Genomic DNA, 69,050 nt, shown 5'->3' with positions numbered 1-69,050 from the left:
GGTGCGATCTTGGCTTACTGCAACCTCCGCCTCCTGGCTTCAAGCAATTCTCCTGCCTCAGCCTCCCGAGTAGCTGGGAATACAGGTGTGCACCACCATGCCCCACTAATTTTTGTATTTTAGTAGAGACAGGGTTTCACCATGTTGGTCAGGATGGTCTCCATCTCCTGACCTTGGCCTTCCAAAGTGCTGCAGTTACAGGCGTGAGCCACTGCGCCCGGCCTAATTTGGGTAGGATTTTTAACAGTCATCTTTCTCATCTTTTATCCTTCAAGTGATGCAATAAATAGCTATTTAAGGCCAAGCTCACATGTGCAATCCCAGCACTTTGGGAGGCTGAGATGAGCAGATCACTTGAGCCCAGAAGTTCGAGACCAACCTGGGCAACACAGTGAGACCTCATCTCCACAAATTAAAAAAATAAAATAAAATTAGCTGGGTGTCACAGTACACGTCTGTGGTCCCTGCTACTCAGGAAGCTGAGGCAAAAGAATGGCTTGAGTGAGTGGGTCGAGCCTGAAGTGAGTCGTGATTGCCCCACTGCACTCCAGCCTTGGCAACAGAGGGAGACACTATCTCAAAAAAGTAAGTAAAATAACACCAAACCTCCCCTAATAATTTTAACTTTAATTACAGCAGACAAAGGGAGGTTGACAGAGTAGAGAAAGTAAGCTAAAGGGTCAAAAGAGCAACAACATGAGGTGAGGCAGAACTCTTGAAATCTCTCATGTCCACCTGAATGTACACCCGCATTACAGAAGGAAACCTGGTATTGGATCTAAAACAGTTTACGTAATAACACATACACCTTTCATATAAAATATCTTCAGTAGCTCCCCCACTGCCCTACTGAAGGATCTACAGGATAAAGGCCAAACGACTCAAATATGGAACGTTTGTGTCAATGATTTACCCACATTTTCAGGATGGCCTTTTTCTCACCTCTTCCACATAGGCCTTCCGTTCCTACTCAGCCATGGCCATGCCATGTCCACAGCCAGCTTTGAAAGCCCTCTGTTTTCTCTGCTAATCCAGTTCCACTACTTACAACTGTGACTTTGGATATACTATTCAATCTTAATCTTTAAGCACCAGATTCCTCATTTGTAAAATGCAGGGCTGTGCCTAGCATATAGTAAGTGCTCAAAAGGTGATAGTTTTGGCCAGGTGCAGGGGCTCATGCCTGTAATCTCAGCACTTTGGGAGGCCAAGGTGTGTGGATCACCTGAGGTCAGGAGTTCGAGACTAACCTGGACAACCTGACAAAACCCCATCTCTACTAAAAATACAAAACTTAGCAGGGCATGGTAGTGCGTACCTACAGTCCCAGCTACTCGGGAGGCTGAGACAGGAGAATCGCTTGAACCCGGGAGGCGGAGGTTGTAGTGAGGCGAGATTGTACCACTGCACTCCAACCGGGGCAACAGAGCGAGACCCCATCTCAAAAAAAAAAAAAAGTTTGATATATGCTATTAAGCAGGAAGACTGAACTGTAGTTAAGAGGCCTTAGTTCTATCCCATCAGTCAGCTGCACAACTCTTTCCCCTCTCTTCCTCATCTGTAAAATTAAGAGGGAGCACACATGGATGCTAAGGGCCTTTCTGAATCAGATATTAAGCACGGGATTCCTGACAGTGTTTCAATTGATTCTGCACATAAGCTTATTTCTACTCAACCTCCCTACACAGACGCACCCACCATAGAAATCCTAGAACTGTTTACTCTGCCTGAATCTGGTGTTTGTAACTGGACAAGTCATCACTCTGGACCTCAGTTTCCTCATCTGTATAATGGGAATGGAAAAGGCCAACATTAAGGGGTAAGACATAAACAAATAGCACATGTGGCAGATCTTCATGAACCACAAGCCCAGTGTGATGATGATAACACATTAGTAAGGACAGTCTCTTCGGTCAGGACCCCCATATGCAGCAGGCGGAGCTGAGCATTAGACATGGGATCCAATTTCAGCCCGGCAGTTTTGCCTATATGAGCTCTGACCTCAACTCCTCAGAAAAGGCCAGGCACTTGACAGGCATTATCTTTTTTTTTTTTTTTTTTTTTTTTTTTTGAGACGGAGTCTCGCTCTGTCGCCCAGGCTGGAGTGCAGTGGCGCAATCTCGGCTCACTGCAAGCTCCGCCTCCTGGGTTCACGCCATTCTCCCGCCTCAGCCTCCCGAGTAGCTGGGACCACAGGCGCCCGCCACCTCGCCCGGCTAATTTTTTTTTTGTATTTTTTAGTAGAGACGGGGTTTCACCGTGTTAGCCAGCATGGTCTCGATCTCCTGACCTCGTGATCCGCCCGTCTCGGCCTCCCAAAGTGCTGGGATTACAGGCTTGAGCCACCGCGCCCGGCCGACAGGCATTATCTTAACTCAATCACCACACTGAAATCTTCCAGAGTAGGTTTTATATCCCCAAGGAAAGGGGAGCAACCCTGCTCTTCCTAGAACGGAAACGACAAATCCCCTCCACTCGTTCCCACGAAGCTCCGCCCCAGACACACCAGCGTCATTAGCATATATTTGCGTGCATTTACATACAGTTTGGACCCGGATCCCACAGTGGCGACAGGGTTGGGGAGAGAGTAACACATGGCGACAAGGGCCAGCACTCGTGGGGCCTGTGTGGTCCTACCTGGCTTCGCTCTCGGTGTTCCCGCTGCCGGGACTTAGCCGCCTTTCGAAAAGCCGCCGCCATCTCTATGCAGCCTTGGAAAAACTCACTGGACGACGCCGGATCCGCACTGCCTCTGCCGCCGAATCCACTAATTCCTACCGGAAACAGGCCTAGCCCCCCGTGGTTTAGAACCGCCCACTTCCTCTAAGCAACCTATCCGGAACCGGTTTTCCGGATGTACGCCATCCAACACAGGCAGTCACCGCAGGCTGCTTCTGGGAAGTGTAGTTTCCTAGATCTAGTCTCGTGACTCTCCAAGAACCAGTTCTTATTCGCTAGCGCCTCTCCACGCTACCCAGATCTCGCCTTCGCGCTCGGTCCGCGTGGGCACTTGGGAACACGTGGCTGGCACTGGCCTCCGTCTGAGCTGGGCTCGGAGTGTGCGCATGTGCGGTCACTTACGGCTCGGCACGGGTTGCTGTATTTAGGCGGTATGTTTAAAGCTAGAGCAGTTTAAAGCGGATTTTCGGATTTAACAGTGTTGGGGCTGGCCGGGGGCGGTGGCTCACGCCTGTAACCCCAGCACTTTGGGAGGCCAAGGCAGGCGGGTCACGAGGTCAAGAGTTCGAGACCAGCCTGACCAACATGATGAAACCCTGTCACTCCTTAAAAAAAAAGTATACAAAAATTAGCTGGGCGTGGTGGCGTGCACCTGTAATCCTAGCTACTCGGGAGGCTGAGGCAGGAGAATCGCTTGAACCTGGGAGGCAGAGGTTGCAGTGAGCGGAGATTGCACCATTACACTCCAGCCTGGGCAATAGAGTGAGACTTCGTCTCAAAAAACAACAACAACAAAAAAACAGTGTTGGGGCTCAGGACACGCCACTCCAAAATATGACTGTGGGAGGCCAGAATATGCCACCCCAAAATATATATTTCTCTGGCTTATTTCTTTCAGCTGGTTATGCTGAGAAACTGCAGACACGGGAGTTGCTCTGAAAAGCTGTCCTTCCTTTTGTAGAAATAAATTTACACCTACAAAGGAAATCTACATTTTTAGTGAGGTATCTGTGTCAAGAAGAGGGCTGACAACTATTACTTCCTGAGAAATTTTATCTCCGTAACAGGACATTTCTTCCCCTCACCTTCCCATAATTTGTGTTGCCACCGGCCCCCAGAGGCCCCATGCCACTATTCTTTTCTGTGACTCAGGACATTATATAAACGTCATTCATCTGACCTGTCCATTTTTTGCTCCTCTACAACAGTGTACTGGAAAAAACATTCTATAGAGAGACAAGAGACCTTAAAATCATACCTGCTCTGCCACTCACTTACAGGTTGTGTGATTTTTGGCAGGTTTCTTGACTTTAATGAGCATCATTTTTCTCAAGCATAAAATGAGGATAATAATAACATGCACTTCTTGCCTCATATTGCTGTCAAGAGCTCACAGTTGAACTGAGGAGTCATATCTGTAAAGAGCATAGAAGGGAATCACCCAATGACAATAGCTATAAAGTTCCGAGTCCCTCACATCCCCAAGGGAATGGCTGGTTGACGATACGAGAATCAGAGGCAGTACAAGGTAACGACCCATGAGGTGTGTTCTGATGCCACCCCAGTCAAGGTGAAGTTCGATTCACTGAGCCTCCATCTCCCCATCTTGAGGTAATAATAATACTATACCCACAGGACTGTTTTGATGATGAAATGAAATATGTTTAAAGTGCTTAATGCTGTTTTTATTCCTTAGCAAGTTCACAATAAAATGGAGTTACTATTGTTATTTTTATTATTACTAAACCTGCTTTTAAGTTTAGAGAGAGGATTGGGCACAGTAGAGCATTCCAGAGGCATTTGGTTTCTTTTCCACCACATGAAACAGGGTGTATAATTGCACCCATTTCTCATGACAGGGGTAACTCCTCTAGCTCAGGAGCTCTAGGGAAATCCTCTCGTTAGTCCCCAGAAATGCCAGTCCAGTCGACCAGTGGGTATGAAAGAGCTGAAAGTATGAGTTTGAGCCTTGCCCATTTAGGGCCTCCTGCATTAACAAAATTCCATCTCATGTATCACTTATCATTGGAAGACAAGGCCCTTTATAATCTGCCCATGCTCACCTTTCCAGCCTCATTTCCGTTAAGAAGACGAGCTATCAGGCAGGGTGACTAGGTGGCAGCCCCAGCCACTCCTGCCTCTTCCCCTGAAGAAGGCACTGAGTGACCAGTATACCCAAGAGAAGCTAGCTCTGTACATTAGACAGGGGGACCCTGGTGTTAGCCCTGGCTTTATATCTATCACCTATTGTCTTGTGATTTGAGGCTATGATGTCAAACTCTGAGCTTGTCTTACTCTGTCAAATGGTGATGATGATGATAATAATAATAACCACCTCATCTGTTTTTTTGTGAGGACAGAAGGAGGTAATGAGTACCACATGGCATGGTGCCCTTCACACAGTCAACATTTAACTACATTAATTCTTGCTCTGCCCTTCCCACTTCCCAAGCTCTGTGAAAGTCACTTACTTATTTCACCCTCTCCACCCACAAATTCAGTGTCCAGCTTGGGGTCACAAGGAAAGTTTCTAGGCGGCCAGGCACAGTGGCTCATGGTTGTAATCACAGCATATTGGGAGGCTGAGGTGGGCAGATCACTTGAGGTCAGGAGTTCGAGACCAGCCTGGCCAACATGGTGAAACCCCGTCTCCACTAAAAATACAATTTGGAAGAGGTTATCTACAAAGCCTTGAGGCCTTCAAGGGCTCTAGGCAGCCAGTAAGTAAGAGTGAGCAATACACCCAGAGAAGAAAGGCTGTGTTCTCACTAGGGGGAAGGAGGGCCTGTGGTTACAGGCATCAGAGAGTGATTCAGCACCCAGAGGAAACCATGAGAGGCCTGTCAGTAGCCACCCAGGGCCTCCTTTTGAAAACCCTTGCAGAGTGAAAAAACACCAGGGGTGCCCTAAGCATGAGATAAAGAAGAGTGTGTGGGGACCTCTAGGGTGAGTGAGGGACAACAGGATCCTACTCACCCAAGGCCAGTCATCCAGCTCTCAGGCTCTGCTTCCAGCCCCAGTTCAGACACACCTGTTTCCCAGGGAGGGGGAAGGACAGACAGGGAACAGGAACAGGGAGTCCATGTGGTTGATCCCTGGACTTCCCTGGGGCACGTCCTCTTGGGCCAACGAAAATAGAGTGAGCAGGGAAATGTGAGCCTACTGGGGAGTGGAAATTGAGACAGGGAGACACAGCTTCACTGTGGGAGGCTTGCCCCTAGGCCGGTTTCTCTAGCCCAGGTGGCCCAAGCAGAGAGCTAACTTTCTCTGGCCCCCAGACTCCAAGTCCAAGTAGCTGAACCTTAACATTTGACCATGAAAAGGGGGACTGTCCCCACATACTGACAACCTATTGTGTGCTCTCATTCAATCCTTACAACAATGCTGTGAGGCAGACTTTTCACAGTGAGAAGACTGAGGTTTACAGAGAATGAATGACTACAGATACTAGAGCCTAATGGTGAAGCTCGTTTTTGGCATAGGGCACTACCACTTCTGACGGTCTAGATTTGATTTTTTTTTTTTTTTTTTTTCCGAGACAGAGCCTTGCTCTGTCGCCCAGGCTGGAGTGCAGTGGCGCCATCTTGGCTCACTGTAACCTCCTCCTCCTGGGTTCGAGCGATTCTCCTGCCTCAGCCTCCCAAGTAGCTGGGATTACAGGCGCCCACCACCACGATCAGCTAATTTTGTATTCTTAGTAGAAGCAAGGTTTCACCACGTTGGCCAGGCTGGTCTCAAACTCTTGACTTCGTGATCCGCCTGCCTCAGCCTCCCAAAGTGCTGGGATTACAAGCGTGAGCCACCGCGCCCAGTCGATTTGATTTTTTTTTTAATAGAGATGGGGGTCTCACTATGTTGCCAGATCTGGTCTTTTTTTTTTTTTTTTTTTTCAGACAGAGTCTCACTCTGTCACCCAGGCTGGAGTGCAGTGGCTCACTGCAAGCTCCGCCTCCCAGGTTCACGCCATCCTCCTGCCTCAGCCTCCTGAATAGCTGGGACTACAGGCGCCCGCTACCATGCCTGGCTAATTTTTTGTATTTTTAGGAGAGACAGGGTTTCACCGTGTTAGCCAGGATGGTCTCAATCTCCTGACCTCGTGATCCGCCTGCCTTGGCCTCCCAAAATCCTGGGATTACAGGTGTGAGTCATCACATCTGGCCCAGATCTGGTCTTAAACTGTTGGGCTTAAGCAATCCTCCTGCCTCAGCCTCCCAAAGTGCTGGGATTACAGACAAGAGCCACCATGCCCAACCAACCATCAGGATTTGTATCCTAGCTTTGCCATTATTACCTGTGTCACCCTTGCCAGGTTACTTAATCTCTCTGTGCCTCCATTTTCTCATCTTTAAAATGAGGATGAAAATGTATATTTAGGCCAGGAGCAGTGGCTCATGCCTGTAATCCCAGAACTTTGTGGGGCTGAGGCAAGAGGATCGTTTGAGCTTAGGAGTTCAAGACCAGCCTGGGCAACTTAATAAGACCCCTGCCTCTACAAAAAATTTAAATTAAAATAAATTAGCTGGGTGTGGTGGCCCACGCCTGTAGTCCCAGCTACTTGGGAGACTGAGGTAGGAGGATCACTTGAGCCCAGGAGGTTAAGGTTACAGTGAGCTGTGATTGCACCGCTGCACTCCAGCCTGGGTGACAGAGCAACACACTGTTTCAAAAACAAACAAATATATATGCACATATATCTAATAAAGTTATTGAATAATCACTTTAATATATGTAAAGTGTTTAGGAGTGGTGCAAAGAAAGAACTCAGTAAGTACTGGCTCTTATTAAGACTATTTAGGAGAGATTAGAGCCATGCATCAAGAACAAAGATTCCAATACTCTGCCTTTTATCAGGCCCCTTCTGTACTCACTCATTTCCCCTTGCTTTCTGAAGGCTCCCCACCTTTGCGCTCCCGTCCCCCAGAGCTGACCTCCTCTTGGTACCCACTCCACCAAGGCTGAGTAGTCTTCACTGCACTCCCCTGGGCTGGGAGTCCCTTACACCTGCCAGATACATCCCAGAGAGGCCGGGCATGGTGGCTCACGCCTGTGGTCCCAGCACTTTGGGAGGCTGGGGCAGGCAGATCACATCACGAGGTCAGGAGTTTGAGACCATCCTGGCCAATATGGTGAAACCCCGTCTCTACTAAAAATACAAAAAAAATTAGCTGGGTGTGATGGTGCGCACCTGCAGTCCCAGCTACTCGGGAGGCTGAGGCAGAAGAATCGCTTGAACCTAGGAGGTGGAGGTTGTAGTGAGCCGAGATTGCGCGACTGTACTCCGGCCTGGGTGACAGAGCAAGCCTCTGTCTCAAAAAAAAGAAAAAGAAAAAAAAAATCCCAGAGAAAGGCCCCATCCATGGGCTGGATGCTCACTGCCTGGACTCCAGATAACGGGTGCCTGTGATACAAACCAAGGATGTTAGACGGGCATACATACTGAAGCAGTGTCTGCTATCCATTCATTCATCAGATGTTTATTATGTGCCGGATATTGAAGTAAGTACTGAGAAGGCTGTGGGGAACAAAACGGAGCCCTGCCTTCATGGCTCTTACCATTTAGGCAACAACAGCAATAATAAACAAGCAATAATTTAATTTTGAAAGGAAACCAGGCCTGGAGGGTGACTTGGGACCCAGGAACCCAGGCATGACACAGAGATGGGAGGGAAAGGTTCTCAGGAGTCCCAGCCTGGGAGGGTGTTAGTTCCTCTGTGAGAGCTCCGCTGCACCCAGCCTGGGGTGTGGGGAGGCCTCTGTGGGCACCTGAATCTTCACTCTAGACGCTAAGGTTATTCCAGGGTTGGTTTGTTGTCTCTTGTTTCCACTAACAGCACAGTAGAGCCTCCTGCCTCCCTCCCCCCCCCACCCCTTCCAGACCGAGGCTATTTATTCCTAGTGACAAGCCTGAGGATCCCAGGGGGGGTGGCCTCAAGGACCTGGAGGGGCCTCGTGTCCCTAGCAGGCGCCAGTCCTCCCTCACGGACACAGGGAGGAAGCCAGAGGTTTAGACACTGCAGAGGTCCCCTCCCCTCTCCTCCACCACCCCTGCAGTGCCCCATCCTCTCACACTCCTCACACCCCACCCTAGAAGCCCAAAGATCATGGGGCCAAGGATTAGGGTCTCTCCTGGGCCTCAAAGGTCAAAACTATTCCTGGGCACTGCGGAAACCCAGGCAAGACAGGACTTCTCAGCGTCAGGAGGCCACTGGAGGTGGGGAGGTGGTTACCCCTGTTTTTGCTACTCAAAGTTGTGGAGTAAAACCCTTTGGAGGTCAAGGCCCTGTGGTGGGGAGGGGTCCTCTCTTCGCCCCATGTTTTCAGAGAACACATTGGTGCCCGCTGACAGGCTCATGACAGTAGAGTCAAAACCTCCTCCTCCAGGCTGGATTAAGGCCAGGTTGAGTGTCACCCCTAAGGGTAAGGTGAGGGGGTGGGGGAATCCGAGGAGGCCACAGGACTCTTCCCCAGTGGACCATGGTCTGTGGGGTCTGATGTCCCCGGCCTGAGATGGAATACAACAGTCTCCCTCTGGCAGCTGGGGATGGGGGGTGGGAGGGGAGGAGAGCAGAGGCTGCGGGGAGGGGACAGGGGCGGGGTCCCGGCCGCCTGAAGGTTGGGAGAGCCAGGTTAGGCCGGGCAGGAGGAGGGGGCCGGGCCCGCTGGCGGCCGAAAGGGAGGTGGGGGCGGGGTCTGGCCCCCGCGGCGGGCTGGGGGGCCGGGGGCGGGGTCCGGGCGGGGCGGGCCCGCGCTCACTTCCTCGGGGAGGGGTTGGGGCCGCGCTCCCACTCGCCCACACGGTCCGTCTGCAGTCGGCAGCCTAGCCGGCAGCTCGCTCGGCCCCCGCTTGGCCCGGCCCGCAGGTAGGAGCCGCCGAGGGACGCGGCGCCCGGTTCCCGGCCCCGCCCGCGCCGCGCGCTCCCCGCTCCCGCCGCCCGCTTCGAGGTGAGCGCCCAGCCGACCCCGGCTCCCAGCCCCGGCGGTCCGCCCCCGCGCCCAGGCCGGGGAGCGAAAGGACCCGCGGAGGGCTGAGGCCAGCCGCGGCCCCGGCCCCGTGTACCCGCCAGGCTCTGGCCACAGGTGCCCGGGGCACACCGAGCCCGGGAGAGCGCCCGCCCGGACTAGACCCCTCCGGGCTGCCGGGCGGGGCGGGGCGGGGGCGGGGGCGGCAGCGAGAGTTGGGCGGGGGAGGGGGCTAAGTTTGAAATAGAAAAGCCGGATAGAGACAGACCGACCAGAAGCGCTGGAGAAACTGAGGTTCTCGCAAAGCCCAGTGGAGCGAGAGACCAAGACAGGCAGGGACTCGAGGCACAGGAGGAGGCTACCGAGACCATTGAAACAAGGACACACCGGGCGTACAGTGTTACCGGTGGACAGACCCGAGACATGGGGGCCGTCCCAGGCTTTCTGGAGCATTTTCAGAAAACATACGTGGGACCCCAGCGAGCACATTCCCTGTGGCCCTTCCCCAGGCCTTGGAGGTGCCCTGAGGCTTGGGCGTCATTGGCCTCAGGCTGAATCTGCTCTCTGAGGCCTGCAGAGACACTCAGAGACTAGAGACAGAGACACTCGGGCATGCAGAGGTGGTGAAAGAGACTTGGATATAGAGACACAGAAAGGGATGTGGTGGGGATTGAGACATTCAGCCATGTAGACAAGAAGAGACCAAAACTTGAGATCCACAGAGGCATGGGCCGCCGGGGGACAGCCAGTCAAAATACAGAGCCGTCCAAAACCTAAAGACAGAAGCTGAAGTGTGCCTAGACACAGAGATGCTGAGTGAAGCAGAGACAGACACCAGAGACTGAGACTTAGTGGGGGCAGAGAGACCTAGGTGGGCTGACAGCTTCCAGGACAGCCCCTGACTTACCCAGACCTGAACCATTGGGAAGTGAGGCTGTGGGGAAACAGAAACTCTGAGCCCACTGATCCCCTATGAGGCAGAGGCCCTGAGACAGTAAGTTCGAGATCAAGAAGAACCCCGTGGACACACACAGCCACCAAGACAGCCCCAACTTGTTTTTAAACTCAAATCTTGGACAGGCTGCCTCTGCCCTGGGGGACCCAGGGTGAATGAACTGTTCCTCTCCTGTCCCCAGAGCAGCTGCGGGATTCTGCTCCCCAGCCCCTTTCCCTAGACTTCTCTGACTTCCAGGTCCCATGGGGGAGAGCAGAGCTTAGGGTTGGTGCCCGGTAGCAGAGGGTGAGGGTTGAGGGAGTTGAATTTCTCCCCTTAAGTCTCCTGTCAGCTTCTAGAAGGTGGGGGAGGGGTCTGTTCTGATCCTGACTCACAGCTGTGGGACCTGGCCGGGGTCCTCCTGGATAGTGAGCATGTTGGGGGTGGGGGACAGAAGAGTTGAATGGTTGGCATGGGGCATTGGAAAGGCTTCTGGGTGCCTTCCAATCACAGGGCTGGCAGCTGGGGAGAAGAGCCAGGCTCTGGTGCATCTCCTGTCCCCCTGCCCTTAAAAGCTGATCATCCCCTTCATCACCAGGGCAGCATTTTTAGGGAGACGGAAGAGCTCTGGCCTGGGAGGCAGGGGACCTGGGTCCTGATAACTGAGTGACCTCGGGCATAAGCCTGCTCTATTCCTGCCTCCTTGTGCTCATCTGTAAAATGGGGATGATACTCTGTCCTGCCTGCCTTTTGTGAGATCTGATGAGATGGTGGTGGGCATGGACTTTGTGAGTGGCAAAGCAGCATGCAGGTGTCTACACCTGTGGACCTGTGTGGGAGATCTCAAGAGTTATGCTTACTAGAGTCAGGCCGACCGGGCTGGAGCGGCCACTGCCGCCACTGGTGTCCTCAGCAAGCCCCATGGGCCTGGGGCCTCCTATTCTCTCCCTGGGCCTAGGCTGAGAATGTCCAGGTCAAATTTCAGACAAGGCTGGGCACGGTGGTTCACGCCTGTAATCCCAGCACTTTGGAAGGCTGAGGCCAGAGGATCACCAGGAGTTCAAGACCAGCCTGGACAACATAGTGAGAACCCCATCGCTACAAAAAATAGAAAAACCTAGCTGGGCATGGTGGCACGTGGCTGTAGTCCCAGCTACTCAGGAGGCTGAGGCAGGTGGCTTGCTTGAGCCCAGAGTAAGTTTTTTTTTTTTTTTTTTGAGACAGAGTTTTGCTGTTGTAGCCCAGGATGGAGTGTAATGACATGATCTTGGCTTACTGCAGCCTTCACTTCCTCGGTTCAAGCGATTCTCCTGCCTCAGCCTCCTGAGTAGCTGGGATTACAGGCGCCTGCCACCATGCCCAGTTAATTTTTGTATTTTTAGTAGAAGTGGGTTTTCGCCATGGGCCAGGCTGGTCTTGAACTCCTGACCTCAGGTGATCCACCTGCCTTAGCCTCCCAAAGTGCTGGGATTACAGGTGTAAGCCACCTCGCCTGGCTGAGCCCAGAAGTTTGAGGCTGCCGTGAGCCATGATCGTGCCACGGCACTGCAGCCTTGGCAACAGAGTGAGACCCCAACTCATAACAAAAAAACAAAAACAGCCGGGCGCGGTGGCTCAAGCCTGTAATCCCAGCACTTTGGGAGGCCGAGACGGGCGGATCACAAGGTCAGGAGATCGAGACCATCCTGGCTAACACGGTGAAACCCCGTCTCTACTAAAAAATACAAAAAAAAAAAAACTAGCCGGGCGCAGTGGCGGGCGCCTGTAGTCCCAGCTACTCGGAGGCTGAGGCAGGAGAATGGCGTGAACCCGGGAGGCGGAGCTTGCAGTGAGCTGAGATCCGGCCACTGCACTCCAGCCTGGGCGGCAGAGCGAGACTCCGTCTCAAAAAAAAAAAAAAAAAAAAAAAAAAAAAAAAAAAAAAAAAAAAAAACAAAAACAAAAAGGCTGAGCCAACACCAGCCTGGCCAACATGGCGAAACTGCATCTCTACTAAAAATACAAAAATGTTTAAGCTGGGTGTGGTGGTGCCCTCCTGTAATCCCAGCTACTCGGGAGGCTGAGGCAGAAGAATCGCTTCAACCCGGGAGGCGGAAATTGCAGTGAGCTGAGATGGAGTTACTGCACTCCAGTCTGGGTGACAGAGTGAGACCCTGTCTCAAAAAAAAAAAAAATCTGAGCTGGCATGGTGGCTCACGCCTGTAATCCCAGCACTTTGGGAGCCCAAGGCAAGAGGATAGCTTGAGCCCAGGAGTTTGAAACTAGCCTGGGCAACATATCAAGACCCCATCTCTATTTAAAAATTCCAGTCCAGGCAGGGTGCGGTGGCTCGTGCCTGTAATCCCAGCACTTTGGGAGGCCGAGGCAGGCAATCATGAGGTCAGGAGTTCGAGACCATCCTGGCTAACACGGTGAAACCCCATGTCTACTAAATATACAAAAAATTAGCCAGGCATGTTGGCACACACCTGTAGTCCCAGCTACTCGGGAAGCTGAGGCAGGAGAATCACTTGAACCCAGGAGGCAGAGGTTGCAGACAGCCGAGATTGCGCCACTGCACTCCAGCCTGGGCGACAGAGCGAGACTCTGTCTCAAAAAAAAAAAAAAATTCCAGTCCAGCTCCTTGACCTAGACCTGCCTGTGAAACTATACTGGGGCTATCTGGCCCCAGTATGAGTGAGGGTGCTAATAGTAAAATAATAGCTACTATTTTCTGAGTATTTATTATCTGCCAGGTGCTTTACAAGTATCATTACATTTAAGCCTGACAACAACCTTAGGAGGTAGGAAGTAGTAGTATCTCATTTAGTTAGATGGGAAAACAAGCTTGGGGAGCTTAAGTGACTTGTGCAAGATCATCCAGCCAGTATGTGTAGGAGCCAGGATGCAAACCTTGTAGCTTGAGCGGCTTCATACACCATAGCCAGTTACACAGCCATTCTGAGCTCCAGGAGGTTCACTGGGAGGTGCCTTGTGAGGGGAGATTGTTGGAGGTGCAGGGGGTGTGAGCCATCTGTAGAGGAACAGTCTCCCCCAAACCCCGCCCCACTGCCAGTCAGGAAGAAATACAAGACTGGCTCCCTTCAGTCTCCTCAGTCGCCAGCCTTGCCAGGGAAAAGGGCGGGGAGAGGGGTATGGGCAGAGACAGGTGGGCCTTGTTGGTGCCCTTTACTCTGTCCTCACCAGAGTCCAGCTGGATAGACTAGGGCATTGGGGGATTCTGGGAAGGAAATAGAAGCGATGCCCATACCCTATTTGGGTTGCCCTGGTTTCTGAGTGCTGACTGTCTCCCAGGGGGTGGACCCAAGGCTAGCCTGGGCCTGAGAAGGTGGCAGCTGCAGTGGGCCAAGCCAAGAAGGAAGGAAGAGGCCCAGGCACCCCCCGTGGACACATTCCACCTGTGTGGCCCCCTGCTGGCCCGTGGCTGACAGCCCAGGCAATCCTCAGATGTTGGGCCAGAGGAAACCTGGGCCTGAGTGGCAGGAAAGGGGCTGAGAAAGAAGAGTATCTTCTCTACCCTTCACCGTAGCCCCCAGCCCAGGAGTTCCAGCTCTAAAGACCCTGGCCCCTGGTGGCCTCATACCCTGGCCTGGAGTGGGAGCTGGCTGTTCTCCCATTGCACAGAGGCTTGATGTATGGAGAGTCAGGCCTCCAAGCTGGGGGCGCCTGCTGGTGCCTGGAGTCTGAACTTCAAGCCAGAGCAGCGCTTTTTGTCAAGAATTTTGCACTGGGGGTGGATGAGAAAAGGAGGACTTTTCCTTCAGCTTGAGCCAGGGCAGGCCCTGGTGACTGCCAGCACTGGGGCCTTGTGGGAGAGTGGGTTGGTGGATTCCTTTGTGTGTCACTGTAACTTCCCCAGGCTCATCCACAGCTGTGAGAACATCTCCTTCCTATGGGTCCTGGTGGTTCCTCTCCACTAGCCCAGTATCCCAACCCTTAGAGAGCAGGCTTCATGATAGAGGAGAGCAGGGGTGGGAGCTCTGACTTTGGGGCTAGTGACTGGAATCAGGGGCAGCAGAAAGGTTTGGGAACCCCACTTCCCTACCGCTCTACTCCCCAGGCTCCTGTTCCAGAGGCAGCTGTGTGGATGACCTCATCCCACAAACATGCTTTGTTCCTGAGAAAATGGAAAGTGTCTGAGGTTTGGTCGGGGGCTGGGTGTCTCCAGCAGCAGCTCTCAGGGCTCCCCCTTGTCCTACTCCCCACCCAAGATGGGGCCTGACTGGGGACAAAATGTCTTCACTGGCTCTTGCTGTCTCTGCTTTCAGCTCCCTAGTCCCAAACCCTGAGAAATCAGAAAAGGTGGGAGAGACCTTCTCTCCCAGAGGCAGTGGGAGGGAAATCATGACCCCAGGGGATGGAAAGATACTGGGGTTTTGCCAGATGCTAGCAGGAGGTGGCAGGGGGCACACTGCACTCTCAGTCTGTCTCCAGTTCCCCTCTGCCTCCCCCGACACTTCATTTTCCTTTTTTCTCCCCATTGCTGGCAAAACCTGACATCTGGCCATCTGTGCCGCCACAGCTGCTGCAGATGTTGCAGGCCAAGGCTGTCCAAGCCAGTGTGACCAGAAACACAGTGGGGGTAGGGGGATGAGGGCAGAGGGTCTAGCTGGGGAAGCCTGGCTGTGTCCAGCTTGCAGGATTTCCTTCCTGCTTGAGCCTCTTTGGCTGATGCCCCGGGAGGGAAGGCCTAACCTCTCACACTGGCCTCCTCCACCATTCATCAGTCCAGCACCTCTCTAGCATTCCACTGTTTTCTGGATCAGGAGGGGCTAGGAACAGCCCATTCCCATCTCTAAGTTCCGTACTCCAGAGCTCTGGGTAAGGGTTCCTTGATCCATATTCCTAAAGTCCCGAGTCAGGAGAGGGTGGGAGTACTGCTCATCTGGAGTAGAGTGGGGTGGCTCCCTGCCCCTGCTTCTCCCACGCTGGGGACATTCGGGACAGTGGAGGCTAAATACTGGCTGAGGCAGGAAATGAGTCACCGACCCAGGAAAAGCCCCCTCCCCCTAGATCTGCTAGGGCCTAGATAAGAAAACAACTTCTGCTTCCTGGTTTTTTTTCTGACCTCTTCCTACCCCCAGTTAAATACAGAAAGAAACATGCGGGACTCCTGGTTTCCCGGAAGCACCCCTTCCCCATCACCACCTACTCTGAACTGGCATTTCCTATGCCGGGTCTGTTTCTGTGTTTTGAATGCAGAGGCCTATTTGCCAGGAGCCAAGTCACAGCCTCTCTGTGTGACCCCAGTTCTACCTTGTGTTCCTAACAGGGTTCTCTCTCCTTGCCACGATGAGCGAGTCATTTGACTGTGCAAAATGCAGCGAGTCCCTGTATGGACGCAAGTACATCCAGACAGACAGCGGCCCCTACTGTGTGCCCTGCTATGACAATACCTTTGCCAACACCTGCGCCGAGTGCCAGCAGCTTATCGGGCATGACTCGAGGGTAAGGAGAGGGCCAGGCCAGGCAGGAGGTGGGTGGTGACCAGTGGAAGGGGGCAAAGGATGGATCCACCAGGCCTGGGTGCCAGTGCCCCCACTGTGTTCCCCACAGGAGCTGTTCTATGAAGACCGCCATTTCCACGAGGGCTGCTTCCGCTGCTGCCGCTGCCAGCGCTCACTAGCCGATGAACCCTTCACTTGCCAGGACAGTGAGCTGCTCTGCAATGACTGCTACTGCAGTGCGTTTTCCTCGCAGTGCTCCGCCTGTGGGGAAACTGTCATGCCTGGTATGTCCTCAGGGGCTCATCTTGTGTGAGAACTGGCATGCCTGGCATCTGCGTAGGGTCTTTGCATGTGTCTGTCTGATACATGGAGACTTGGTCTGTGTAAAGACCTGCACACACAGCATGTTTCTGGAAATTTAGTATATGCAGGATCTGTTTGCCTGGTATACTGGGGGTTACTATATGCAGGCAGATTGACACGTGATACATACTTGGGGGCTTAGCATGTGTGAATATCTGCATGTTTAGTACATGTAGGAACTAGAGGTGTGCTGAGACTGTCATGCTTGTTGCATTGGGTCTTAGCGTGTGCAGAGGCAGGTAAACAGAGGGCTTAACGTGTGGGGACCCGCATGCCTAATAGAAATGTTGGGACTCAGTACCTATGGAGAATGGTGTGCCAAGGAGATGCGAGGGCTTAGCATGTACTGAACCTGTCATGCCGAGGGCATTAGGGCATATACTTACTTGCTTGGTACATGTGGGGTCCCGTGTGAGTGCTGAAATCATCACATCTGTTATATGAGGGCTTAGCTCATAGTGAGACTTCATGACTGTTACATGGAGGCTCGATATGTGCTGAAATTGTCATCTCTGAGACATATGGGGGCTTAACATATGTCAAAATCCTCGTGTCTAGCTGCGTCATCATGTCCGGTGTCTGGGGAGAGGTTAGCATGTGTAATGTACATGGGGCAGGGGGGTTCTTGCTGCATGTGCACTGGACACCACCCTGCTCAGGCTGAGAGAGGAGTGGAGACTCCCGGGGAAGTTACAGAGGGTGGCCCTCAGGAGCATGGGACACAGCCTCTAAATGGGACTCCTGTTCCCCACAGGGTCCCGGAAGCTGGAGTACGGAGGCCAGACATGGCATGAGCACTGCTTCCTGTGCAGTGGCTGTGAGCAGCCGCTGGGCTCCCGTTCCTTTGTGCCCGACAAGGGTGCTCACTACTGCGTGCCCTGCTATGAGAACAAGTTTGCTCCTCGCTGCGCCCGCTGCAGCAAGGTGGGGGCTGGGCCAGCCAGGTGGGGGTGAGTAAGGCCTGTCGTGGGGTGGGAATCCCCACTCATACCTACTAATGAATGCTGCCCCCACAGACGCTGACACAGGGTGGAGTGACATACCGTGATCAGCCCTGGCATCGAGAATGTCTGGTCTGTACCGGCTGCCAGACGCCCCTGGCAGGGCAGCAGTTCACCTCCCGGGATGAAGATCCCTACTGTGTGGCCTGTTTTGGAGAACTCTTTGCACCTAAGTGCAGCAGCTGCAAGCGCCCCATCGTAGGTGGGACAAGGGTCAAAGAACAGAGTGGGTAGGGTGCAGGCAAGGGAGTGGGATGTGGTATTGGGTGAAGTTGAGGGCCGGACCATCCCTAGATCTGCAGAGCTAACTTCCAGCCTCCCTCCAGGACTCGGTGGAGGCAAGTATGTGTCCTTTGAAGACCGACACTGGCACCACAACTGCTTCTCCTGCGCCCGCTGCTCTACCTCCCTGGTGGGCCAAGGCTTCGTGCCGGATGGAGACCAAGTGCTCTGCCAGGGCTGTAGCCAGGCAGGGCCCTGAGCCAGGCTCCTGGACCCAGGCTTTCCCATACCACGGGCCCAGGACTGTAGCTCCTTTTCTAAACCACCTCTGGGACTTAGCCCCACCCCCCAACCAAAAAAAATGGGTCGCCCTCTGGGCTCCAGGATTGTTTCCCCACGCCAGCATCCCCAAACTGGTACTCCCTGACCCAGGCCCCCAAACCTGGGCTCTTATAGAGCCTCCATGAGTCAAGCCGCCTCCCCACACCTGGACTCCAGAACTCACCCTCTCCCCTGCAGTCTGGGTTCCCAGACTGAGTCCTCTCCCCAAATCAGGGCTCTAGACCCCAGCCCTCCAAACCTGGACTCTGGGACTTAGGCCCTCTTAAATCTAGACTTCTCTTTATAGGTTTTAGGTCTCCTATGGGTGCCTGAGAAGTCCTCAAAAGTGGACTGTTCTCAAGCTTGACCTGCCCCACCCCATCCCCCGGGGCAGAGGCTGTGGGGACAGCAATCAGGGGCCCACTGATGAGGGGGCCCTAGGGTACAGGGTGCTGCCCAGCTGGTGGCCACCGAGTGTCTTCTCATTTTATTTCAGCTCCATTTTGCCCATAGATGGGCAGAGGGGTGAGATTGGCTCACCCCCCTTCCAGATTCTGCAATAAAGCGGTGTGAGGAAGCAGGGGCCTCCGTGTGTGCCTCTGTGTGTGTGTGTGTGTGTGTGCAGGGTATAAAGGGGAAGGAAGGGTTTTTGCAGACTGGGAGGCTCAGAATCTCTTCTAGACCTCGTCCTTGCAGGGCGGGGTGGAGGGGGGCCGGGCCACGGGGTGAGAAGTCTCTCCCCTTGAAGGGGATCCCCGCCACGGCTACCGTCCCTCTGGAGCTCGGCCTGCCTCCCTGCTGGCAGAGGGCTTTTTCCTCCATGCAGGGAAGGGAGGGGTTTGGGGGAGGTTCCAGACGAAAGCGAGGGTGGCGGTGGGGTGCCTTAATTGGCTGGTACCAATAGTCCCCTCCGCCAACAGCCCTTCCCAAAGCCCGCAGAGCAAGGACCAGGTTCCGATCCCCAGTCTGGGCCTAGACCCTCTCAGCCCCCTTCCCCCTCTTCCCAAGGATTAACGAGGGCGGCCCGGGATCCGCTCGCGACCGCACGTTTTTTGCCAAAAAAGGCAAGGATGCAGCTGCACACGCCGCAGGAACATCTGGATCCGATTCCCGGCATGAATGGGTCACGCCCCGTCCCACCCCCTCCCACCCCCCCCAACAGTGATTCAAGTCAAGGGTGGAGGCGGGAATGAGCGAGGGGGGCTGTCCCCCAAAGTGAGGAGATGGGCGGGGCGACGCTCCCCTCGCCTGGCGTCCGATGCCCCTTGTGCCAGACCCTGGCGTCCGCGGTCAGGGCCTGGCGGTCCGGCTCTCCGGGCAGGTACGCGCACACAGTGGCGCCCACAGCTGCCTGCGGCGGGGCCCGGCCCTGGGCAGGCGGACCCTCGGCGCCCTGGAGTAGGGGGGCCCCTCCGGCCCAGCGGAAACCGCGAGATTGTATGTATCGCGTATTAAATCCTCCCCGAAATCCTGTGGGCGGGCATTATTACTGCCATTACACAGAGGTGGAGACGCGCGCAGTCAGCTGCCCCAAGTCACATAGGTAGTCACTGGTAGATCCTGGGCTCCAATCGCTTTCTGAAGCCGTGGTTGACATTTTCCTTTTTCTTTTTTTTTTTTTTTTAATTTTACTTTAAGTTCCAGGACACGTGTGCAGAACGTGCAGGTTTGTTAGATAGGTATACGTCTGCACGGCGGTTTGCTGCACCTATTGACCCGCCCTCTAAGTTCCCTCCCCGACATTTTCTTTTTTTTTTTTTTTGAGACGGAGTTTCTCACTTGTCACCCAGGCTGGAGTGCAGTGGCGCGATCTCGGCTCACTGCAACGTCCGTCTCCCAGGTTCAAGTAATTCTCCTGCCTCAGCCTCCCTAGTAGCTGGATTTACAGGCATGTGCCACCAAACGCTGCTAATTTTGTATTTTTAGTAGATGGGGTTTCATCATGTTGGCCAGGCGGGTCTGCAACTCCTGAGCTTAAGTGATCCACCCGCCTTGGCCTCCCAAAGTGCTGGAATTATAGGCGTGAGCCACCACGCCCGACCCAGGGTTGTTTTTGTAAACATTTTTAGTAGAGACAGGGTTTCTCCATGTTGGTCAGGCTAGTCTCGAACTCCCGACCTCAAGTGATCCGCCCACCTCGGGCTCCCAAAGTGCTGGGATTACAGGCGTGAGCCACCGCGCCCCACCCTCCCCGACATTTTCAGGAAACCTTCATGAATGCCTACCACGTGTGTTTATACTTAATAATTACCATATAGGCTTACGGTTTTGTTTCTCTCCCCCACCAGCCTAAATAAGGACTGAGATCCTACCTGCCTTGCACCCGCCTCGTTCTCAGCTCCTGGCACTTACTATGTGTTCAATAAATACTTGTTGAGGAAGAGCAGTCCAAGCATAGAAAACAACTGGTGTAGGCCGGGCGCGGTGGCTCAAGCCTGTAATCCCAGCACTTTGGGAGGCCGAGACGGGCGGATCACGAGGTCAGGAGATCGAGACCATCCTGGCTAACACGGTGAAACCCCGTCTCTACTAAAAAATACAAAAAACTAGCCGGGCGAGGTGGCGGGTGCCTGTAGTCCCAGCTACTCGGGAGGCTGAGGCAGGAGAATGGCATAAACCCGGGAGGCGGAGCTTGCAGTGAGCTGAGATCCGGCCACTGTACTCCAGCCTGGGCGACAGAGCGAGACTCCGTCTCAAAAAAAAAAAAAAAAAAAAAAAAAAGAAAACAACTGGTGCAAAGGCCTGGAGGTCTGAGAACATACGGTGCTTTGGGGAAGTAGCAAGTAATTCCATTTGGAGGAAGTGCCAGGAGAGTAAAATGGCAGGCAGAGCCCAGGTCCTTAAAAGCTGAATGCCAAGTTGCACAGACCTCACCCTGCAGGAAATGCAGCCTATGGAACTGTTTAAGCAGGGGCCTGGGGTGAGTGGAGTTGTAGAAAGATCATGCTGGCTGCAGCGTGAATAATGGAGTGGAGGGGTAAGATGAGCAGGCTGGTTTGGAGGCCAGTGTAGTGGTCCAGGGGAGACAGCTTGCAGCAGGTAGCAGCTCGAATGGAAAAGGCAAGACTTACTGCCTGGAGTGGGGATGGAGAAACATTTAGGGGCAGAAAGGCATCAGGTTTGAGACAGAGTGACTGGAGGATGGTGGTGGTAAGGCAGTCCACCCACCTCACGGGAAGTAAGAGATGTACAGCCACGAAACTGTTTGATTTATTTCAATACAAACATTTTTCAGACTTAACATCTTAGAAACCCAGACATATAATCAAGGCCAGGCGCAGCGGCTCACGCCTCCCAGCACTTTGGGGGGCCGAGGCGGGTGGATCACCTGAGGTCAGGAGTTTGAGACCAACCTGGATAACATGATGAAGCCCCACCTCTTCTAAAAATACAAAAATTAGCTGGGTGTGGTGGTGGGCACCTGTAATCCCAGCTACTCCAGAGGTTGAGGCAGGAGAATTACTTGAATCCGGAGGTGGAAGTTGCAGTGAGCCAAGATCGCGCCACTGCACTCCATCCTGGGGGACAACAGCAAAACTCCATCTTAAAAAAAGAAGAAACCCAGACGTATAATCAAAGATGTGTCATTGTTTAATTGACAATTTTTTCTCTCTTCCTTAGTAAAGCATAAAATAATACTAAGTTTACATTTGATGGCATCTCTCATTGAAGAAATACCGAAGTTTATACCCCCAAAAAACAAAACAAAACAAAAAATATTTGCTGAGTCACCACACTCCCTGAATGGAGATTTCTACTTTACCTCTTTCCTAATGTCCCAGGAAAAGCCCCAGATGCATTGTGACTGGTTCCTTTCCCTAAGCTTGGCAGTCCTGCTTAAATTTCCGATATACAAATAAGATCCTCATAACACCCCCATGAGTGGGCAGAACACAGGTCGTTATTTCAATTTTATATTTATTTATTTATTTAGACAGAGCCTCACTCTATCGCCAGGCTGGAGTGCAGTGGCGTGATCTCGGCTCACTGCAACCTCCACCTCCTGGGTTCAAGTGATTCTCCTGTCTCAGCCTCCCAAGTAGCTGGGACTACAGGCATGCGCCACAACGCCCAGTAATTTTTTTGTGTTTTTAGTAGAGACAGGGGTTTCACCATGTTGGCCAGGATGGTCTCGATCTCTTGACCTTGTGATCTGCCACCTCAGCCTCCCAAAGTGCTGGGATTACAAGCGTGAGTCACCATGCCCGGCCTCCGTTTTTTCAAACATTTTTTTTTTTCTTTTTTGAGACCGTGTCACCCAGGCTTGGAGTACAGTGGCATGATCATAGCTCACTATAACCTTGAACCCCTGGGCTCAAGTGATCCTCCTGCCTCAGCCTCCCATGTAGCTGGGAGTACAGGCAAGTGCCAGCAAGCCCAGCTAATTTTCTTATTTTTTTGTAGAGATGAGGTCTCGCTATGTTGCCCAGACTGTTCTAGAACTCCTGGCTTTAAGCGAAATTCCCAGCTTGGCCTCCCAAAGTGCTGGGATTACAGGCGTGAGCCACCGCACCCAGCCTGTTTTCAAACTTTTAGAAACAAAAAGTAATTCATGTTTATTGTAGACAAATTGGGCTGGGTGCAGTGGCTCACGCCTGTAATCGCAGCACTTTGGGAGGCCAAGGCAGGAGGATTGCTTGAGCTCAGGAGTTGCAGACCAGCCTGGGCACCACAGTGAGACCTCATCTCTAGTAAAAAACAAAAACAAAAACAAAACAAACAAACAAAAAAAATTACAGCGGGTCTGGTGACTCATGCCTATAATCCCAGCATTTTGGGAGGCCAAGGCAGGAAGATCGCTTGAGTCCAGGAGTTTGAGACCAGTCTGGGCAACATGGCAAAAAACCCTGTCTCTACAAAAAACACAAAAACTAGGAGGGTGTAGTGGCGCGCACTTATAGTCCCAGCTACTCAGGAGGCTGAAGTGGGAGGATAGCTTTAGCCCAGGAGGTCGAGGCTGCAGTGAGCTAAGATCATGCTACTGCACTCCAGCTTGGCAAGACCCTGTCTCAAAAAACATAAAAACCTTGGCCTGGTGTGGTGGCTCATGCCTGTAATTTCAGCATTTTGGGAGGCCAAGGTGGGCGGATCACCCTGAGGTCAGGAGTTCAAGACCAGCCTGGCCAACACAGCAAAACCCTATCCCTACTAAAAATACAAAAAGTAGCTGGGCATGGTGCCACACACCTGTAATCCCAGCTACTAGGGAGACTGAGGCAGAATGCTTGAACCCAGGAGGCGGAGGTTGCAGTGAGCCAAGATCGTGCCACTGCATTCCAGCTTGGATGACACAGCAAGACCCTGTCTCAAAAAAAACAAACAAAAAAATCCTTGACTGGGTGCAGTGGCTCACACCTGTAATCCCAGCATTTTGGGAGGCCAAGGCATGCAGATCACCCTGAGGTCAGGAGTTCAAGACCAGCCTGGCCAACAGAGCAAAACCCCGTCTCTACTAAAAATACAAAAATAAGCCAGGTGTGATGGCATGCACCTGTAATCCCAGCTACTCAGGAGGCTGAGGCAGGAGAATCGTTTGAACACGGGAGGTGGAGGTTGCCGTGAGTTGAGATCGCGCCCCCGCACTCCAGTCTGGCAACAGAGCGAGACTCCCAAAACAAAACTTTAAATGTGGCTTTTGTTGCGTGGGGAAAAAGAAAATTAACCAGGGTGGTGGCCCCCACATGTGGGCGCCCCAGGGGTGGAGGCTGCAGTGAGCCATGATCATGCCACTGTACTCCAGCCTGGGGCAACAGAGAGAGACCCTATCAAAAAAAGAAAAAGAAAAAAGTGAACAATAGGTAAATTACTAATAATGTGATGTATTATGTCCTCATTCTTTTTTGTTAAAGATAAATGTGCACATATGTATTTTCAGTTTTAAATTAATTTTTAAATTGAAAAAGTGTGTTTAAAAATAACTTTTCATGCTGTGCTTGGGGTATATACAAAGTAAAATCTCCCATATCAGATCTCCAAGGCTGTCTGCTCAGGAACAACCACTGTTTACTGTTACTTGGATATCCTTACAGAAATAATCTCTTTGCACATCTATTTTTATACACACTTGTGCATCTAGCTTTTTTCAGTTTGTGTGGCCATCTCTCCATGTGAGTTCATATAGAGTTTTTAACAGTTTTATTGAAGTATAATTTATATACCATAAAATTCACCCATTTTAACAGTACAGTGCAATTAATTTTAGTAAAATGAATAGAGTTATGCAACTGTATTCAATCCAATTTTAGAACATTGCTATCTGTCCAAAATGGATTCCTTGTGCGCATTTGTAATCACTTCCAATCTCTCCGCCGGTCACAAGCAACCACTCATATACTTTCTGCCTCCATAGATTTGCCTTTGTTAAATCAAGTTTAGCCTAAAGCTGCCTCCTTACATATTTTTAATTTAGCCTAAAGGTTTCTCTGTATATGGTGAACTATAACCTAAATGGAGTTGTAAACAGACCATAGCCTACCCTTTGCCAATCACCGAGTTTTGGCCAATCAAATGGCAAACTATGCAAACCGTGTTCAAATAAGGCAAAGGCCAAGCTGTAACCGGTGTTTTTGGTTTGGTTTTTTTGTTTCGCAGGGGCTAGGCTAATCTCTGTATGGTTCCAATTTTAGTATATGTGCTGCCATAGTGAGCACCAGTGTTTTTCTTTTAACACCGTTCTGGACATTTTATCTGAACATACACTGATGTTTTTCTATCTGGCTTCTTTCACTTAGCATGATGCTTTCATGGTTCATCATTGTAGTATTCATTTATTGCAGGATAATGTTCCATTGTACTGTATAGATATACCACACTTTATCCATTTGCCAGTTAATAGACTCTTGGGTTGCATCCAGTTTTTGTCTATTATGAATAATGCCGCCGTGAACATGTGAACACATGGACATGTTTGCATTTCTCTACCTACAAGTGAAGATATATAGACACAATCTTTTCTTTTTTTTTTTTTTTTTTTTTAAGGCTGTATAGCATTTCACAGCTGGTCTTCCTCTGCTTGGATGCACAGTATTTTATTTTATTTTACTTTTTTTGAGACGGAGTCTGTCTCTGTCGCCCAGGCTGGAGTGCAGTGGCTTGATCTCAGCTCACTGCAATGTCTGCCTCTTGGGTTCAAGCGATTCTCCTGCCTCAGCCTCCCGAGTAGCTGTGACTACAGGCGTGTGCCACCATGACAGCTAATTTTTTGTATTTTTAGTAGAGATGGGGTTTCACCATGTTAGACAGGATGGTCTTGATCTGACCTCATTGGCCCGTTGGATGCACAGTATTTTATTTAACATATTCCCTGCTGATAGACAAGTCGTTTCTACACGTGAATTTCTTTCTTCCTTTTTTTTTTTTTTTTTTTTTTTTGAGACTGAGTCTCATTCTGTTGCCCAGGCTGGAGTGCAGTGGCACGATCTCAGCTCACTGCAATCTCTGCTTCCCAGGTTCAAGAGATTCTCCTGCCTCAGCCTCCGGAGTAGCTGAGACTACAGGTGTGTGCTACCACGCCCGGCTAATTTTTGTTTGTTTGTTTTTAGTAAAGACGGGGTTTCACCATGTTGGCCAGGTTGGTCTCGAACCCCTGACCTCAAGTGATCCGCCCGCCTCGGCTTCCCAAAGTGCTGGATTACAGGCGTGAGCTACCGCGCCCAGCCTCACATATGAATTTCTTTAAAAACACCACCAGCAAAACCCCACTATTCCCATTTTACTAAGAAAGGTGCTGAAGTCCAGAGAAGCAGAAAATGTTCTCATAATTTACGCTGAAAGCTGCGTCCTCAAGTTCCGGTTTCCCATCTCCCAGCCGCACTCCAACTGCTCGCGCAGTCCCCACAGTGTACCTGCCCGCCCAGCCGGCCCCAGCAAGCCCCAGGAAGCGGTCCGCTGAACCTCGGGCTCTTGGGTTTTCCTATGCCCCCTGGAGGTATCTGCAAACTTCTCGGCATCGCTCCACCACACCTCCCACCAGCAGGTGGCACTGTTGCCATCTCCATAACATAGACTGGCCTTCCTTGTGGTGCTCATGTTTTCCTAAGTCCCCGGGCACTTCCGGCACTCGCGGAACTTTGATGCAGCTGGATGCGCAACGTGGGGACTCAGGCGCGCCGGGCGGCAGGAGTTGCTTCCGGCCGTGTAGGTGGTCTGAATTGGGAGGCTGCGGCTAAGGGAAGATGGAGACAATACTGGAGCAGCAGCGGCGCTATCATGAGGAGAAGGAACGGCTCATGGACGTCATGGCTAAAGAGATGCTCACTAAGAAGTCCACGGTGAGTGGGGCCTGAGCAGGGGCTGCGGCAGGAGCATGGGCCTCAATCCCGTGTTTGACCTCTGAGAGCTTGCTTTGGCCCTCAGCGCCTCCCCGCACTCCGCCTCCTGCCTCCTCCGGGGCTCCCTCTCTGAGCTCCGGTCTTGGTAACCTCCTCCCGGGGTCCGGAGCGCCAGAGGCCTTTCTTCCTCAGCTGCTAAAACCTGAGCGGATAAAACCTGAGCGGGTAAGCTCCGCCCTCGGGCGGCCTTTTCTATTCCAGAACGCAAGCTAACGGCGTTTGTGTCACCGTTTGCTTTTTCAGCTCCGGGACCAGATCAATTCTGATCACCGCACTCGGGCCATGCAAGATGTGAGTGCCCAGCTGTCTGTCACTCTTTGGGTTGGCGAGGGCGGGAAAAAAGAGGGGAAGTGAAGTGCGGGGTCTCAGCATGAGCACTGGCCAAAGGTAACCGGATTGGCCAGTCGCGAGCTCTCTGCCTGGACAGATGTCCACAGGCTGCCGAATGTAAGGGTGCTTCCTCAGTTCTCTGAATGGGGAACTCTTACGCATTCTTCGTTAATCGGAAAGGTGACCCCCCCTTTTTTTTTCTTTTGAGACGGAGTCTCGCTCTGTTGCCCAGGCGCGGTCTCGGCTCCCTGCAACCTCCGACTCCCGGGTTCAAGCGATTCTCCTGCCTCAGCCTCCGGAGTAGTTGGGATTACAGGCGCTCGCCACCACGCCCAGCTAATTTTTGTATTTTTAGTAGAGACGGAGATTCACCATGTTGGTCAGGCTGGTCTCGAACTCCTGACCTCGTGATCCACCTACCTCGGCCTCCCAAAGTGCTGGGATTACAGGCTTGAGCCACTGCGCCCGGCTTACATGTGTCCGTTCTTACAGCATCCTGTATCCCTTGGATGTGCAAACAATAGTTATGAGGAGTCCATGACTCAGGTGCATATATATATGTATGTATGTATGTATACCGTATATTAGTGTTTTTCTCCCAGGATACTGCTTTAAAGCATTTTGGACTACTAAACTGCATTTGTCTGGTTGTAGTTCAATTTATTACTTAAAAGAAAAACAAGATGCTATTTAAATTTTTAAACAAGGTGATGAGTAAATGGAGGTTCATTTTACTACGTTCCTTACTCTTGGGTACGTTTGAAACCTGTTTAAAAAGGAATAAAAGACTTACTTGGACCTTCTGATTTTCAGGAGATGATCAGATTACAAGCCCTCAGCCCCAAAATACTCTGAAAACCAAGGATTTTATTTTTTTCCCCTTGGGTGATTATTTGGTGTCAAAATCTGACCTGCTGTCACTTGACAGGTTTACTGGCCCAAAAGTTTTGGAGGAGGGGACTATGTACCTGTACCACCCCGAATTAGTGTATTTTGACTACAAAGGAAGCCTATGTAATGTTTATTTAGCCTGTCTACTCCTGAGTCAAGCTTTTTGAAATAGTGAATATCATCTTTATCTTTGAGGATGTTAGATGGGAGCTAGTGTTTAGCCAAAGAGGGTGAGTCTGTTACAGGGAAAGTTAGGCATCGGTGGTATGTAAAAATAGGAGCCACCCCTTAAATGTTATCATTTAGGTAATCTTCCAATCGACCTGCTTAAAAAACTAACCAGGAATCAGGGCTGTTAAAGGGCTATTGAAAAACTAACCAGGAAACAGGGCTATTAAAGGTACTAGGAAGCACAGAACTGTTAAGACCATGTCCATATCTCTTGAGATTGCCCTGGGCTTTGACTGGAGAGCCCTTGTTGTTTGCTTAGCTCTACATTTGTGCAAATTGCCTCATTCTGATGGTTTTGTATTTGCCTTTCAGAGGTATATGGAGGTCAGTGGGAACCTGAGGGATTTGTATGATGATAAGGATGGGTAAGTGACGGTCACAGCTAATCTAGGAGTTAGTGCTTCTGAGGAGCCATGGTTAGAGGACTGACTTTGTGCTCTATCTTTGAAATTTTCCTGAAATTGCAGATTACGAAAGGAGGAGCTCAATGCCATTTCAGGACCCAATGAGTTTGCTGAATTCTATAATAGACTCAAGCAAATAAAGGAATTCCACCGGAAGCACCCAAATGAGGTATGTCCTCTGAAAAGTATTTTCTCCAGACCTATCTTTAAAGCATATAAAGGAAAGGTATAAAGGAAACTGGACATGTGCTATTCAAATGCACTTCAAGAAAGAACTTGCCATTTAGGTGCGAGGACCATAGTTAGCTGACATCCTACAACTGCAGTGTTTTCAGCATCTCCCTCAGCTTTAAAGCCAAGGCTGGCCGGGTGCGGTGGCTCACACCTGTAATCCCAGCACTTTGGGAGGCTGAGGTCGGCGGATCACCTGAGGTCAGGAGTTCGAGACCAGCCTGACGAACATAGTGAAACCCCATCTCTACTAAAAATGCAAAAATTAGCCAGGCATGGTGGCATGCGCCTGTAATCCCAGCTACTTGGGAGGCTGAGGCAAGAGAATCACTTGAACCCGGGAGGCGGAGGTTGCAGTGAGCCGAGATTGCGCCATTGCACACCATCCTGAGGGACAAGAGTGAGACTTCATCTCAAAAAAAAGCCAAGGCCACATTTCGTGGGCGGCTCCTGGCCAGTGACTAAGCACAGTATGGGTACTAGGGCCCAGCAATTTGGTCCACTGTGAGACTCCTCTGATGAGTAATCTTTGCTCCATGGCTCCCCATTGGGTGGGTCAAGATTTTGTCCAATCTGCATTGTGGTCTAGGCTATCCTGGCCTAATCCTGCTTTCTCCTCCTTTTTATCTTTCACAGAAATTACTCCCCCCAATAAATTATGCTCCTAACTCTGTCTTTTTTTTTTTTTTTTGAGATGGAATCTCACTCTGTCACCCAGGCTGGAGTGCAGTGGCACGATTTCGGCTCTCTGCAAACTCCACCTCCCGAGTTCACGCCATTCTCCTGCCTCAGCCTCCTGAGTAGCTGGGACTACAGGTGCCCGCCACCACGCCCGGCTAATTTTGTGTATTTTTTAGTAGACACAGGGTTTCACCATGTTAGCCAGGATAGTCTCGATCTGCTGACCTCATAATCCACCCACCTCGGCCTCCCAAAGTGCTGGGATTACAGGCGTGAGCCACCGCGCCTAGCCCTCATATACCCTGGAGCTCACTTATAAGGTAGTTAAGAGAAAAAGGGCCTGGGAAGGCTTCCATCAGAAAGGTCACATGACCACTCCAGGTGGTGTTGCCTTACAGAAGTTAAGCAAAAGAGAGTTTCAGAAAGGCAGTCATGGTGTCAACTTATTGATTGATAACTGCCAGGATTGCTGTTTCATTAAAGTAGTAGGAATGGAAATTTGGTCACAAGGTAAAGATAGGTAATGGGGAAGTATAAGTATGGAGTATGGAACATGCATTTGAAAGGCTGGTAGCAGCCAGGTTCAATGGCTCACGCCTGTAATTCCAGCACTTTGGGAGGCTGAGGCAGGTGGATCACGAAGTCAAGAGTTTGAGACCAGCCTGGCCAACGTGGTGAAACCCGTCTCTACTAAAAACACAAAAATTAGCTGGGCTTGGTAGTGCACGCCTGTGATCCCAGGTTCTTGTGGGGCTGAGGCAGGAGAATCGCTTGAACCCAGGACATGGAGGTTGCAGTGAGCTGAGATCACTCTACCGCACTCCAGCCTGGGCAACAGAGCAAGACTACATCAAAAAAAAAAAAAAAAATCTGGTAGGAAAAAGAAGAGGAGAAACAGGAGGGTATTGGGGAAGATAAAGAAGCATACTTATGGCCGGGCGCGGTGGCTCAAGCCTGTAATCCCAGCACTTTGGGAGGCTGAGACGGGCGGATCACAAGGTCAGGAGATCGAGACCATCCTGCCTAACCCGGTGAAACCCCGTCTCTACTAAAAAATACAAAAAACTAGCCAGGCGAAGTGGCGGGTGCCTATAGTCCCAGCTACTCGGGAGGCTGAGGCAGGAGAATGGCGTAAACCCGGGAGGCGGAGCTTGCAGTGAGCTGAGATCCGGCCACTGCACTCCAGCCTGGGGGACAGAGCGAGACTCCGTCTCAAAAAAAAAAAAAAAAAAGAAGCAGCATACTTATTTGAAGGAGCACAGGGAAAAAGGAAGAGATTAAAAACAGCAAAAAAATAGAGGCTGTTTATTGTAGTACATAGTGTGGGGGTAAACGAAGGGATCCTCACACACATAGGCCCCTTGGAGGATAGAGAATGAGGTCTTCTGCTAACCAAGAGAGAATAAATGAATACCATTCTGATGTGTTAACCTTATTCCAGCCATGGTCAAAAGGTAACGAGGAATAAATGCTTAAATAACTGGTTAGAAGGATGCCAAAGATATACTAAGTGTCAGAAGCAAGTCTTTTATGCTAAAAAAAAAAAAAAAAAAAAAAGTATGCAGGCATGAATGTACTTGTACAAATACATATATTTAAATATATAGAGCACTGTTTTCCAAACTTTGTGCATATTTGAGCCACCTGGGGATCTTTAAAATGTACTGATACCTGCCTGCCTTTGATTTAATTGGTATCAGGTGCATCAGAATTTAAAAAAAAAAAAAAAACTCCCCGGGTGATCCTAATATGCAGCAAAGTTTGGGAACCACTGGCATAGCAAAAGCTCTGTTAACAGTGGTTACCTGTTCTCAGGAGAATTAATAAAGGTGGACTTTTGAGGTTTTGTGAGCATGTGTTACTTTAGTGAGTTTTACTCAAAGAATACAAAAAAGCGGGGAAAAACAAGGTAATTGGAGAACAGTAGTAGGTTCCTAGTGAAAAATCAAGACCAAATCATCACAAGTCCAACTTTCTGTGTATGTCATTTCTGTGATCTTGCAACTTTTACATTGAAAAATCCACCTGAGGGCCGGGCGCTGTGGCTCACGCCTGTAATCCCAGCACTTTGGGAGGCCGAGGCGGGTGGATCACAAGGTCAGGAGATCGAGACCATGGTGAAACCCCGTCTCTACTAAAAATAGAAAAAATTAGCCGGGCGCAGCGGCGGGCGCCTGTAGTCCCAGCTACTCGGGAGGCTGAGGCAGGAGAATGGCGTGAACCCGGGAGGCGGAGCTTGCAGTGAGCCGAGATTGCGCCACTGCACTCCAGCCTGGGCAACAGAGCAAGACTCTGTCTCAAAAAAAAAAAAAAAAAGAAAAGAAAAATCCACCTGAGGTCGGGCACAGTGGTTCATGCCTGTAATCCCAGCACTTTGGGAGGCCAAGCTGGGCAGATGACTTGAGCTTAGGAGTTTAAGACCAGCCTGGGCAACATGGCAAAACCCTGTCTCCACTAAAAATACAAGAATTAGCCAAGCATGGTGGTACGTGCCTGTAGTCCCAGCTACTCGGGTGGCCAAAGCAGGAGAATCGCTTGAACCTGGGAAGTAGAGGTTGCAGTGAGCCAAGATTGTGCCAGTGCATTCCAGCCTGGGCAACAGAGCAGAGTCCGTCTCAAAAACAAAAAAGAAAAATCCACCTGAGCTTTTACTTTTCCCCTCAGATCTGTGTGCCAATGTCAGTGGAATTTGAGGAGCTCCTGAAGGCTCGAGAGAATCCGAGTGAAGAGGCACAAAGTAAGTAGAGGTGAAAATTTCATTCGGCACCAGCAAAAGTACAGATTAATTACAGCTCAGATTTGCAGCCATGGCCTCAGATATATTTATAGCCAGGATTTCTTGCTGGTTTCGTCTTTGCTGGTTTCTGGGCTAGAGTGACATCCTAAATTGGTCTTGGGCGCACAATGTTCATTTTGTTCTCTCCTACCTCAAATTTACTGGCTTGGAAAGCCAAGGATTGTTCACTTTAGGTCACAATACTAAAAGGAGTCAGCCCTTGTTACCTTGTAAGAGAACACTCACTTTTGATCTCACTTAACTTATTGGAGGTTATATTGTGAGCAAAGGGAGGACATTTGGGTGAAGTCCTGCCTCAGGAAACTAGGAACAAGCAGTCCATTTGTAAAGGTAAGTCCAAGAGAGTGGTGTGTATAAACTGAATCATTGATGTATCTGATTCCCTCAGACTTGGTGGAGTTCACAGATGAAGAGGGATATGGTCGTTATCTCGATCTCCATGACTGTTACCTCAAGTACATTAACCTGAAGGCATCTGAGGTAAGACCTGGGAAAGGGCAGAGAGGTTCTGATTCTCGAAGTGAGTCAGGACACTAGACTGGAACTAGTAGACATGAAGCCATTGTAAAATGTCTTCCTTGTGTTTTAAAACTGTTATGTAAATATTAAAGAGGTGATACACTTTCTTGGAATGAAATACTATTCAAAATGAAGTTTTCTACAGTGAAAACAAGCATATTTATTTATTAATAAATTTTATTTTTTTATTATTTTATTTTATTTTATTTTTTGGAGACAGAGTCTCGCTCTCTCCCCCGGCTGGAGTGCAGTGGCGCGATCTCGGCTCACTGCAAGCTCCGCCTCCTGGGTTCCTGCCATTCTCCTGCCTCAGCCTCCCAAGTAGCTGGGACTACAGGCGTCCGCCACCACGCCCGGCTAGTTTTTTGTATTTTTAGTAGAGGCGGGGTTTCACCGTGGTCTCGATCTCCTGACCTTGTGATCCGCCCGCCTCGGCCTCCCAAAGTGCTGGGATTACAGGCGTGAGCCACCGCGCCCGGCCTGTTTTTTTATTTTTGAGATGAGGTCTTACCATGGTGTGATCGTTGCTCACTGCAACCTCGACTTCTGGGCTCAAGTGATCCTCCCACCTTAGCCTTCTGAGTAGTTGAGGATACAGGTGCATACCACCACCACACTTGGCTAATTTTTGTATTTTTTGTAAAGATGGGGTCTTGCAATGTTGCCCATGCTGGCCACAAACTCTTCACCTCAAGTGATCCTCCTGTCTCAGCCTTCCACAGTGTTGGGATTACAGGCATGAGCCACTGTACCCAGCCCGTTATCAATACAACAAGCGTATTTTACCTTTGCCAAAATAAATCTTTTTTTTTTTTTTTTGAGACAGGGTCTCATTTTGTCACCCAGGCTGGAGTGCAGTGGCGTGATCTTGGTTCTCTGTATCCTAGACCTCCTGGACTCAAGTGATGGATCCTGCCTCAGCCCCACCAAGTACTTGGGACTACAGGCGTGTGCCACCATGCCCAGCTAGTTTTTTGTATTTTGTGTAGAGATGGAGTTTTGCCCTGTTGCCAAGGCTGGTCTCAAACTCCTGATCTCAAGCAATCCGCCTGCCTTGGCCTCACAAAGTGTTGGGATTATAGACGTGAGCCATTGCACCCAGCCTTACGTAAGATTTCTTTAAATTTTTTTTTTTTTTTTTTTAAAGAAATACCATTTTCCTGGCTGGACACAGTCATTCACACCTGTAATCCCAGCACTTTGGGAGGCCAAGGCAGGCAGATCACCTGGGGTCGGGAGTTCAAGACCAGCCTGACCAACGTGGAGAAACCCTGTCTCTACTAAAAATACAAAATTAGCTGGGCATGGTGGCACATGCCTGTAATCCTAGCTACTCAGAAGGCTGAGGCAGGAGAATCACTTGAACCCAGGAGGCGGAGGTTGCGGTGAGCCGAGATTGCACCATTGCACTACAGCCTGAGCAACAAGAGCAAAACTCCATCCAAAAAAAAATTTTTTTTTGTAGAAATAGGGTTTCACTGGCCGGGCGCGGCCGAGGTGGGCAGATCACGAGGTCAGGAGTTGGAGACCATCCTGGCTAACATGGTGAAACCCCATCTCTACTAAAACTACAAAAAATTAGCTGGGCGTGGTGGTGGGCGCCTGTAGTCCCAGTTACTCGGGAGGCTGAGGCGGGAGAATTGGCGTGAGCCCGGGAGGCGGAGCTTGCAGTGAGCCAAGATGGCGCCACTGTACTCCGGCCTGGGCAACCCAGCGAGACTCTGTCTCCAAAAAAAAAAACAAAAAGAAATAGGGTTTCACCATGTTGTCCCAGGCTGGTCTTGGACTCCTGAACTCAATCAATCCTCCTGCCTCAGCTTCTCAAAGCCTTGGGATTACAGGCATGAGCCACTGTGTCCACCTAGATTTATGTTTTCTTCTAGATGTCCCTGGTTTAGACACAAACAATACTAGGTACATGAAAGACACAACAACGTGATATTTCTGTCAGCAAAAAGCTATTTAATGTCTTTTCTTAAAGATGTTTAAAAATATCTTATCACCGGCTGGGCGCAGTGGCTCACACCTGTAACCCCAGCACTTTGGTAGGCCAAGGCGGGTGGATCACCTGAGGTTGGGTGTTCAAGACCAGCCTGACCAACATGCAGAAACCCTGTCTCTACTAAAAATAGAAAAAATTAGCCAGGCGTGATGGCGCATGCCTACAATCCCAGCTACTCAGGAGGCTGAGGCAGGAGAATCGCTTGAACCTGGGAGGTGGAGGTTGCAGTGAGCCGAGATCATGCCATTGCACTCCAGTTGGGGCAGTAAGAGCCAAACTTTGTCTCAAAAAAAAAAAAAAAAAGCTTAGGACGAGATGAGGTTTAATATGGCAATCTCAAAAGGATCGCAAGGATATACGTGATTAGATTCCTTATGGAGTTGTGAGGAAATGTTCCAGAAGTGCAGTGACCAAACTTCAAGTTCCATGTGGGCAAGTCAGGTCCCTTGCCTGTTTTGTTGTCTTCTGTACCCCATACTTGGTACAAAGATGCTCAATAAGTAGTTACTTGCGTGAACAAATGGCACCTTTGAGGACCTTGTTTTAGGATGTCAGAGTCTTTAACCAAGACCCTAGCGTTAGGTAATAATCGACAAATGTTTCTTTTAGTTTAATGTTCATTAACTTGATGTTTATTTTATAAAGTTAATTATGTCTGATATTTTTCTTCAGTCCAGTGAAATTAACACTCCAATTGTAGTAGGATTGAATGATGGGAAAGCAGGAAAAAAACAAAAATTAGCCAGCCCTTGTTACTTTGTTAGAAAACATTCAATTTTGATTTCACTTATTGGAGATTATATTGTAAGTTGTTACAGTATAAATACCTAACTGAATTTCTTGTCATTTCTTCCCTCTTTGAAGAAGCTGGATTATATCACATACCTGTCCATCTTTGACCAATTATTCGACATTCCTAAAGAAAGGAAGAATGCAGAGTATAAGAGGTAGGCATTAATAGCTTCTAGGTCTCTCCTGGATTTGATTAGAAGATAATGTGAAGTTTTTGAGGGTGAAGTTCTGAATTTGTTGCCTGGAATGCATACATGAAGGCGTACTTCCAGGTTCATTGGAGGATGGGGCTATGAATGATGTGGTTTTAAAACCTTTGCGATGCTCTGGATGTGGACAAAGGTGTGTCTGTGGGCACATCTTCCATCATATGCCCATACTGTTCTTAATTTTGTCTCATTGTTTTAGGAACTCTCCCACTCTGGGACTTCTGTGTTTTTGGAGTTTTATGGGAAAAAAATTAGACTTTCTCAGATTGTGACTGAAGTGAGATGCTTAGGTGTGATGTATAAGTGAAAAATTTATGTTTTTGTTAATTACTCCCCTGATTAGTGATTTTTTAATTTCCCCTCTTTTTCTCATTTTCGTTTTAATGAAATCTTGTATTATGTGAGGTAATTAAGACCTTAGTATTCAGCATCATTTTATGAGAATAAAAGGAGGTGGAAAAGGTCAGAATCAAAATGACATGTTGGGAAAAATGTCCATTCTAAGTTCATTTAAAAATGAGTATTGGCCGGGCACGGTGGCTCACACCTGTAATCTCAGCACTTTGGGAGGCCAAGACAGGCGGATCACCTGAGGTCAGGAGTTCGCGACCAGCCTGACCAATGTGGAGAAACACTGTCTCTATTAAAAATACAAAATTAGGCCGGGCGTGGTGGTTCACGCCTGTAATCCCAGCACTTTGGGAGGCTGAGGTGGGCAGATCACAAGGTCAGGAGATCGAGACCATCCCTGGCTAACACGGTGAAACCCCATCCCTACTAAAAATGCAAAAAATTAGCCAGGCGTGGTGGCAGGCACCTGTGGTTCCAGCTACTTGGGAGGCTGAGGCAGGAGAATGGCGTGAACCTGGGAGGCGGAGCTTGCAGTGAGCTGAGATCGCGCCACTGCACTCCAGCCTGGGCGACTGAGGGACTCCATCTCAAAAAAAAAAAAAATGCAAAATTAGCCGGGCGCGGTGGCTCACACCTGTAATCCCAGCACTTTGGGAGGCTGAGGAGGCGGGCGAATCACGAGATCAGGAGATCGAGACCATCTGGCTAACACGGTGAAACCTCATCTCTATTAAAAATACAAAAAAATTAGCCGGGCGTGGTGGCGGGCGCCTGTAGTCCTAAGGGCTACTTGGAAGGCTGAGGCAGGATTATGGCGTGAACCTGGGAGGCGGAGCTTGCAGTGAGCCGAGATTGTGCCACTGCATTCCAGCCTGGGGACAGAGCGAGACTCCGTCTCAAAAAAAAAAAAATACAAAATTAGCCGGGCGTGGTGGCGCATGCCTGTAATCCCAGCTACTCGGGAGGCTGAGGCAGGAAAATCACTTGAATCCGGGAGGCGGAGATTGTGGTGAGCTGAGATCGTGCCGTTGCACTCCAGCCTGGGCAAGAAGAACGAAAGTCCGTTTCAAAAAAAAAAAAAGGATTAAAAAGATAGCATTACTAGAATTATAAGTACTATATATTCTACAGGGAATAACAAGATAGCAAAAATAGAAACCCTTTTTGCTTTCTCTGCATTGTATGTTCCTCTGTAGATACCTAGAGATGCTGCTCGAGTACCTTCAGGATTACACAGATAGAGTGAAGCCTCTCCAAGATCAGAATGAACTTTTTGGGAAGATTCAGGCTGAGTTTGAGAAGAAATGGGAGAATGGAACCTTTCCTGGATGGCCGGTGAGCTTCAGTGGGGTGTGAATGGTGGACATGCCAAGGAATTGAAGTAATTATTTACCTTTATCTACTTTAGGGCATTAGGTATCAATTCCTTGGTATCACTTGTGACAATGAGGTATTCCCTGCCAAGTATGCTATGTTTTTTTGTTTGTTTGTTTTTCTTTTTCTTTTTTTTTTTTTGGAGACGGAGTTTCACTCTTGTTGCCCAGGCTGGAGTACAATGGCAGGATCTCGGCTCACCTCAACCTCCACCTCCTGGGTTCAAGTGATTCTCCTGCCTCAGCCTCTCGAGTAGCTGGTATTACAGGCACCCGCCACCACACCCAGCTAATTTTGTGTTTTTAGTGGAGACGGGGTTTCTCCGTGTTTGTCAGACTGGTCTCAAACTCCTGAGCTCAGGTGATCTGCCCACCTCAGCCTCCCAAAGTGCTGGGATTACAGGCATGAGCCACCGCACCCAGCCGTATGTGAGGTTTTTTTGTGTGTACTTTGGAGCAAGACTGTCAGGGTCCACTTGCCTTTGACTGTGCCCAGATTTTCACCAATCACATCATTACTGTTATGTGGTTCCTGCCGACCAAGAGCTTATCAGATCGTATGTTAGGAATCTACATTCTCACTTCTGGGGATAAACATGGGTTTTTCCTGAACTCTCCAGGGAGAGAATGTGGACCAACCTTACCTTCATCCTAAACCTGGTGGGTTGTTTGTTTGTTTTGTTTTGCTTTGTTTTGTTTTTTGGGAGACAAAGTCTCCATCTGGCTTCTAGTCTGGAGTGTAGTGGCATGATCATACCTCACTGCTGCAGCCTCAACTTCCTGGGCTCAAGAGATCTTCCTGCCTTGGACTCCTGAGTAGCTGGGACCACAGGCACATGCCACCATGCCCAGCTAATTCATGTGTTTTTTTTGTAGAGATGGGATTTCACCATGTTGCTCTGACTGGTCTCTAACTCCTGAACTCAAGTAATTCACCCATCTAGACCTCCCAAAGTGCTGAGATTACAGGTGTGAGCCACCACGCCTGGCCTAAACCTGGATCCTAATAAATACCATATTGTTCTTTCCAGAAAGAGACAAGCAGTGCTCTGACCCATGCTGGAGCCCATCTTGACCTCTCTGCATTCTCCTCCTGGGAGGTATGTTTCCTTCAGCAGTAGTACTGTTCTTCCTGTCTATTTTTCTATCTTTAAAGACTGCTCTGCTGTCTTTAATACCATGGTTGTGTTGTGATAAGGCACTATTTCTTGGGATCAAGCATCTACAAAGAAAGTAGCAAAGTAAAAAGAAAAAAATTACTACTTGGGAAACTGAAATAATCATTCTAACTACATTAAGCTGTAGTAAAGTAAATGGAACACTACCAGTATGGTTAAGTCTGAAGATAATTACAGATTCAGTCCTCTGGAGAGTTTAGACTTACTGTGAGATTGGCTATGAAATGTGTGGTCCTGCCACAGCCTCAGGAACACCCACCCTCTGGCCTGCATTTGGGGTTTCCCAAAAATCTGTTAATGTAATATTGTAATTTTTCTCTTCTTTGTACAGGAGTTGGCCTCTCTGGGTTTGGACAGATTGAAATCTGCTCTCTTAGCTTTAGGCTTGAAATGTGGCGGGTAAGGAATGGTTTTTCTATCAAAACTATTCAATTTGCTGTGTGTTTGCACAGTCTTCTAAGCAGCTCTGATTCCATTTTTTTTCTGTTGCTCCACACTGCAAAAACAAGCGAGCCTCTGTGGTAAAGTAACCCTGAAATCCTTTGCCATCCTGTCTCCTTAGGACCCTAGAAGAGCGAGCCCAGAGACTCTTCAGCACCAAAGGAAAGTCCCTGGAGTCACTTGATACCTCTTTGTTTGCCAAAAATCCCAAGTCGAAGGGCACCAAGCGGTGAGTGGCTGGGGTAGCACTGCTGCTTGTGGCTTTTAAGTGTTATTCCCATGCAGAATTTTTAACCACAGTGGAGACTTTAAAGCCTGCTTTATCCCCGTTATTGGTCGACAGAGATCCAGTCTGCTCTTTCTCTTTGCTAATAGAGAATACTACCACTGTTAATATAAACAAAGGACCGTCTGTATTCATCTGATTGAGAGCACGTCAGGTTTCTAAGTTTGAAACCGTGTTCTTGGCACCTTTAATAGGTTATAGAGGCTAAAAGGCTAAATAGGTTCAAGAACTATTTTTCTAAGCTTATTTTTGGTAAAGTTGAATCTAATTCTTGAGCTACATACTTAGACAAGGTATTTTCCTTTTTTTTTTTTTTTTGAGACGGAGTCTCACTCTGTCGCCCAGGCTGGAGTGCAGTGGCCGGATCTCAGCTCACTGCAAGCTCTGCCTCCCGGGTTTACGCCATTCTCCTGCCTCAGCCTCCCGAGTAGCTGGGACTACAGGCGCCCGCCACCTTGCCTGGCTAGTTTTTTGTATTTTTTATTAGAGATGGGGTTTCACCGTGTTAGCCAGGATGGTCTCGATCTCCTGACCTCGTGATCCACCCGTCTCGGCCTCCCAAAGTGCTGGGATTACAGGCTTGAGCCACTGCGCCCGGCCTAGACAAGGTATTTTCTTTTCTTTTCTTTTTTTTTTGAGACAGAGTCTCACTCTGTCACCCAAGCTGGAGTGCAGTGGTGCAATCTCAGCTTACTGGCTGGAACCTCCACCTCCTGGGTTCAAAGGATTTTCCTGCCTCAGCCTCCTGAGTAGCTGGGACTACAGGCACACACCACCACACATGGCTGATTTTTTGTATTGTTAGTAGAGATGGGGGTTCATCATGTTGGCCAGGCTGGTCTGCAGCTCCTGAGCTTAAGTGATCCACCCGCCTTGGCCTCCCAAAGTGCTGGGATTATAGGTGTGAGCCACTGCGCCTGACCCAGGGTGGTTTTTTTTTTTTTTCTTTTTTGAGATGGCGTCTCGCTCTGTTGCCCAGGCTGGAGTGCAGTGGCACAATCTCGGCTCACTGCAACCTCTGCCTTCTGGGTTCAAGCGATTCTCTTGCCTCAGCCTCCCGAGTAGCTGGGATTACAGATACGCAACACCACACTGGCTAATTTTTGTGTGTTTTTTGTTTTTTTGTTTGAGACAGAGTCTTGCTTTGTTGCCCAGGTTGGAGTGCAGTGGTGCAATCTCAGCTCGCTGCAACCTCCACCTCTCTGGTTCAGGCGATTCTCTTGCCTCACTCTTCCAAGTAGGTGGGATTACCAGCGTGCGCCACCATGCCTGGCTAGTTTTTGTATTTTTAGTAGAGACGGGGTTTCACCATGTTAGCCAGGCTGGTCATGAACTCCTGACCTCACGTGATCCACCCGCCTCAGCCTCCCAAAGTGGTGGGATTACAGGCGTGAGCCACCGCGGCTAGCTAATTTTTGTATTTTTAGTAGAGAGGGTTTCACCGTGTTGGTGAGGCTAGTCACAAACTCCCAACCTCAAGTGATCGCCAGCCTCATCCTCCCAAAATGCTGGGATTACAGACATGAGCCACCGTGTCTGGCCCAGCATTTTCTTAATGTACTTTTTTTTCTAATTCTCACAACAACCCAGAAAATTAGTTGTTATCCTGAGTTTTTGCAGATAAGGACTCAGAAAAGTTATGGAATGTGTCCACTCTCATAGTTCTAAGTAGCAGAGTCAGGATTTGGGCCTAGGTCTACCTGCTGCAGAGCTTGCTCTTACATACCACATTTCCTTTGTAGATTATAATGATGGCAGTGTAAGCAGTCTTGATATGTCCTTCATCTTCTAGGTGAGGTCATAGAGGAAGCCTCCATGCATTCTGAGAAATACCCTCAGTGTTTGTCAATAGAGTCCTGAGATGAACAGAGCATTTGCTTTCATAGCATAGTATTTCTCATGTGCTTATAATTTTTAATGCAGTTGTGCAATAAATGTTCCCAGATATAGGGAACAAAGCAATGGATGAGAGAATCCTTGAGTGATACAGCTTGTTTCTTTTTCTCAGAGACACTGAGAGGAACAAAGACATTGCTTTTCTAGAAGCCCAGATCTATGAATATGTAGAGATTCTTGGGGTAAGTGACTGACTGCTGAAAGTGGAAAATGGTATAAAGCACAGGAGTTAAAGGGAGAGGAACTCACGGAAGATATTTTTTTCATTAGGTTCAAAAGAGGAGTGGATAGCTGATAAACTAGTATGGCACAAAATAGAGGTCAGGGTATGAGGCTCTTCAGTAAGTTCCTATTCTGTTGTTAGACGATACTTCCAAAATTGTCCAATTCCCATAAAGCCAGGCATGGAGAATAGAGTCCCCTCGCAATATAATATCCAGAATAGTGCAGATTCTGTGCCTGAGCTTCAGAAAATACTCAGGGGTAGCCCACAAAGCAGACACTCAAAAGGGCAAGTAACAAAGGCTACTCAAAGCAGCCTTTCAGTTATGACTTATAAAAAGGCATTTTCGTAAGTCATCTTATGTAAGTCAACTTACATGTTCATAAGATTGTGAGAAAATTAGTAGGGCTAGAATATTAGTAGTACAAAGCTGGCAGTGAATGTTCTCCTTGAATATTTTAGGAAGAACTGAAGTGTGGGTTGGGGTAGAGAAAGGCCTAGCCTGACCAGTATGCTTGTCTCAGAGAGAAAGTAGGGAGAGGAGTAGGAGGAAAAGAAATCTCTTTCCAGAAAGAAAGAGTGGAAGAAATGGCAGCACTCATCCAGAGAAGATGATCAATGTCTTTGGAGTCCTTCAGAAGACCAGCCTTTCTGATCGTGTCTGCTGTGTACAGTTTTTTTTGTTTTTTGTTTTTTGTTTTTTTTTGAGACAGAGTCTTGCTCTGTCGCCCATGCTGGCGTGCAGTGGTGCAATCCGGGGTCACTGCAACCTCCACCTCCAGGGTTCAAGCGAGTCTCCTCCCTCAGCCTCCTGAGTAGCTGGGACTACAGGCGTGCGCCACCATGCCCGACTAGTTTTTTGTAGTTTTAGTAGAGGCGGGGTTTCGCCATATTGGCCAGGCTGGTCTCGAACTCCTGACCTCGTGATCAGCTTGCCTCAGCCTCCCAAAGTGCTGGGATTACAGGTGTGAGCCACCACACCCAGCCCGATTTTTAACTATCTCAGAGCCGAGCCTTTTACACACACTCGCATGGTCCTTTTAGTGGATGGCTCTGGGTCAGATAGCTTGTTTACATATTTTTGTTAATTGCCATGGACATTTTCATTCTGCTTCTGAGGACCATTCATATAATAGCTGTAGAACTAGTCACCTGTGATTCTGTTATGACCGCTTTCAGTAAAAGGCTAGCTAGACATTGGACATTGGAGAGACATATTCTCCACTGTGACCTTGGGCTGTGCTAGTGTGGGCAGCAGGCTGAGTTGCCAGTCTTGTGAGTGGCTGGGAAGCCACTCATGCCCTTGACATGAGGTTTGTCCACTTTCTCCCTCCTTTTTTTTTGAAACAGTACCTCACTCTGTCACCCAGGCTGGAGTGCAGTGGCGGGATCTCAGCTCACTGCAACCTCCGCCTCCTGGGTTCAAGTGATTCTCGTGCCTCAGCCTCCCTGGTAGCTGGAACTACAGGTGTGTGCCACCACACCTGGCTAATTTTTGTACTTTTGGTAGAGACAGGGTTTTGTCTTGTTGGCCAGGCTGGTCTTGAATTCCTGGGCTCAAGTGATCTGCCTGCCTTGGCCTCCCAAAGTGCTGGAGCCACCAGGCCGGCCTCCATCCTTTAAGAGCATTTTGCTTTCCCTGCCAGGAGATGGCAGTATTCTCTTTGGAATTCCAACCAGTTCTAGCGAAATGCTTTCCAGAAGTTGCTCTCACTATGAACTGATAAGATTTTTGCCGTTATTATACTATTTGTTGATGTCTGTTGGTTTTTGGACATTATGCAAATTTTTTTAATACAATAGTGAATATGACACAGCCTCTTGCCCTTGAGAAACTCATTTTGTGGTTAGTGGAGACAAATAATTACAATATAATTTGATACTTACCTGAATACAGTGAGGTTGAGTCTTCTAAGTAGAAAGAGGGAGAAGAAAAAGTTTCTGGTAGAGGAAACAGGAAACACAAAGATACAACAGTATTAGATAAAATTATATCTCCTAATGCTAACCCTCCCCCCTCCCACCACCCCCCAACAGGCCCCAATATGTGATGTTCCCCACCCTGTGTCCAAGCATTCTCATTGTTCAATTCCCACCTATGAGTGAGAGCATGCGGTGTTTGGTTTTCTGTCCTTGCAATGGTTTGCTCAGAATGATGGTTTCTAGCTTCATCCATGTCCCTACAAAGGGCATGAACTCATCTTTTTTTTATGGCTGCATAGTATTCCATGGTGTATATGTGCCACATTTTCTTAATCCAGTCTATCATTGATGGACATTTGGGTTGGTTCCAAGTCGTTACTACTGTGAATAGTGCCGCAATAAACGTATGTGTGCATGTGTCTTTATAGCAGCATGATTTATAATCCTTTGGGTATATGCCCAATAATGGGATGGCTGGGTCAAATGGTATTTCTAGTTCTGGATCCTTGAGGAATGGCCACACTGTCTTCCACAATGGTTGAACTAGTTTACAGTCCCAACAACAGTGTAAAAGTGTTCCTATTTCTCCACATCCTGTCCAGCACCCGTTGTTTCCTGGCTTTTTAATGATCGCCATTCTAACTGGTGTGAGATGGTATCTCATTGTAGTTTTGATTTGCATTTCTCTGATGGCCAGTGATGATGAGCATTTCTTCATGTGTCTGTTGGCTGCATAAATATCTTCCTTTGAGAAGTGTTCATGTATTTTGCCCATTTTTTAATGGGGTGGTTTGATTTTTTTCTTGTAAATTTGTTTAAGTTCTTTGTAGATTCTGGATATTAGCCCTTTGTCAGATGAGTAGATTGTAAAAATTTTCTCCCGTTCTATAGGTTGCCTGTTCACCTGATGATAGTTTCTTTTGCTGTGTGGAAGCTCTTTAGTTTAATTAGATCCCATTTGTCAATTTTGGTTTTTGTTGCCATTGCTTTTGGTGTTTTAGTTATGAAGTCCTTGCCCGTGCCTATGGCCTGAATGATATTGCCTAGGTTTTCTTCTAGGGTTTTTATGGTTTTAGGTCTAACATTTAAGTCTTTAATCCATCTTGAATTAATTTTTGTATAAGGTGTAAGGAAGGGATCCAGTTTCAGCTTTCTACATATGGCTAGCCAGTTTTCCCAGCACCATTTAATTAGGGAGTCCTTTCCCCATTTCTTGTTTTTGTCAGGTTTGTCAAAGATCAGTTGGCTGTAGATGTGGTGGTATTATTTCCGAGGACTCTGTTCTGTTCCATTGGTCTATATCTCTGTTTTGGTACCAGTACCATGCTGTTTTGGTTACCATAGCCTTGTAGTATAGTTTGAAGTCAGGTAGCGTGATGCCTCCAGCTTTGTTCTTTTGGCTTAGGATTGTCTTGGCAATGTGGGCTCTTTTTTGGTTCCATATGGACTTTAAAGTAGTTTTTTTCCAATTCTATGAAGAAAGTCATTGGTAGCTTGATGGGGATGGCATTGAATCTATAAATTACCTTGGGCAGTATGGCCATTTTCACAATATTGATTCTTCCTATCCATGAGCATGGAATGTTCTTCCATTTGTTTGTGTCCTCTTTTATTTCATTGAGCAGTGGTTTGTAGTTCTTGAAGAGGTCCTTCACATCCCTTGTAAGTTGAATTCCTAGGTATTTTATTCTCTTTGAAGTGATAGTGAATGGGAGTTCACTCATGATTTGGCTCTCTGTTTTTAGTGTATAGGAATGCTTGTGATTTTTGCACCCTGATTTTGTATGCTGAGACTTTGCTGAAGTTGCTTATCAGCTTAAGGAGATTTTGGACTGAGACGATGGGGTTTTCTAAATATACAATCATGTCATCTGCAAACAGGGACAATTTGACTTCTTCTTTTCCTAACTGAATACCCTTTCTTTGTCTTGCCTGATTGCCCTGGCCAGAACTTCCAACACTATGTTGAATAGGATTGGTGAGAGAGGGCATCCCTGTCTTGTGCCAGTTTTCAAAGGGAATGCTTCCAGTTTTTGCCCATTCAGTATGATATTAGCTGTGGGTTTGTCATAAATGGCTTTTATTATTTTGAGATGCACCCCATCAATACCTAGTTTATTGAGAGTTTTTAGCATGAAGGGCTGTTGAATTTTGTCAAAGGCCTTTTCTGCATCTATTGAGATAATCGTGTGGCTTTTGTATTTGGTTCTGTTTATGTGATGGATTACGTGTATTTATTTGCGTATGTTGAACCAGCCTTGCATCACAGGTATGAAGCCAGCTTGATCATGGTGGATAAGCTTTTTGATGTGCTGCTGGATTTGGTTTGCCAGTATTTTATCAAGGATTTTTGCATTGATGTTCATCAGGGATATTGGTCTAAAATTCTCTTTTTTTTGTTGTGTCTCTGCCAGTCTTTGGTATCAGGATGATATTGGCCTCATAAAATGAATTAGGGAGAATTCCCTTTTTTTCTATTCATTGGAATAGTTTCAGAAGCAATGGTACCAGCTCCTCTTTGTACCTCTGGTAGAATTCAGCTGTGAATCCGTCTGGTCTTAGACTTTTTTTGGTTGGTAGGCTATTATTGCCTCAATTTCAGAACCTGTTATTGGTCTATTCAAGGATTCAGCTTCTTCCTGATTTAGTCTTGGGAGGGTGTGTGTGTCCAGGAATGTATTCATTTCTTCTAGATTTTCTAGTTTTTTTGCGTAGAGGTGTTTATAGTATTTTCTGATGGTAGTTTGTATTTCTGTGGAATCGGTGGTGATATCCCCTTTTTCATTTTTTATTGCATCTGTTTGATTCTTCTGTCTTCTTTATTAGTCTTGCTAGCAGTCTATCAATTTTGTTGATCTTTTCAAAAAACCAGCTCCTGGATTCATTGATTTTTTTGAAGTGTTTTTTGTGTCTCTATCTCCTTCAGTTCTGCTCTGATCTTATTTCTTGCCTTCTGCTAGCTTTTGAATGTGTTTGCTCTTGCTTCTCAAGTTCTTTTAATTGTGATGTTAGGGTGTCAATTTTAGATCTTTTCCAGCTTTCTCTTGTGGGCATGTAGTGCTATAAATTTCCCTCTACACACTGCTTTAAATGTGTCCCAGAGATTCTGGTATGTTGTATCTTTGTCCTCATTGGTTTCAGAGAACATCTTTATTTCTGCCTTCATTTCGTTATGTACCCAGTAGTTGTCATTCAGGAGCAGGTTGTTCAGTTTCCATGTAGTTGAGAGGTTCTGAGTGAGTTTCTTAATCCTGAGTTCTAGTTTGACTGCACTGTGATCTGAGAGACAGTTTGTTATAATTTCTATTCTTTTACATTTGCTGAGAAGTGCTTTAATTGCAACTATGTGGTCAATTTTGGAATAAATGTGATGCGGTGCTGAGAAGAATGTATATTCTGTTGATTCGGGGTGGAGAGTTCTGCAGATGTCTATTAGGTCCGCTTGGTGCAGAGCTGAGTTCAATTCCTGGATATCCTTGTTAACTTTCTGTCTTGTCAATCTGTCTAATATTGACAGTGGGGTGTTAAAGTCTCCCATTATTACTGTATGAGAGTCTAAGTCTCTTCGTAGGTCTCTAAGGACTTGCTTTATGAATCTGGGTGCTCCTGTATTGGGTGCATTTTTTTTTTTTTTTTTTTTTTTTGAGACGGAGTCTTGCTCTGTTGCCCAGGCTGGAGTGCAGTGGCGCAATCTCGGCTCACTGCAAGCTCCGCCTCCCGGGTTCACGCCATTCTCCTGCCTCAGCCTCCCGAGTAGCTGGGACTACAGGCGCCCGCCGCTGCGCCCGGCTAATTTTTTCTATTTTTAGTAGAGACGGGGTTTCACCATGGTCTCGATCTCCTGACCTTGTGATCCACCCGCCTCGGCCTCCCAAAGTGCTGGGATTACAGGCGTGAGCCACCGCGCCCGGCCTTTTTTTTTTTTTTTTGAGATGGAGTCTCACTGTGTTGCCCAGGCTAGAGTGTAGTGGTAGGATCATAGCTCACTGCATCCTCAAACTCCTGGGCTCAAGCAGTCCTCCTAACTCAGCCTCCTGAATAGCTGGGACCACAGGTGCACAACTCCATGCCTAGCCAATTTGTAAATGTTTTGTAGAGATGGGATCCCACTGTGTTGCCCAGGCTGATGTCAAACTCCTGGCCTCAAGTGATTCTCCCACCCCAGCCTCCAAAAGTGATGGGATTACAGGCTTGAGCCACCACACCCAGCCAGGAAATATTTTAGAGTCAGAATAGATGAGACTGTTTTCTGTTGTTCTAGAATAGCCTCAGATGAGTAATCAGGCAAGTAATGTAAAACCTTTTACTCTTTGCTTTGGGTTCAGGTAGAGCCTGCTGATAAGGAGTTCTGATATGAAGGCAAGATTTTCCTTTATTCTATAAGAAAGAACCTTATCCTTGGAAGTAAGGGGTCAGCAAAAGTTGGAGGAAAACAGGAAATTTCCCATCTTATTCTGCACTAGTTTTTTCTGACTTTTCATTTATGGACCTGCCTTAGGAACAGCGACATCTCACTCATGAAAATGTACAGCGCAAGCAAGCCAGGACAGGAGAAGAGCGAGAAGAAGAGGAAGAAGAGCAGATCAGTGAGAGTGAGAGTGAAGATGAAGAGAACGAGATCATTTACAACCCCAAAAACCTGCCACTTGGCTGGGATGGCAAAGTAAGTCTCAGAACTACCACTTTCTCCCCATTCCCCATTTTGGAAACAGATACAGAGTTTAGTAGGCTAACACTACTTCTTGTTTTTTTTTTCTTTTTTCTTTTTTAGCCTATTCCCTACTGGCTGTATAAACTTCATGGCCTAAATATCAACTACAACTGTGAGATTTGTGGAAACTACACCTACCGAGGACCCAAAGCCTTCCAGCGACACTTTGCTGTAAGGAATTCAGAGCCATTTTTCGGGGAATTGAAATAAAAACATGAGACTTTTAGAGAAGAGAGTAGGAGTAGCCTATGTGGACCTCTGGTGTCCAGAGCCAAAGGGAATCAGAGAAGGATGGTTTTAAAATCAAGCCCATGGCGTTTGACTTTTGGCACCAATGTTAGTCTTAAATACCTGAGATAGTTTCTGGAGGAATTCTACCACTCCGCTCTTTAAACCTTACTTGGTTTTCTCTTGCCTGCTCTTAACACTTCTCTGTTTTTGTCTTTCTGCTAGCATTTTAGACCAACTTCTGACTTCTTGGTTATTTCTCTACCCCATTGCTAATACTCAAGATCAAGAATAGGACTTACTTCTTTCGGATCATAAATGGATCTTTGCCTCTTGAGAAAAAAAAAAAATGAAGGGGCTGATCTTTATCAAACCATTCTTGAGACAGGGTATTGTCCAGGTGGTACTGCTGTAAGTGGGCTCACCTCTAAGTGGGCTCTACTTTTAGTTCTTAGATTTTGGAAGGACATTTTACAGAATGGAAAAGATTTATGCTAGACCAAGGATGACAAATTTATATGAACTCCTCTCCCCCTCTCTGAGTCATACATATTACTAATTGATCCTGAGTCTTTTTTGCTGAGCCCATGAGTGAGTTCTGAATCCTTCTCAGCACCTCCTACAATGATTGGAGTTGGCATCCAGATAAAGCCTGTGCCATTTACCATCCCGTAGCTAAAACTGCCATCATGTCAGTGTATAATCTCCCTGCTCTCTCCTCACCACATCGTTGTGCCTGATAAAAGTCTTCTCCTTTACCTACAAAGATGATGCTGACCTGCCATTAGTAACCCTATTCATGCAGGTGTTTGGAGTTGCTGGGGCTTTGGTGAGTTCTCCCGCAATATGGGAGATGTAGTTAGAGTTGTGATATTTTCCTGTGATCTTGACCCAGAGGTTTTATGTGTAAGACTACTGGGTCTGGAATCTAGGTTTACAAGCCAACCCAGTGAGGCAAACAATGCGATGCGTCTTTGAAATACCAGCCTTTTGTCAGTCACAGCCAGCGGTTTACAAACATGAAACACAAAAGGAATGCTGCCTTTCGGTGGAGTCTCGTAAAGGGCCATGTTAGGATTTATGAGTAGAATGGAGTTAGTGCTCTGTGTGTTCAGCTATTCCCATTTCACATGATCCTTTTGCTTCTCTCTTCTCCCAGGAATGGCGTCACGCTCATGGCATGAGGTGTTTGGGCATCCCAAACACTGCTCACTTTGCTAATGTGACACAGATTGAAGATGCTGTCTCCTGTAAGTAACATTTATTTACTGTCTCCTAGGCCAGTACAAATGGCCTGTCCTCCTTCGAGTCAGCATCCTGATACCTTGTGTATCCAGGATTAAAGGCAGTAGGTTGTGGTTATGTAAAATCTGAGACAGTTGTATTATTATTGCATTTCTGTTTTTTGTTTTGTGGTTGGTTTTTTTTTTTTTTTTTTTTTTGGTTTTTTTTTTTTTTTTTTTGAGATGGACGGAGTCTCGCTCTGTCGCCAGGCTGGAGTGCAATGGCGTGATCTCAGCTCACTGCAACCTCCGCCTCCTGGGTGCGAGCGAATCTCCTGCCTCAGCCTCCCAAGTAGCTGGGATTATAGGCACGTGCCACTGTGCCTGGCTAATTTTTTTTTTCTGAGATGGAGTCTCGCTCTGTCACCCAGGCTGGAGTGCAGTGGCACGATCTCAGCTCACTGCAAGTTCCGTCTCCCGGGTTCATGCCATTCTCCCACCTCAGCCTCCCAGTAGCTGGTACTACAGGCGCCCGCCACCACGCCTGGCTAATATTTTGTATTTTTAGTAGAGATGGGGTTTCACACTGTTAGCCAGGATGGTCTCGATCTCCTGACCTCGTGATCTGCCCGCCTTGGCCTCCCAAAGTGCTGAGATTACAGGTGTGAGCCACCACGCCCAGCCTTTGTTTTGTTTCTGAGACAGAGTCTTGTTCTGTCACCAGGCTGGAGTGCAGTGGTGCGATCATGGCTCCTGCAACCTCCGTCTCCTGGGCTCAAGCAATTCTTCTGCCTCAGCCTCCCTAGTACCTGGGATTACAGGCAAGCGCCACCACGCCCAGCTAATTTTTCTATTTTTAGTAGAGATGGGCTTTCACCATGTTGGCCAGGCTGGTGTCGAACTCCTGACCTCAAGTGATCCACCCACGTTGGCCTCCCAAAGTGCTGGGATAACAGGCGTGAGCCATCGCACCTAATTATTGCTTTTTTTTTTTGAGATGGAGTTTCGCTCATATTGCCCAGGCTGGAGTGTGATGGTGCGATCTCGGCTCACTGCAACCTCTGCCTCCTGGGTTCAAGCGATTCTCCTACCTCAGCCTCCCGAGTAGCTGGGATTACAAGTATGTGCCACCATGCCCAGCTACTTAAGAGACGGGGTTTCTCCATGTTGGTCAGGCTGGTCTCAAACTCCCGACCTCAGGTGATCCGCCCGCCTCAGCCTCCCAAAGTGCTGGGATTACAGGCATGATTCACGGCGTCCAGCTAATTATTGCATTTTTAAGGGGAATGAATTAGTCAGCAATACTGATTGTTTCTCCTTTGAGAAGAGCCCTGTGCTGAGTATAGACCAGGGCTTTTAGCCTGGGTTTGTGAACTCCCTTGTATGCAAGATTTTGATTGAATGGTTGTATGTATAGTTTTCTGAATTGATTTTAATGTGTTAAAGAATGACTGATATAAAGGAAGAAATAGAAGTGCCCTCAGTAAGCTTGTGTTTGAGGCTATAGAAACACAGCAGCCAAATACCTCTTGAGGAAAGTAAAGTGGAGTGCATGTGAGGGAAGGTACTGCTGAAGCACATAGAGGACCACCGCCAGGCTTCCTGTTTTCCCAGCAGTGGGAGCTTTCTCTGCCATTAACATTTTCATGGCAGCCTTTTTCTTTTCTTCTTTTTAAAATTTAATTTAAATTTTTTTTTAAATTTCTGAGACAGAGTCTTGCTCTGTTGCCCAGGCTGGAGTGCACTGGCGTGATCTCAGCTCACTGCAACCTCCACCCCCTGGTTTCCAACGATTATCCTGCCTCAGCCTCCCAAGTAGCTGGAATTACAGGTGCTTGCCACCACACCTGGCTAATTTTTTTGGTATTTTTAGTAGAGACGGGGTTTTAGCATGTTGGCCAGGCTGGTCTCAAACTCCTGACCTCAGGTGACCTGCCTGCCTTGGCTTCCTAAAGTACTGGAATTATAGGCGTTAGCCACCATGCCTGTCCTGGCTTTTTATTTTCTTTTCAGTGGATCTATGTCACATTTCACTGTTGGCTGGTTAGACAGAAGTAAGGTATTTACCCCTCCACTTTGTTAAATTACAGGCACTTTACTCTCAGTTACGCTTAGCAGGCTGTTCAGCTGTTTGGTCAGCTTGAACTTTGGGCTTCCAACTCTATTGCCCAGGCTGGAGTACAGTGGTACAATCACAGCTCACTGCAGTCTCTGCCTCCCAGACTCAAGTGATCCTCCCGCCTCAGATTCCCAAGTCAATGGGACTACAGGCTTGTGCCACCATGCCCGGCTAATTTTTGTATTTTTTGTAGAGATGATGTTTCACCATGTTGCCCAGGCTGGTCTTAAAGTCCTGTACCCAAGCGATCTGCCTGCCTCAGCCTCTGAAAGTGCTGGGATTGCAGGCGTGATCCCTGCCCAGCATGCAACATGCTACAACCTGTCTGTCATTTGAGACTGTTTATATTGACAGAGATTACCTCTTCAGTGGGACTGTGCTAAGATTCTTTAACTTACATAATTTCTTGACTTCTTATGACAAAGTAGGAAACCAAGTGTTTTATATCTATTCTGAGTTTATTTTCTTTTTTTTCCTTCTTTTTTTTTTTTTTTTTCTTTTTGGTACAGATGGGGTTTCCTTATGTTGCCCAGGCTGGTCTCAAACTCGTGGGCTGAAGTGATCCTCCCACCTTGGCCCTACAAAATGCTGGCATCATAGGCATGAACCACTGCACCCAACCTTATTTTTTTTATTATTATTTTTTTTTGAGACAGAGTCTTGCTGTGTTGCCCAGGCTGGAGTGCAGTGACTGATCTCGGCTCACTGCAACCTTTGCCTCCTGGGGTCAAGCAATTCTTGTGCCTTAACCTCCCCAGTAGCTGGGACCATAGGCATGTACCACCACGCCCAGCAATTTTTGTATTTTTAGTAAAGACAAGGTTTCACCATGTTGGCCAGGCTGGCCTGGAACTTCTGACCTCAAGTGATGCACCCGCATTGGCCTCCCAAAGTGCTAGGATTATAGGCATGAGCCACCAGGCTCATGTTAAAGAATTACTGATATAAAGGAAAAAATAGAAGTGCCCTCAGTAAGCTTGTGTTTGAGGCTATAGAAACACAGCAGCGAAATACCTCTTGAGGAAAGTGAAGTAGAGTACATGTCAGGGAATGTGCTGCTGAAGCACATAGAGGACTGCTGCCAGGCTTCCTGTTTTCCCAGCAGTGGTAGCTTTCTCTGCCATTAACCTTTTCATGGCAGCCTTTTTCTTTTCTTTTTTTTTTTAATTTAATTTTTTTTTTTAATTTTTGAGACGGTGTCTTGCTGTGTCGCCCAGGCTGGAGTGCAGTGGCTGGATCTCAGCTCACTGCAACCTCCACCTCCTGGTTTCAAGCGATTCTCCTGCCTTGGCCTCCCGAGTAGCTGAAATTACAGGTACTCGCCACCACGTCTGGCTAATTGTATTTTTAATGGAGATGGGGTTTTAGCATGTTGGCCAGGCTGGTCTCAAATTCCTGATCTCAGGTAACCTGCCTGCCTTGGTTTCCCAAAGTGCTGGGATTACAGCACGTGTGTCTTAAAACAGTCTTTCCTCTTTCCACAATGCCATACTGCCTTCTTTGAAATCACACTCATCAGGGGATGTTTTTTTTAAGGGTTGGTCATTAAGAGTTTTTCTAGAAAGGAATTGTATTATCTTAGCCATATAGTTTTTTTTTTTTTTAGACAGAGTCTCGCATTGTCGCCAGGCTGGAAAGCAGTGGCGCAATCTCTGCTCACTGCAACCTCCACCTCCCAGGTTAAAGCGATTCTCCTGTCTCAGCCTCCCAAGTAGCTGGGACTACAGGCGCACACCAGCACACCCAGCCAATTTTTGTATTTTTAAGAGAGACGGGGTTTCACCGTGTTAGCCAGGATGGTCTTGATCTCTGACCTCGTCATGCACGCGCCCCGGCCTCCCAAAGCGTTGGGATAACGGGCGTGAGCCACCACGCCTGGCCCTAATTTTTTTTTTTTTTTTAGAATATCATTGGCAGGGCCGGACGTGGTGGCTCACACCTGTAATCCCAGCACTTTGGGAGGCCAAGGCAGGCGGATCACGAGGTCAGGAGATCAAGACCATCCTGGCTCACACAGTGAAATCCCATCTCTACTAAAAATATAAAAAATTAGCCGGGCATGGTGGCAGGCGCCTGTAGTCCCAGCTACTCGGGAGGCTAAGCAGGAGAATGGCGTGAACCCAGGAGACTGGGCTTGCAGTGAGCCCAGATCACACCACTGCACTCCAGCCTGGGTGACAGAGTGACACTCCGTCTCAAAAAAAAAAAAAGAATATCATTGGCAGGTTCATGATTCTTCAACTGCATTACTACTTTCAGAATTTATCTACTTATTCAGCTGTCTAGGTTAGTCAGTTTCTCCCTATGAATGTTGTTATTGCCACTGTTTTGACTAATTGTATTATTTCTACCATCATGGCTTCCCTTGATCTTTTTAGGTTCACCACATAGCATTTGTAGTTTTATTTCTACCTCAATTTCTACTGCACCCGAACCCAGCCCCTGTCTTCTCTCTGTTTCTTTTTCTGAGACAGGATCTTGCTCTTTGCCCAGGCTGGGGTGTAGTGGTACAATCTTGGATCACTGCAGCCTCTGCCTCCTGGGCTCAAGTGTTTCTCATGTCACCATTCCTGGCCTGGATTAACTTGTTTAGATCATTCTTTTTTTTTTTTTTTTTGAGACGGAGTCTCGCTCTGTCGCCCAGGCTGGAGTGCAGTGGCTGGATCTCAGCTCACTGCAAGCTCCGCCTCCTGGGTTCACGCCATTCTCCGGCCTCAGCCTCCCGAGTAGCTGGGACTACAGGTTCCTGCCACCTCGCCCGGCTAGTTTTTTTTTGTATTTTTTAGTAGAGACGGGGTTTCACCGTGTTAGCCAGGATGGTCTCGATCTCCTGACCTCGTGATCCACCCGTCTCGGCCTCCCAAAGTGCTGGGATTACAGGCTTGAGCCACCGCGCCCGGCAGTAGATCATTCTTTTGAAATTTTTATTTCTCTCTTGGAGATTTTAGCCTGGAGGAAGAGATTCTGTACTGTCATTTAAGTTGCTGTGATTTTGTTTGTTTGTTTTTGGGATGGAGTCTCGCTGTGTTGTGAGTGGAGTGCAGTGGCATGATCTCCACTCACTGCAACCTCCACCTCCTGAGTTCAAGCGATTCTGCTGTCTCAGCCTCCCGAGTGGCTGAGACTACAGGTGCACGCCACCATGCCTGGCTAATTTTTTTGTATTTTAGTAGAGACGGGGTTTCACTTTGTTGCCCAGGCTGGTCTCGAACTCCTGAGCTCAGGCAGTCCATCCACCTCAGCCTCCCAAAGTGCTAGGATTACAGGCGTGGGCCAGTGCACCCAGCCGCAGTGATTTATTTTGTTTATTTATTTTTTTACTTAAATGGAGAGTTTTACTTATAAATTTATTATGTTAATTATTCCATTTATTTAGATTTATGTTTTTTTTAATTGTACAAAAGCTAAGAAAGAGTCCTCTGAAATTGCCACCAGAAATCGCCGTTTAGGTGATTGGTCGCACTTTATTAATATTCTTATTTATTTATTTATTTTTGAGACGGAGTTTCGTTCTTGTTGCCCAGGCTGGAGTGCAGTGGCACGATCTCGGCTCACTGCAACCTCCATCTCCTGGGTTCAAGCAATTCTCCTGCCTCAGCCTCCTGAGTAGCAGGGATTACAGGCATGCGCCACCACACCTGTTTAATTTTGTATTTTTAGTAGAGATGGGCTTTCTCCATGTTGGTCAGGCTGGTCTCGAACTCCCAACCTCAGGTGATCTGCCCACCTCAGCCTCCCAAAGTGCTGGGATTAAAGGCGTGAGCCACCACACCCGGCCTCTTTTTTTTTTTTTTGACAGAGTCTCGCTCTGTCACCCAGGCTGAATTCTTGGTTAGATTCTTGAAGGGCTTTGGCAAAGAATATGACAGGGCTGCCCTGTCACATAGTAAGCACATAACTTCTCCATTCCTTCCTGATAATGCATATTATCTGGGCTTGAAGACTTCAGCTTATTTTTATTTATTTATTTATTTTTGAGACAGAGTTTCGCTCTTGTTGCCCAGGCTGGTACGATCTTGGCTCACCGCAACCTCCACCTCCCAGGTTCAAGCGATTCTCCTGCCTCAGCCTCCTGAGTAGCTGGGATTAACAGGCATGCACCACCACACCCGGCTAATTTTGTATTTTTAGTAGAGATGGGGTTTCTCCATGTTGGTCAGGCTAGTCTCGAACTCCCGACCTCAGGTATTCCACCTGCCTCGGCCTCCCAAAGTACTGGGATTATAGGCATGAGCCCCTGTGCCTGGCCAACTTCAGCTAATTTAAAGCAATTAGTAAAGAAGGAAAAGTTGATTAATTGAGCACCTATGTGCCAGGTGCAGAGCTAAGCATTTTATCATATATTGTTTTATTTACTATTCATTCACCCATCTTAGGCTTCAACTGTCTCTCTGTGATATTTCTTCTAATCTTGTCAAGTTGAGATTATTCTACTTGATGGGAAAGGTGAAAACACAGGAATCAAGTTCTGTTTTCTCATCATCTATTAATATTTTATTATCTTCCCTTTCTGGCAGTGGACCTGTCTTATGTATTCCATGTAGCCATCTGTTCTCATCTGATCTAAGAGTTCACCTTCCTGATACCATGCTTTAAGATTCAAGTTGGCTGGGCGTGGTGGCTCACGCCTATAATCCCAGCACTTTGGAAGGCCGAGGCAGGTGGATCACCTGAGGTCGGGAGTTCAAGACCAGCCTGACCAACATGGAGAAACCCCGTCTCTACTAAAAATACAAAATTAGCCAGGCATGGTGGCGCATGCCTATAATCCCAGCTACTTGGGAGGCTGAGGCAGGAGAATCGCTTGAACCCAGGAGGCGGAGGTTGCGGTGAGCTGAGATCGCACCATTGCACTCCAGCCTGGGCAAAAAGAGCGAAACTCCATCTCAAAAAAAAAAAAAAAGATTCAAGTTGTTCTTTCCCCAGTTTGTATCAGTTTTTTTCTTGTGTATACATGTCTGATCACTCCCTCCGAAGCTATGATGGTTTTTTCAGATGTCTTTACCTTTTCTCCTTCATAGAGATTGTTATTGAACTGTTAGAATTTTGTATTATGAGCTTTAAGAAAGTAAAGTCACTTTCTTCCATTATTCTCATAGGTTGTTCCACAATTAACCTCCTTCAAGAGTAGCAGTTTTTTGTTCTCGGAGGTCTTTGGTTATATTTGATCCAACTGTTATAGCAAAGCAAGGTCATGATGAGTTTTACAGTGGAAGGGGTTTTGTCTGTAGGTGGTCTAGAACCAAAATTCTGGTTTGGGGTAGGCAGAAATCTCACAGGCAGAGTCTTCTAGGGAGCATCCTAATGGCAGGGAGAGAGGATTATGACACTGGCTACCCGACAAATGTTCAGTCCATCCTGATTGCTATTCATTTCTCATCCTGCAGTGTGGGCCAAACTGAAATTGCAGAAGGCTTCAGAACGATGGCAGCCCGACACTGAGGTGAGTACTAATGTGGATGGTGTTGGGGATAGTGTCAAGTGATAGAGAGCTCCCTCGCCACGTAGAAGGGAGGTGAAAGATGGTCCCTGGTGTACTGCAGCAGCGAGTAGAATGTGACAATATCTACCAATTGACTTTTCCTTTTTTTTTTTTTTTTGACACAGAGTCTCACACTGTTGCCCAGGCTGGAGTGCAGTGGTGTAACGTCAGCTGACTGCAACTTCCACCTCCTGGATTCCAGCAATTCTCCTGCCTCTCGAGTAGCTGAGATTACAGGCGCCCGCCACCACACTGACTAATTTTTGTATTTTTAGTAGTGACAGAGTTTCGCCATGTTGGCCAGACTGGTCTCAAACTCCTCACCTCAGGTGATCCACCCGCTCACGCCTGTAGTCCCAGCTACTTGGGAGGCCTAGGCACGAAAATCACTTGAACCCGGGAGGTGGAGGTTGCATGAGCCGAGATTGTGCCACTGCACTCCAGCCTGGGTGACAGAGCAAGACTCTGTCTCAAAAAAAAAAAAATAATAATAATAATAATTAGCCAAGTGTGGTGGTGCATGCTTGTAGTCCCAGCTAATTGGGACTGAGGCAGGAGGAACACTTGAGCCCAGGAATTTGAGGCAGCTGCTGACCTATGATCATAGCACTGCACTTCAGCCTGGGTGACGGAGTAAGACCCTGTCTCTTTAACAACAAAAAGGCAGATTGTATTCTCCCATTCAAATTTTGAAATGGGCTGGGTGCAGCGGTTCATGCCTGTAGTCCCAGCACTTTGGGAGGCCAAAGCAGGCAGATTGCTTGAGCCCAGGAATTGGAGACCAGCCTGGGCAACATGGTGAAACCATATCTCTACAAAAAATACAATAATTAACTGGGAGTGGTGGCACATGCCTGTGGTCCCAGCTGTTCAGGAGGCTGAGGCAGGAGGATCACTTGAGCCCAGGCTGTCGAGGCTGCAGTGAGCTGTGATTGCACCATTGCACTCCAGCCTGGGTGGCAGAGCAAGAACTTGCCTCACACACACACAAAAATTGAAACGGCAAGTGGGAGTACCCATATCTCATGTTTTGCCGTGGAGATTTATAGACTAAAATGCCGAGACTCTGTATCATGTATTAGATCTCCTTTGAGGAAAGCATCTAATGAGAGATGGTACTCCCATAGCAACAGGGAGAAGTCCTTGTTGGTCTTATGATGGTCATCCCAAGCAGCAGGTTTTTAGAGATGAGGAATGACATGTATGTAAGGAATAGTATTGACTCACTCCAAGTCCCATAGTAACTGGCAATAGCCTCCCTTTTTTTGAGTCAGTGGTTTTCAGTATTTTTTTTCTTTTTGGCAGCAAAACTGTCTTCCACTTGTAATATAGTACTCCGATATATAAAATAGAATCAAGCAGAATTGCTCTGGACATGGGGAAGCTCAGACTTCCTGGCCTCCCTTTCAACCCTTCAGTGGCCTCTGAGCAGAAACCTGGGATTCTTGGGAACTGTTTGAAAACTTGCTGTTGCAGGTCAGCCTTTCTCAACCATGGTTTCTCATCTTAAATATAGAGAGCTAAATAAACTATTTTCTCAGATACTCTAATGATGGGTCATGACTAATACCATTTTAGATGTCTACGAGAGAAGTTAATTCATTGAACACCGTGGCTGCTTTGGGGCAGTGGGACTTAATTCTCTTGTGGAACCCCAGTTGAGAAAGGCTGTCTTAGATAAATGCCAGTCTTAGTGTACCAGAGTATGCCATGGAATCAGGCCAGGATGAGCTCAGGTACCTAGAGATTGGTTCCAAACATTTCTTTTAGGAGATGTATCTAACAAAGTGTACCCCTTCCTTTTCAGGAAGAATACGAAGATTCAAGTGGGAATGTTGTGAATAAGAAGACCTATGAGGATCTGAAAAGACAAGGACTGCTCTAGTGTTCAGGGATGTAGCTCAGCTTTTGGGCTAGCCCAGGCTTCCCTGAGATCTGCTTTTTCTATTTCTCCCAACCAAATCCTCTTAAAGACCCTTTGCTATGTAGTCTCATGGTCTAGCATGCATCTTGTAGAAACAAGACATGCTGGCAGATTGCAGGGTTGAGATGTGTTTTATCTGTTTTATATTTTAAAAGATTCTGCCAGAAAATAAAACCACACCTTGTTCTAAAGCCCAGGGTTATGGACCAACTCAGTGCTTCAGGTCTTAAGGCCTCCATACCTCTTTCTCACCAACTTTAGTAGTAGCTGAGATTTAATGGCCACCTGTTTTGCTACAAATCTGACCTGACCTCTTACCCTACCCTCCTTTGTTGCTGCTTCCCTGAATGAGTATTACCCCAGGATGAGGTCTGCCATCAGCTTAGCCATTGATGCAAATACTAGGGAAAGACTAGGAGGATAAGCCAGGGCTGCTACTAAGGACTAAGTGTGGCACCACGGTTTGCCTTTTGTATTTGCATAAAGAAAGGAGTTGGAGCTGGGTGCAGTGGCTTGTGCCTGTAGTCCCAGCTACTTGGGAGGCTGAGGCAGGAGGGTTGCTTAAGACCAGCCTAGGTAACATAGTGAGATCCTGTCTCATTTAAAAAAAAAAAAAAAAAATAGGCATGGTGGCACACACTGTAGTCCTAGCTACTCACGACGCTGAGGCTAGAAGATCCTTTGAACCTAGGAGTTTGAGACCAGCCTAGGCAATATAGTGAGGCCCCATCTCAAAAAAAAAAAAAAAAAAAAAAAGAGTTGGGCTGTATTGGAATGGGCCTGCAGCCCAACATACAAGGGAACTAGGACCGACAGAGACTTCACCAGCTTGCTAGGTCAGAATGAGAGACTTTGGTGGGTCTGTCTACCTGTTTCTTCTACAAGATCCCTATTTGACTGTAAAAGTAGCTAATACTCGCATGTTCTCCAAGCCCAGATAGCCATGGTAGAGTTGGGTAGTTAAGCAGCTGCTCCAGGATCCAAATGTGGTGTCTGAAATGGAAAGAACTAAGGCAAGCAGGAAGGCACTGATCCGCCTTATAAGCACAGTCATCCGAAAGGCCTGCTGCAGGACAGGATCCCCCAGAGACCCCATTTGCCTCTCAACACTCAGATCTTCACCTGTTTTTAATAAATCTACTTTTTAAAAAAAAAATGTTAATCTTTTTCTTTATATTATACATTTATATCTTATTTGTCTAAAAACCTGCCAAGGACCAGTGCCGCATTCACCCCATGTAGAGGCAGGCTGGCTAATATATCTACTTTTTAAAATCCCAGCTCAGGCCAGGCGCAGTAGCTGACGCCTGTAATCCCAACACTGGGAGGCCGAGGGCAGCGAATTACTTGAGGTCAGGAGTTGGAGACCAGCCTGGCCAACACGGCAAAATCCTGTCTCTACTAAAAATACAAAAATCAGCCAGCCGTGATGGCATGCATCTGTAGTCCCAGGTACTCAGGAGGATCACTTGAAACCGGGAGGCGGAGGTTGCAGTGAGCTGAGATCACGCCACTGCACTCCAGCCTGGGTGACAGAGCGAGACTCCGTCTCAAAAAAAAAAAAAAAAAAAAAAATCCCAACTTGGAACTAGCCTTCTGCCTCACACCAATCTTTTGCCCTGGTTATTTCCATGGTAGTAAAGTTTCACCACCCCCACCCCAGTGGCACTGCAGTCTAGGTTGGTATTTTCCTTCCCAGTTCAACCCATCCCTGTGCAACTCATTCCCTTGTGCCTTCACTCCATTTAAGACTCCAGGCTGGGTGTGGTGGCTCATGCCTGTAATCCCAGCACTTTGGGAGGCCGAGGCAGGCAGATCACCTGAGGTCAGGAGTTCGAGACCAGCCTGACCAACATAGAGAAACCCCATCTCTACTAAAAATACAGAATTAGCCAGGCGTGGTGGTGCATGCCTGTAATCCCAGCTACTAGGGAGGCTGAGGCAGGAGAATCACTTGAACCTGGGAGGCAGAGGTTGTGGTGAGTTGAGATCACGCCATGGCACTCCAGCCTGGGCAACAAGAGTGAAACTCCGTCTCAAAAAAAATAAGTAAGACTCCAGTTGGACAGCCTCTCCAGGGCCTGAGCTGAAGCAGAGTGAATAATTAAACCTAATTGAGCCAACTAGAAACACTGATTAGTGGAAACTGGCCCAAGGTGCAAGGAGACATTGCCATTTGAGAAGAGAGTTAAAGCCTTGGAATGGAAAATGTGGGGAGAAGATGGCCCTTCAGACCGCTCGTCAGAACAGTGACTGCATTGGGCTACCAAGGAATGCACCTGCTGCTTTCCAGTTGTTGGAGTCCTCAAAGCCCTGTCTTGAGGCTACCTGGGACTCCAGGGTTAATGGGCTCTCCCTCTACAGTGTGGAGAGGAAGTGGGACCAGGTCCTACGGAGTCCTGCCATCCCCTTGCCCAGCAACTGCAGTCAGCATGGGAACTCTGTGCCAAAACAGCCTTGGAGGGAAATGGGCTTACCTGTCACAGCAAAGGCTTGTTCATTTGTTACCTTCATTCATTCAGGGCTTTTTTAGTGCCTTCCATGTGCCAGGCACAGCTAGATCAAACCTTGAAAATTAAAGTGGAGGTGAGACAGTGGGGGCAGAAGCCAGAGGTGAGGAAGCTCAGCAGCAGCCTCTGGGCACGCAGGAAGAGCCATGTGGCCAGCTCCATCCAGCTGCAAGGGGCACAGCTCTTTCCTGAGGTGCAGGCAAACCACATCAGAATTGATTCTCAGAGGTGATTCCTTCAGGTTTGGACTCCATAGAGTCAGCCAAAGGAAGAAGAGAATTTCAATTGACCACCTGCCTCGGCCTCCCAAAGTGCTGGGTTTTCAGGCATGAGCCACTGTGCCCAGCCAAGAATCTTTCTTAGACATGGAGTCGGAACCTTTGCCAATGCACTTATTGCTGAGAACAGTTAATTCAATTAGCTCCCTAAAAGCTGCAGGGAGCATTTAGGGAGTTGTTCCTGGGATTGACCCTCAGATTGGTGCTGCTAAACCCAGAGGCTGCGCCTGGGATGAGCCCTCCCAGGAGGAGTCTTTACTCCCTACTTCTTGGATGAAAGTGAATAAATCTGTCTCTGGCCTCAACCAGGTATCCCTGTCTTCTCCATTTGCTGTCCATTTCCCTCCCTGCTGGAAGGCTCTGTGAAGGGAGCACACTAAAGGTAACCAACGTGTTGGGGAAGTGAAGTTCTGAGATATTTCTCTCCCTCTGCCTTAAAAAAACAAATCCTTGGGATGATAGCAACCTTTCCCCTCATTCTTCAGGTCCTACTGTCAGCCTCAACTCAGAGTTCTCAGGGTGGGAATGAGCCTGTGACCCTCTCCACCCTCATCCAGAAGAGTCCTCCCATTACAGGTCCAGTCTGGGAAGACACTGGTCTCCTCTCCCTCTGATCTCTTCTGAGAGCCCTCTCCACCTGCCAGGTTTCTGATCCAGACAAATAAGGCACCTCCCAGTGGGATGTTGGGACGGAGGTCTTTTGATCTGCTCAAGCTGTCAACTGGCTTTATTTTCTCCCTCCAACTACAGTCTGGGCAGCAGCGGTGCTTTCTTCTTTTCTGTGGTCCCTATGTGTACCCAGTGGCAGCAACGTGAGAGGCAACTCCCAGAGCTGACAAATGATTGGAGGGGAGTAGGAAGGGCAGCTTCCGGTTTCCAGGGGCAGCAGCTGTAGCCTCCCTGCCTTGTGCATGCACACTCACAGCCCTCTGCACCTTCAAGTGTGCAGGTAGGTCTACAGCTGGGATAAGGTGGGGCACAGAGAATATTGACAATGTGCTCTAGCCATGGAGGGGCACACAGACTAAAGCAGATGGACAAGAAGCCTGGATTAATACAGCCTAGGAGGTACCCATCTATCTTTGCCCAGCCTTCTGATTCTGCTCAGTGTCTGTCTACTTGTCCCGTAATATTCCTGAGCTGTCCTTCTAGCCTCATCTGTGCAAAGTAAGGAGAAGGAAAGGGGCGAGAAGAAAAAGGGTGACAGAGTAAGACTGTCTCACTCTGTCGCCCAGGCTGGAGAGCAGTGGTGCAATCTCGGCTCACTGCAGCCTCCGCCTCTCGGGTTCAAGCAATTCTCCTGCCTCAGCCTCCTGAGTAGCTGGGACTACAGGCGTGCTCTGCCATGCCTGGCTAATTTTTTCACGTTTTTGGTAGAGACGGGGTTCCACCATATGGGCCAGGCTGGCCTTGAACTCCTGACCTCATGATCCACCTGCCTTGGCCTCTCAAAGTGCTGAGATTACAGGTGTGAGCCACTGTGCATGGCCCTAAAAACTTGTTTTTTTTTTTTAAACAAGGTCTCACTGTTACCCAGGCTAGAGTGCCGTGGCATGATCAGAGCTCACTGCAGCCTCCCAACTCTCAGGCTTAAGTGACCTTCCCACCTCAGCATCCCAAGTAACTAGGACTACAGGTGCACACCTCCATGCCCAGCTAATTTTTTGTAGAGAAAGGGGTCTCACTATCTTGCCCAGGCTGGTCTTGAAATTCTGGCCTGAAGAAGTTCTCCTGCCTCAGCCTCCCGAGTCACTGGGATTATAGGTGTCAGCCACCATGCCCAGCAAGAGAACTGTTTCTTAAGTGTAGTGTTTGTTGGTCTAGGGGACGGATGGGCAATAGAGAGGCTGACGCCATCAGAAGGGCCTAACCCAGGAGTCTTTGCTGCACACTCTCCTGTGTATCACATCACCCTGGCTGCTGTCACTTGAGAGACAAGTCTGAGTGCTGATGGAGGATTACATCCATGAGGGCAGGGAAACAGATGTCCCATTAGCGTTGGGAATGGTAGAGTCTGGGTTGTGCTCAGCTTCCAGTGCTGTGCAAGAAGATGGGAATAATGCCCCACTCTCATCTCTAGCAGTTTCCTACCTTGTATGGAAAAACCTAAACCCAGGCTTAGCAGACCCTTCTAGGTCTGATCCCTTAGTGTTGCAGGGGGCAGAGTCTGAGATCTAGGAACCCAAAGTCTCAGAGCTACCTCCCATATTTGGCTCAGCACTCATTTAGAGACAGGCTGGGGTCTGAATCCTGAAGAACACTTGGACAAAGTGAGCCCGGACTTTTGACTCTCTGTGGCCCAGGGTTTCCCTGCCCTGGGTTCTGAGGAAGCCAATGACCCCCACCTTCCCACCCCTGGGCACCTTCTGACATTGGCAGCAAATGAGGCCAGATCAGAGGCACTGGATATCTATTTCCTGTCATTGCACCTGTTCCAGTTCTGCCTCCCCTCAGGCTGGGATGCTGCCGTTGACATGCCAGTGACAACATGTAGTCTCAGGGGGGCTGCTACTAGAATGCAGGCCCCTTTGTGCCTGCCTCAGTGTCACTCTGACAGTATGACTTGCAGGAAGTGACAGCTGAGCCCTTGAGACCTCTTACTCCCTAAAGGTTGACCCACGCCCACCCTAGTTCCCCAGCCTCAGTTTATTCATCTGCATAGTACAATAATGGAAATTTTGCTTGTAGATTTCCTCAGTCGCCCAGAACTGGTCCTTCCCTCTCTCTAGCTCGCTCCTGCAGCACCTCAGTTGAAGATGTATGTGGCCAATGGTAGCCACAGATCTGCTTTGCTCAGAGGTAGCTGTCCTCAGCCCAGGGACCCTGGCCTTTCCTGGACCATGACTACCGCTGGACCCTAGGACTGCCCCTACTTTTCCCTAAGTTCATGACCTCTTCCACTTAACTGCTGCATGACCTTTCTTTGACCTATGACCTTTGAGCTGGTTATGGTCTTGAACTCCTGACCTCATGATCCACCTGCCTCAGCCTCTGCAGTGGCTCCCTCTCTCCTTTTCCTCCTATCAGTCCTCCCGCTGGCCTTACTGGTAGCCTGGAATCTGGCAAGCAGTCAGCTGACCACTGCTCCTGTTCAGGTAAACAGCATATGAGGGAGGGGACAACCTTCCTAATGCCTTCAGCCCTGGGCGTGTGACCGCAGTGGTCAAACCTGTCCACAGATATGCCACAACTTCCACTGCCTTGGAGAGATGTGCTACCAGGTGGAAAAGTTCTCCAACCAGACCACAGAGTGCGAGCCTGGGCAGCACCACATTGAGGTGTGGGGCTGGGGCTGTGATGGACCCAAGACAGGGCACTTCTCAGAGGTGAAGGGGAGTGGAGGGAGGCCATTGGAAGAGAGACTGACATTCAGGTACAGTAAGGGGCAGGAACAGATCCTGAAGCGGGAGGGAGAGGAGTCAGTATCTGGGATGCTGGGAACATGGAGCTATGGCCCAGGCCTGGCTGTGCCCCCATCCTCCTGGACATGCCTGCATTCTCTCTACCCAGCTGATTCAACTCAATGCTTTCCACTACATGGCCTGGTGCAGCTTCAGCTGTGAAGGGGGAAATGAAACGGGTCCTAGCCCTTGCCTTCTGTCCAACAGCTCAGCCCCCAGCCCAGACCCCTGCAGGCCGCAGTGCTGCAGTGGAGGGCCACTCTGTCTCATGCTCAAAGAGTCCGCCTGGGGTGAGACAGCCCCACCCTTAATACTCAGCCCTGCCCAGCCAACCTGCAGCTCTGAGCCCCATTCCTCAGAGCCCCCACCTCTGACTCCCATTCCTACTCATCCACAAGCTCAGAGCCCTTCTGCCCACTAACCCTCAACTCTGAACCCAGCCCTTTGAGAGGCCCTCAAATCTCAGCTCAATTTTCACCAGCCCCCCAACCTCTATGAATATGTTAACCTCTAAGCCTTATCTGACCCCTAACTTTAATGTCTTCCTAGGCCAGGCATGGTGACTCACACCTGTAATCCCAGCACTTTGGGAGGCTAAGGCGGGCGGATCACAAGGTCAGGAGATTGAGACCATCCTGGCTAACATGGTGAAACTCCGTCTCTACTAAAAATACAAAAAATTAGCTGGGCGTGGTGGTGGCGGGCACTTGTAGTCCCAGCTACTCGGGAAGCTGAAGCAGGAGAATGGCATGAACCCGGGAGGCGGAGCTTGCATTGAACTGAGATCTCGCCACTGCACTCCAGCCTGGGCGATAGAGTGAGACACTGTCTCACCAAAAAAAAAAAAAAAAAAAAAAGTCTTCCTTCCTCATTAGCTCCCCAAGTCTGAGCTCTCTACCTTTGGTGCCCCACCCCTTCTCAGATTCCCTACTCCTAATATTCCCACCGTTCCCCAGTCCAGCCCATCCAGCACTCCCCTCCCCAACAAGCTCCAAAGAGGCCTGGGGCAAGCACCTGTGCTCATCCAGGCAGCGGTGGGGGAGATGTCAGGTTGTGAGCTGCCCACACACATCATGCTCTCCCTGGGGGCAAGGCAGGCGGGTCAGGGCTTTGCAGAGGTGTCACAGCACTTCCCCAGGCAGTCCTGCTCTGCTCCTAGGCCTAGCCCACCTGATGATCCCAAAGGACAAGCTACATTCCACTCTACCCCTGGTGACCACCACCTTGCCAGCCCTCCAGGGAAATGGGAGTGTCTCATTCTCACCTGCCTGCTCTGGGAAGTGGAGGCAGAAACAGACAGCGTGTCGTGGATGGGGCCAGTGACACGAGCATGATAGGGCTCCAGCCTTGCCTCTGTCCAGCATTTACCACCTGTTCAGTCTGCACAGAGCTCCCAAACCTCCTCCTGCTTTCTCTTCCAGGAGAAAATCTGTGCCACTTTCTCCTGCCAAGGTGGTGACTGTTTCAAAGGGCAGAAAGCTGTGGCCATGTGCCCTGAGGGCTTGGACTTCCGTGAGGTGAGCCCTGCGATGCTCCAAGGATTAGGGAGCTGTCCTCCCTCAGAGCTGCATGGCTTTCTCCTTCTACCTGGAGTGGGTAGCTCAGCAGTAGGATCTGGATGGAGCTAGACCTGCTGGGAGCCAGGCTGCCTGGGGTCTAGCAAACTTGACTCCCTCAGCTCTGTATGATGCCAACACCGAAGGCAGCAACTGGAATTTGCCATACCTCCATGATGTGCCCCTTTGTTTCTGACCACCCTGTATGTTCATTAGGGACTCACTGATCTTGTGGGCAGGAAGCTAGGGGTCCAAGGAGGTTGAGCTCAACCCATGACCCCCTTAACACTTTCTGCCTTTGAGTGGGGAAGAGGAGCAAGGGGAAGATGAATGGTCCCACCTCTTCTTGCAGCTGAAATGCTCCAGCTCAGGTTACATTGCAGGCTGCAGCCAGGCCTGTGAAGCAGGGACCTCCCAAAATCATGGGGCTGTGGCCCCACCCTGCTCCCAGGAGTGCTGTCAAGCCTCAACCTCAGGCAGCTGCCTCCAGCTGGGTGGGAAACTTCACTTCAACCAGGCAGCTCCTGGGGCCACCAGAAACCCCCTGCACTGGGCCCTGGCTGTGGCTATGCTACTGTTCCTCCACTCTGCCCTGCTCCTGTTCTTGCTCCCCTAGCTGGGCCCAGCAGAATCTGGGAGCAGCAGCCAAGAAGACCCTGTAGGACCTACAAGCCTTCAGGTCCCCCTCCAGCTCTGATTCCTGTAGCTGCATCTTTAGTAAAAGGGCTTTATCAAACCCACAGCTCTGGGGCTTAAGGCTCCTGACTTCTCCCCTTCTAGGGCCTAGGCCTGACCACGGAACCCTCCAAGGCGGTAGGGCCTCAGCCCTAATCTCAAGGAGAGGATGGGGTTTGTCTGGAAAAACAGAAAACCTCCTGCCTGACCCCCACCCAGTGGGAGGACCCCAAAATCCTGCAGGGACAGTTTCTTCATCATAAAAAGCACACAGCCCCATCTACTTTCCCCAGACCCTCCTCCCCAGGCTTTGACACTAAGAGCAGGGCTGGAATTGGGGTTCCTCTGCTTCCCTGCAGTGACCCACCCCTTGATCGTAAGGGTCTGAGTCAATCCCCTTTCCCCTCATCCTCCACATGCCTTTGACAATGAATTCAAATAAACTTGAGCTCCATTTGTGCTGTGGATGTTTCCAGGAAAAGGAATGGATTGAGAAGAAGGCAATGACTGTTTCTGGAAGGGGTTTACATATGCAAAGTTGAACTGGTCATTAGGACGGCCACTTCACTTGGGGAAAGAGGAGGGGAGACCGTTCACAAGTCACAACAGTCACCCACTCCCCAGCGCCGACGCCCATTCCTTCAGTTTGGGTCAAAGCTTGAGAGAAGGTGTATTTATTAAAATATTTCAGTAAGGAATTCACTAACTCCATAGATAACTGTGTGCCAGCAACTGCTAGTGTACTGATGAAAAGGCATAGTCCTGTCCAATGGGAGTTTACAGCCTAATTAAAAGGCCAATAGGCCAAGTGAGAATCCTTATCTGAGCTGGGTGAGCAATCACAGCTCACTGCAGCCTTGAACTCCTGGGCTCAAGTGATCCTCCCATCTTAGCCTCCCAAGTAGCTGGGACTACAGGCATGCACCCCATACCCAGCTAAATTAAAAAAAATTTTTTTTTAGAGATGGGGTCTCAAACTCCCTGCCTCAAGCGATTCTCCCTCCTTGGCCTTCCAAAGTGCCAGGATAACAGGCATGAGCCACTGTGCCCAGTCCCTGTGCTGGCTCTTTTTGTCCATCTGGGGTAACCTCCTTATCTTAGATGGGGAAATTGAGTCCCAAGGGAAGAAAGGTCTTGGCCAAGGTCACACAGCCAGGTGGATCAGGGGAAGGACATTGTCAGACAGGAACAGTGTCATACCCTTTATAAAGTGCGTTCACACCCAGTAGCCTCAAACAGCACTGTGTGGCAGGAGGGCTAGGTGGGGCTGAGGGAGGAAATAGGGCAGTGTGTGGCGGTACAAATGGCCCAGGAGTTGCAGTTAGACTTTCAGTGGAGTCCCAGTGTTGCCACCTGCTAGCTACAAGACTTAATGTCAAACTGCTTACCCTCTCCAAGGCTCAGTTTCTCCACCTGGAAAACGGACATAATGGTTCTTCATAGTCTGGTTCTCCCTCCATTAAACCAGGAGAGGGTAGTTATTTTAGGGAAAGAGTTTCAGCAGAGGTCCGGGCTGTCTACCCTGGAGTGAGAAGAGCTGATGATGGAACTAAGGAGGAAATAAAAATGCATTATATTCTTCCCCTAAGATAAAATGTGACCATCTTCCTCCTGGGCAGGAAGCTTTGGCCCCATGACCTAGAGGGCTGGGGATGGGAGTGAGGGCAATCATTTGAAAACCTTTCTGGAATAGGGAGCCCAGTGTACCCCAGGACCTAAGGGGTTAATGGGGATGGAGAGACTCCCCACCCCACGACTGACTCGGGCATGCTGGGACTTGCAGGCTGACTGACCACCGAGTGGCGCAGGGGCTGTTGGGAAATGTAGTCACTGTCCCGGAACCTGGGGCAGCGGAGTCCTGTGTGCCCTGCGGTGACAGCTCAGGAGGTAGGTAGGTGGCAATGGCAGGGAGCTGTGGGTGGGAGCAG

At 48.7% G+C, this 69,050-nt stretch overlaps 4 protein-coding genes across 8 annotated transcripts in view; 3 read left to right on the top strand and 1 right to left on the bottom strand.

Annotated features, from left to right (window-relative positions):
* The window catches only part of UTP11 (UTP11, small subunit processome component), a 20,738-nt gene extending 14,992 nt beyond the window's left edge, over window positions 1–5,746 (bottom strand). Inside the window, exons 1-2 of the mRNA XM_025365619.1 lie at window positions 5,656–5,746; window positions 2,638–2,789 (exon numbers count right to left, since the gene is read on the bottom strand). Of these exons, the coding sequence (XP_025221404.1) occupies window positions 2,638–2,700 (63 nt within the window). The 5' untranslated portion in view covers window positions 2,701–2,789; window positions 5,656–5,746. The remainder of the gene's footprint in view (window positions 1–2,637; window positions 2,790–5,655) is intronic.
* A 3,087-nt stretch (window positions 5,747–8,833) lies between these two features.
* On the top strand, window positions 8,834–18,507 carry FHL3 (four and a half LIM domains 3). 4 transcript variants are annotated; one of them, XM_025366130.1, is made up of 6 exons: window positions 8,834–9,096; window positions 15,846–16,021; window positions 16,130–16,304; window positions 17,138–17,307; window positions 17,400–17,586; window positions 17,711–18,507. In XM_025366130.1, the coding sequence occupies exons 1-6, from the start codon at window positions 8,991–8,993 to the stop codon at window positions 17,863–17,865; spliced, it is 969 nt and encodes a 322-aa protein (XP_025221915.1). In that variant the 5' UTR covers window positions 8,834–8,990; the 3' UTR covers window positions 17,866–18,507. The 4 variants fall into 4 exon arrangements, with proteins under 4 accessions (XP_025221915.1, XP_025221917.1, XP_025221919.1 ...); XM_025366132.1 differs by lacking the exon at window positions 8,834–9,096 and adding an exon at window positions 9,319–9,621; XM_025366134.1 differs by lacking the exon at window positions 8,834–9,096 and adding an exon at window positions 9,452–9,539.
* A 6,627-nt stretch (window positions 18,508–25,134) lies between these two features.
* On the top strand, window positions 25,135–58,900 carry SF3A3 (splicing factor 3a subunit 3). Of its 2 annotated transcripts, XM_025383806.1 has the most exons (17): window positions 25,135–26,197; window positions 26,501–26,548; window positions 28,022–28,074; window positions 28,177–28,282; window positions 31,690–31,762; window positions 32,211–32,302; window positions 35,208–35,290; window positions 36,892–37,030; window positions 38,100–38,168; window positions 38,578–38,645; window positions 38,809–38,916; window positions 40,982–41,051; window positions 47,514–47,678; window positions 47,787–47,897; window positions 49,114–49,204; window positions 56,684–56,739; window positions 58,586–58,900. In XM_025383806.1, the coding sequence occupies exons 1-17, from the start codon at window positions 26,102–26,104 to the stop codon at window positions 58,661–58,663; spliced, it is 1,506 nt and encodes a 501-aa protein (XP_025239591.1). In that variant the 5' UTR covers window positions 25,135–26,101; the 3' UTR covers window positions 58,664–58,900. The 2 variants fall into 2 exon arrangements, with proteins under 2 accessions (XP_025239591.1, XP_025239600.1); XM_025383815.1 differs by lacking the exons at window positions 28,022–28,074; window positions 28,177–28,282 and having other exon boundaries at window positions 25,782–26,197.
* Window positions 58,901–68,958: 10,058 nt separating this feature from the next.
* The window catches only part of INPP5B (inositol polyphosphate-5-phosphatase B), an 81,465-nt gene continuing 81,373 nt past the window's right edge, over window positions 68,959–69,050 (top strand). Inside the window, 1 exon segment of the mRNA XM_025367687.1 lies at window positions 68,959–69,009. The gene's annotated coding sequence lies outside the window, so the exon portion shown is untranslated.

This window comes from Theropithecus gelada, chromosome 1 (assembly GCF_003255815.1).
Source record: "Theropithecus gelada isolate Dixy chromosome 1, Tgel_1.0, whole genome shotgun sequence".
NCBI lineage: Eukaryota > Metazoa > Chordata > Mammalia > Primates > Cercopithecidae > Theropithecus > Theropithecus gelada.
The sequence above is the reverse complement of the archived record's forward strand: the minus strand, read 5'-3'. Positions and strand labels throughout refer to the sequence as shown.

What these genes read in the sequence shown, in the direction of transcription:
- FHL3 (XM_025366130.1), top strand. Translation starts at nt 8,991, where the DNA reads ATGTTTTCAGAGAACACATTGGTGCCCGCTGACAGGCTCATGACAGTA. An exon ending in GTTGAGTGTCACCCCTAAGG is followed by an intron (nt 9,097 to 15,845) that starts GTAAGGTGAGGG and finishes TGTTCCTAACAG; the next exon opens with GGTTCTCTCTCCTTGCCACG. An exon ending in TGGGGAAACTGTCATGCCTG is followed by an intron (nt 16,305 to 17,137) that starts GTATGTCCTCAG and finishes TGTTCCCCACAG; the next exon opens with GGTCCCGGAAGCTGGAGTAC.
- SF3A3 (XM_025383806.1), top strand. Translation starts at nt 26,102, where the DNA reads ATGGAGACAATACTGGAGCAGCAGCGGCGCTATCATGAGGAGAAGGAA. An exon ending in CTGCATTCTCCTCCTGGGAG is followed by an intron (nt 38,169 to 38,577) that starts GTATGTTTCCTT and finishes TTCTTTGTACAG; the next exon opens with GAGTTGGCCTCTCTGGGTTT. An exon ending in TTAGGCTTGAAATGTGGCGG is followed by an intron (nt 38,646 to 38,808) that starts GTAAGGAATGGT and finishes CTGTCTCCTTAG; the next exon opens with GACCCTAGAAGAGCGAGCCC.